The sequence below is a fragment of the Hyalella azteca genome, unplaced genomic scaffold, assembly GCF_000764305.2.
Source record: "Hyalella azteca isolate HAZT.00-mixed unplaced genomic scaffold, Hazt_2.0.2 contig1182, whole genome shotgun sequence".
Classification (NCBI taxonomy): Eukaryota; Metazoa; Arthropoda; class Malacostraca; order Amphipoda; family Hyalellidae; genus Hyalella; species Hyalella azteca.
The window spans coordinates 16193-88281 of NW_025931509.1; the positions used below are offsets into that span (position 1 = coordinate 16193).

General features: G+C 38.3%; 3 protein-coding genes across 3 annotated transcripts in view; 2 read left to right on the top strand and 1 right to left on the bottom strand.

The window, feature by feature from the left end:
• The window catches only part of LOC108665597 (protein lifeguard 4), a 4939-nt gene extending 3202 nt beyond the window's left edge, over positions 1 to 1737 (top strand). Inside the window, exon 5 of the mRNA XM_018152372.2 lies at positions 1 to 1737. This exon is cut by the window's left edge and continues 126 nt beyond it. The gene's annotated coding sequence lies outside the window, so the exon portion shown is untranslated.
• Positions 1738 to 17162: 15425 nt separating this feature from the next.
• LOC108665595 (ATP-dependent RNA helicase DDX19A-like) lies at positions 17163 to 18654 on the bottom strand. Its single transcript, XM_047881726.1, is given in 4 exon segments — positions 17163 to 17776; positions 17779 to 17937; positions 17940 to 18417; positions 18634 to 18654. Coding segments are annotated over 4 exon segments (1272 nt in total).
• Positions 18655 to 29687: 11033 nt separating this feature from the next.
• On the top strand, positions 29688 to 59642 carry LOC108665596. Its single transcript, XM_018152371.2, has 3 exons — positions 29688 to 30608; positions 55285 to 57109; positions 59107 to 59642. The coding sequence occupies exons 1-3, from the start codon at positions 29763 to 29765 to the stop codon at positions 59640 to 59642; spliced, it is 3207 nt and encodes a 1068-aa protein (XP_018007860.2). The 5' UTR covers positions 29688 to 29762.
• The last annotated feature ends 12447 nt before the right edge of the window (positions 59643 to 72089 follow it).

Genomic DNA, 72089 nt, shown 5'->3' on the forward strand with positions numbered 1-72089 from the left:
TTTTCATGAACTTGTAAAGCTGTAACCGTGGCTCCTGCTACTGTAACTGAAGCTCTGCTACAGTAACTGAGGCTCTGCTACTGTAACTGAGGCTCTGCTACTGTAACTGAAGCTCTGCTTCTGTAACTGAAGCTCTGCTACTGTAACTGAAGCTCTGCTACTGTAACTGAAGCTCCACTGCTGTAACCATAGCTCCTGCTTCTGTATCTGAAGCTCTGCTGCTGTAAATGAAGCACTGCTACTGTAACTGAAGTTCTGCTACTGTAACTGAAGCTCTGCTACTGTACTGAAGTTCTGCTACTGTAACTGAAGCTCTGCTACTGTACTGAAGCTCTGCTACTGTAACTGTCGTTTATTTACCTGTTGAATCAATTAAGTTCTACAGATATGTGACTATAAATTCTGCTACTGCGATGTGTGAGTTCTGTTATTTTGTTTAATCTTTCTAAATTATTACTGTACTCTTTCGAGGTGCTGTATTGCCATTTATTCTTCAGTGTCGTTTATTCCAAATGGTGCACTAAATCGTAACTCTCACGTGTGTTCCTCAGCGCACTGGCAGAATGTTCCATTCCTATGGTTGTAGCAACGTTTGTTTTACATTTTCACGTCCTGATGTGATTCATGTCTAGTTTATAGCGATCTTTAAGCTCGTTCTGATTACTTTGATCTAAATTTGTTTCACATTGATCGTTCGCGTGATTCTATTCCACGTTATTTGCGTGATGTGAATTTGTTTCTCTAATCATGTAATGAGCTTCAGTTTTATTATAATGTTATCGCCTTGAAATGTGAATAATCCCAGAGCTACCGGTTATCTTATGTCTGGAAGTTCACTTTGTGCGTTCTCTGCTATAATTAATTTTATCATTTCTTTGCTTACTTAAATGCGTTAGATTTACTCATAATTCTCGCACAAACCCAATTAAGTTCCACTCTTCTACTCAAAATATACTTCGTTACGTATTGTCCATTTGCAATAATTTTGTTTGTATACACGCTGGGTTGACCAACTTGTTGCATGGCTTACTTCCAGCATAAATGCTAATGTAGAACAGCTTTGAACGGTCATATCAACATTGATATTTAGTCGACATTTCTATCGCCTTGCTGCTATATTTTTTAGAATGCAATCAGTTTCTGTTTTACGTATTCCTGCCAATGATGATCTTGCAGACCTCAAAAATTTTGAAACTGATATTAGTATTTACGACAAATCTTGATTCCCTGCTCTATATATGGCTTAATAAATGAACTGATGACCATATTATCAGATTATTCTGTAGGGCCACACTAAATATTTAAAATGTTAGCTAATCGGAATATATTCTCCACTAAGTCTGTAATATAATACTAACGCCCACGTCTGTAACTTTAAAATTGGCTGATTTATTTCATGGTGGTTTAATGTTTTGATACATTTTTAAATCGTTCACGGAAAACAATCTAGTTTTCAAATATTTTTTTACAACGATTTTATTTTAAGAGTTTCAGTTTTTTTAGTACATCTTCGTTTCTTCACTACAAGTGGACTCGGTTACTCTTTATTGCTATCATTTGGTTATGTGGTTCTCTTGCTTTAGCTGTGTGAATTCTTAATTTTTTTACTCTTTTAGAGGAATTTTGGTTACGATTCGCTCGGTTGGGTCGGCACTGGAAGTAAACCATATTCTCTTATTCGAGTCTTTCGATGTACCTTTCTAATGTTGTATTTTATTCAAATATATATCTATGGAACGGGCTTATTATTACACCTCTCCTGGTAAGGCATGGAGACACAATTGTTAGGGTCTGCTTACGTATTGCATGGTGAGTGAATAATTTAGGTAAATAATCGGGTATTTGAGGTCATAAAATACGGATATAGTTCAACCAGGAAAGTTATGCCGGCACTGAAACCCTACAAATTTTTCTGCACTGGCTGGTATGTCGTTGAAGAGCGGATAATTAATGTAGTATTGTCCTCTGATTCGCAGATGAGACTGCAGTGGCTTGTAATTGAACTATTGTCTACCAGCATTTTGGCGGGGTTTGACCTGATTGGAAATTTCAAAAATTAGGTTAGAGCATTGTTTCAACCATGGTTCCAACGACCAACGATACGTCTCGGATTTTTTTTACGTTTTGTTTACATTTATAAGTTCCGTTTTCGTAAATATTGATGAAATGAATACATTTTCAATTCAATTATAATAGCCTAGACCAAATCAGTATTCGACTAAAACTTCGCTCAACCTTTCAAAGTTTCCGTATAGGCCGACCACGTTGTTTTTCCGTGGCCGTATAAAATCCGAGTCTGGCGCTGACCTGTCTAGCAGACTAGCACTCTAGCAGTACGTGCGTAGATCTGGTGCGGTGTGGTTATGACGCTCATCTATCAGCTGACACTCGCTGGTCAGACATTTGGTTCTGGATCTTTGGAGATGATGAAACAATGACTGTCATTTTTACTATAATGTTTAGGCCATATGAATTTTTTGCTAATGATGCGCAATAAATTTGATATATGTATTTATATAGGTATAAATTAAAATTTCAGCACGTAGCTTACCTACACGTTAAACTGCTAACTCCGTATTCAGTAACTGGCATTAAAACCCGAGGTAGATTTTTCATCCCCTAAAAATACAGAAAAACGTGTTTGACGTGCCCATTTATAATTAATGAATAATAAAATTGCTACTAATTCCTCCAAGTTACGTTTTACTGACGTCTGACGATTACGTTTATCGTCGCCACAGCACTTTCGTCGTCTGTCTTCAATAGACACGTTCTCCGATGTAAACAATAAGATACTGAACCGCGAGTTACTAGCGAGATCTAAGCAGATTCGTGCTTTATTGTGGTAATTCTATCCTACTAATCGGCTCCTCCCTACTTACTAGTTTTTTCTTGCGTTTTTCAGTGACGAAGAGCGAGGTAAGTGCAGTACCTGCTTCCATTCCATTCCAAATATGGAAGCAGATACTGCTAATATGGTTTTTACTTCTAAAATAATGCATTTTTCTTTCATTTTATAATCTAAATTTAAAAAGCCTTCAAATTATTACTTCGTTTTTTCTTTTATAAATGTGAAAAATTATACAAATTTGTTGATGTGGCTATAAATTTGTTGAAAGTATTCAATCGTGAGTATTATTGGAATTTCGTATATTGTACAACCGGGAACAGTCTCGAAAAAGGTTATTTTTTCAGAGAGGCTTCGCATTTTATACGAATTCAGAAATTTTGCATTCTTTTTAGTAGGGATGATTTATTTTCTCCTATTTATTCGTTCTAACTTTACAAGATCACATTTACATTTAGTAGATAGTTTGTTTTTCGTGGTTGTTGGTAAAAGTATATCGACCCCTGTGGCGACTATAGACGCTACAGAGTTCCGTGTTGAGATTCCTTGCTTAAGTAAGCAAAGCAGCATGATTTTATCTGCGTGTCTTAAAACAAGATTTTGCTGCGACTAAACTTTTGTTGAAGTTTTCTTGTCTCTACGTTGGGTGGCAACTGAAACTATTTGTATCTCGAGCTAGTTGTAGTAATAAACGTAAAATATTATTGTGCAAGTTACTGAGTTCTTTTGATTGCACTTCATTCCAAGTTCAATAGTTTTTTAAGTTTATGCAGCATGACGTATAAAAGTAAGGCGTCTAAGTAATGTGCGTGTGTATTATTCATTAAAAGTAAAGCATGACGTGAGTTTATACGTTAAAATCGGACTCTTCGTCATGAAACTTCACTTTAGTGACATGCGTGTGTTGTTGAATTATTTACAAGGTCTTTGACCGCCCTGGGTTTAAAAATCAAATTTACTCTACTGCAAGCTTGTCCAAATTTGAGCAGCTTACCCCCGCAGCACCAGGAAGCAAATTCTTAAACGAATGGGGTTATAAATAATGAATTAGTCGCGTTGAAGAAAATTCATCATTAATTTAAACCATGTATATTAAATTACTTTGTATTTCAGTACAAAGTATAACATATACTCGTCTTTCGATCGGGACTGTGATGTTGCAGAGATCTTGCGCTCGTTCTCTTGCGAGGTTCCATTTTACGAGGCCTAAAAATGAGCCTCTAGAGCGGCCACATTGGGCCGTGATCTGCGACTCTAAACTTCTCACATGGCGCGCGGCATTCGTCATCAACGTTGCTTGATGCGAGACATGGCGATCAAGCTCGGGGGTAATGTGGCAGCCGGGGCAATGTGTCCTATCTTGAACACAGGAATCTTCTTTGCTTGGTTTTGACGAACAATTGTTTCCGCTGAGCTGCTTTTATTGCGATTCTTGGAAAGTTAAATGCCGCGGAAACATTGGTTGAATTTTTCAGTTGTACAGGAGTTCGAGTGCATTCAGTTGTCTCTACGGAGCTTTTGCACGTTTTCTTCGTCACTTTATCGCTTTAAATGAAATATGTGATGCCTATTCCGCTCAGTGCTGCAATTATTGATGCATTTTTGTGATTGTGAACTTATCGAAAGGATTAATATATCCTTGATTTGTAATTCGAGACCACATTTATGCATGGATATTATTAGTCCATGCATCGGCGACCTTACGAATATTATTCGAAAGTTTCACGATATTAGTGAAAGTTTACCTTACGAATATTGCTCGTAATTCACATATTATTCGTGAAAGCTTGAAGTAATCGGAGAGGCTACACTCAGAAAAAGTGTGTTAGATTTTTGTCAACTTGCGACGCACTTTTGCCCTCATGTGCGTTATCCTAACGCAGTTGGGCCACGCATGCAGAGCATATTAATGCAAAAGGTCCGCTCTCTGCTCATGCTGTAGGCAAGAAAGTGTGTTATTTTTGACAAAATAACACACTTATTTTCCAGTTTCCCGTAGATCATCATTGCGTGTGTTGCGTGATGGCTGCTACACGCAATTGTTGCAAGTACAGTCACGACTTGCGATAAAGAAATATTATTACAGTCACGACTTGTGATAAAGAAATATTATTTCAGTCACGACTTGCCATTAAGAAATATTGTTACAGTCACGACTTGCGATAAAGAAATATTATTACAGTCACGACTTGCCATTAAGAAATATTATTACAGTCACGACTTGCGATAAAGAAATATTGTTACAGTCACGACTTGTGATAAAGAAATATTATTACAGTCACGACTTGCGATAAATAATTATTTGGTAGACTGCGAACGGACTTATTTCAACTCGTGCTAAAAGTTTCATAGTAAATTGCTCGTCTTGGCATGTGTATTCTTGATCAGGTATTTCTGTGTAAAATGTTTAATTTACACCGGAAAGTTACCTTGATGTATCTTAAAATGGCGTTTGTTCTGCGACATCAGAAGTAGCAATTGTTCATTTTTGTGTTGCTTATAGCAAGTCAAAGCTTTAAGCGACATTTACTTTACTTCATTATTTCATATACTTTTGATTTATAAACACTTGAAGACTTTATATATTGCCTATAATCGCCTGATACCTTGTAGACTATTGGACTCCCTCAAACTTCATAATATTAGCTTTGTTCTCAACTGCGAGACGTAAAAGTTTAAGTTTAAGTTTAAAAGCGCTAAGTTTAAATCACTTTCGTTTCTGAGCCGCCAACGAAAGGAACTTTAAATTGATCAGCGCTCGAGATTTGTTGATCTATATTTTTTGTGGAAATTCTCAAACACTTTTTTTTTTGCGGTGGCTAAATTAATCCAAAGACGGCGTCCATGTCATTGAGAATAACTTTATTTCCGTAAAGAGTATCCATTAATAATTGCGCTCTAGGCTTGGTAACGCAAATGAGGCAATACATTTTTATCGTGGGAGTATCTGCGGAGGATGTGAACCGAAATTAATCTGGTATAAAGAAGAAGTGAAGTCGTTTGAATATTTCTGATGCATTTTAATGACACGTATCCTGTGATACGTGGTACCTATCCTATGACTGCTGAAGGTTATAAAGTTGCTGAAGATTTACCTTATTTAATTTCAGAGGCCCGTAGGATTCAATTTCAATATCTGTTTTTACCATGAATTTTCGTACTCCATTTTTCTTCTTGAAAAATATACATCCGGCCTATGATACATCACCATGATACACATCCTGCAGTCAAGATATTCCATCTTCAAGAATTATATTCTATGAACGTGCTGATATTGTAAAAACTATTCGGCTCCTTTCAACATTGGCTTACAATGCTCTTCGATCGGCTAAAGCAAAAAAAAAGTCTAATAGAAATCCTCGAAAAATTACAGTGCGAATTCACGTTCGTTTAGTCGTTCGCGCCTCCTGGTCAGTAGGATGGTTTCGATGGTTCATCGTCGGCCGATGGTTCATCGATGGCCGATGATACATCGACGGCCGATGAAACATCGATGACCGATGATACATCGACGGCCGATGAACGATGATTCATCGACGGCCGATGATTCATCGACGGCCGATGATACATCGACGGCCGATGATACATCGACGGCCGATGATTCATCGACGGCCGATGGTCGTCCATCGAATGGCCAGTCATAAAACAGGTTTTTTATTATGATTGCGCTGGCAGGTCGCGAGTATTCGCTCTGTCTTGCCACTGCAATAAATCAATCGCAACGAGCGGGGCACGCGGAAAACAAAAAATACGAGCCCAGGCTCAAAATCCTTTATTCGTTTCAGTTCATACCGGGAAATTCAGGCTGGAAATTGAAGCAAAATTTACAGCCTGACCTTCTATTGCATCCATAACGCCGCCTGCGTTGCGTGTCTCTGGAAGCGGCGAGCCAAAAACTAAAAATTTTCGTATGTTTTTTGATAATTTTACATTTTTTACTTTCGATTGAGCAGTCTCTATGTCGGCGTTAAATTTTCGGTTCTTTTTATTAGATGTGGATTGTTTTAGGACGCGCAAATATATCACACTGGCTATTTCTTCTCATGTTGGTTCAAATAGAACGTAATGGCTAGAACCATTATATAGAATATAATGGTTCAAATATAAGTTTATTTAAATACTAAACGCTGTACAATTATATTCACTTTTCATGCCCATGGAAGACCAACCTCTGCACCAACTCTCAAAAAAATGTGTGGGTCATGTCTTTAAATAGTGTAAATTTTTACACGTACCACTGATTGTGTAGGTATTTGGAAAGCGTAGAGAAACGTTTTCCAAATAGAGGTACGTAGGTACCTCTATTTGAAAAAATTTTCAATCATTCCACTGATTGAGTGCAATTTTCGCGCTTTTATATTAAGGTAGGTCTGACTTTAGACTCATAGAATTACGTCGGTTTCGGTACTTCAAGAAGCGAATTGTTCAGTACCGGTAGTACGAAATAAAGTTAGCAACCCGCGATTAAATATCACTCAGCGGAAGCTACACACATAAAATTGAATGGTTCACATCGCCGAAATGGGCTGTCTTATTACCCACCAACTTCTTATCCACCGCAGGAACAGAGAGCGGACGCAGCAAACAACAAGGACGAAAAGAGTACCTACAGTAATGTAGACAAATTCCCTCTCATTTTTCTGATTGCAGGGTTATTAGAATTATCGTCGCGTAGTCTGCCACTCGTCGCGTAGTCTGCCACTCGTCGCGTAGTCTGCCACTCGTCGCGTAGTCTGCCACTCGTCGCGTAGTCTGTATACTATTCACTCTACCACATGGATAGAGTTTCGCATTAAGGATATAACTTGTTTCCTTATATTTTAAAATTGTCCTGTATTAAACCGGTTATTTCTGAAGAACCAACTGATTAGTAACAAAATATGGTGGTTGACTTAGTCATTGTGATTAAAGTGGCGAAGTCAACTGACTGGCCAAGTGATAAGTGGTATATCTGAAAATATTCCCTTCATTAGTCTACGGTAATTGCCTTCATTGGAATTCCCTTCATTAGTCTACGGTAATTGCACCGAATATTAAAGTTATTTTTTTCGGATTTTTCATCATACCTAATTCTTCAGCAATAACAATATAACTATTAATGCAACATTTGCCTGGGGTAATCGATGCACGGTAATATTTGGTAATATTTTGAAACAGAAAATTTGCAACGCTAACGGTGTCCAAAATTTTTTTTCTAATAGTAAATAAACATACCTATATAAAAAATTACTATCTAGGTCAGAAGACTTTTTCTAGATCAGTAAAGAAGATAATTTTATTATCCCTAACCTCGAACAATGCTTCACAATGCAATTTGACGCGAAGTTTGAACCAAATTCACAGGAGAAGCGAGACATAATTATACTAGCTTTATTACATTTTTATGGACCTGAACTCCGCATGCAAGTGTCACATTCGCTGCAATGTCCCGCGAAGTTGGCTCATTTGGAGGCAGGATGAACGGCAACCTGTCTGCCTTGAGCGCGAAACTCGAGCGAACTTTTAATGTCATCGATCTTGTGATGACCAAGTGAGGGATTGGTGAGATCTGGGGCCATACTTTCAAAACTCGTTAAGTGAACGTAAGTACTTACGCTCTATTTTCTTGTCTATGATTGGTGGATTATGCTTGAAAGGCCGTCAATGATTGGCTGATGAATATACGATCTCTTAACTTTTTAGCGCATTTTCTCAATTATGAAAAAATGCACTATTGTGCTCGCCATGTCCGTCCGTCTGTCCGTATGTCTGTCCGTCCGTCCGTCCGTCCGTGACTTCACGTTTTCGTCGACGAGAAAATGCGCTCTCTGTCACTCACTGCAGTGAGTACTGAGTTATATTTTTTTAAAGTATAGGCCCTGAGCAGCTCCACTCAGCACCACCAAATAGGGACAAGGTTGTACCTACAGCACGAAAGAGCGGACGTAGCACTGATACGTCCTTTTTTTGTCGGGCCAACTGGGCCGGGATTACTCAGTATTAAGTGAAAAATTACTCAAAGACTTGGTGAAAAGATTACCCAGTAAATAGTAAAAGGGTAATCCCAGTAATTTTGCTGGGTAAAAAGATTACCCACATAAAGGTGAAAAGTGCATCGCCATTTGAGTTGAGTGGACAAGGGCGTTTATTTTCTTGTCCAAATAGCGATAAATTTTTTGCCTTCATATGGGTCATCTGCTGACTCAGTTTGACCCGACAAAAAAGACGCATCATTGCTACGTCCGCTATTTCGTGCAGTGGGTAAGAAAGTGTCACTATTTGCACAATATGACTCATCAATTTGTCGGAGTGTGATGTGTTGTTATGCTCGGCGCTAATTCATGTAACGAACACAAAAGAAAATTAATTTAATAGGAGCAGGTGTGCGCCTACACGTAAGAATTCATTTGAAAAGAAATAATGTTAATTAGATTTGTTTATTTTTACTAATATACAGTATACTATAGGGATGATATTAGAAATAGATAAATTTCTCATTGTATTCGTCACAATTGATATTAGCATAAAGTTAATAATGAATGAGTAGCAATAAGCATTGCAAATGAGTGTCAGATTACGCAATGATTACAGTTAAATTCATTTCCCGAGTATAATTTTTAACATTTGTCTACTAAGCGCCTAAATTTTATGCACTAAAATGAGATAAACCGCGCCTTAAGTTTACAAAAAATGAAATGTAGCGCCTAAATTATATAAAAATCAGAGACGAACTTTGGATAAATAATGTTTAAAATAGTAAAAATCGATCTATGCTTTACAGTTTAAAAAATTTGATCTGTCTGTTCAACTGACGGGCGAACTAGGAGCGCTATTTTGTTTACTAATTAAAATGACATGACGGAGAACTTAGCTGCGTTACCGAGATCTGCACAACTGATTTTGTGAAGCAAAAGTACTCTGCAGTGAAGTTCTAAGTTGTGAATAATAAAGAACTAGGTTAGCTGCGTTACCGAGATCTGCATAACTGATTTAGTGAAGCAAAACTACTCTGCAGTGAAGTTCTAAGTTCGTAAATAATGAAGAACTAAGTTAGCTGCGTTACCGAGATCTGCATAACAGCTGCAGCTTGCGTCGCGTGTTCTCAAAAATGTATAGAAATTCTCCGGCGTCGTCGAGCACCGGAAATTTCTTGCCAAGTATTTCAGGAAGTTTTATGAGACACTTAACTTAACTGCGCTAGGACTCTTCCAGTCCCACTCTATCCTACTCATGGCATATTCAGCAGCGATTTACATTGTAATAGTCTTAACTTTTCTGTTTAACTTTCACTGCTGGGTCATCCTGCGTCTTCAAGAAAGTGCGGTTGACTTTATTTTCTGGATATTTCTGATATTTTAATAATGGATTTCTGTTCTTCTATATAAAATACATGCTTAACATTTTCATTTCCTAAAGTACCATGAAATTGATAGTTTGAAGCTGCAGTTCCCAAAATCGGGCTAAATGGCCCCAGTAAAGTAATGTATGAAATTTACTCTTTCATTTATAGGTAATAAAAGGAGTACAGATTTCTCCGGTGTTTTCATTTAGCAGTCTATAATAATGACAAATGTTTTTCATTTTCAATTTTGAAAATGAAAACATGCTTAATGAGGCGTGCTGAACCGGGTGACAAGAAGAAAAGTCTTCAACTGCTGAGCATGTCTGTTTTTTTTTTCTTATCATGTCTGTTATTTTACTTAGCATGTCTGTGTTCAGAGTTAGTTACTTTTACCTCGCTCAAACTACATTATTTCCGCGGGCGGTTTTCTTTGCAGCGACAAGGTCCATGCTCGTCTAGCGTGAGTGCACGGGAGAGGCAAGTTTCTGTAAGTGCTATAAAGNACACGCCTCATGAAGCACGATCATATACACGCCTCATGAAGCACGATCATATACACGCCTCATGAAGCTTATTTATAATCGCCTGCTTTATTTTAGAGCGGGAAAATCTCGTAATTATGTTCATATACACGCCTCATGAAGCTTATTTATAATCGCCTGCTTTATTTTAGAGCGGGAAAATCTCGTAATTATGTTCAGTTCATTCAATTATACCTCGATACAATCATTGCTCCTGATGAAAAATATCATAACTACGACTTTTTCTCGAATTATTTTCGTACGACGTATCTAACATTGTTCCAAAATCTGTATCGTTTTAACTTCTATACCAAAGTTCTACTCCTGCTCTACCGATACAGATAAATTTAATGCAAAATAGTGAGATTCTTACGGTGTTAATACTTATACATAATATATATTTTTACCTTTTTTATATTTTTTATTTACAAAGAGCATTATGTGGAAGATAATCATACTCCGGATAAGTGGAAATATCTATTATTATAAAATGGCAGAATTAGCTTGTTTAAACACGTGCGAATAATGACCAGAGAATTTAATGATTTAAATTTCCAGGGCTGAATAATGCTTCACATTTCGTTGGTTGATCAAAATGCAGATTTAAGGAAGCAATTTTAATTTATTTATGATGTTTTGAATGTAACAATATTTTTTTTCAAGTTATAGGACGCATTGAATACTGAAATTTTTTGGTAATCCGATAGATTTCTCCGGTATTGTCCAAAACTACAAAGAACATAACTTTTGGATTACATCTGACAAACTGAACTAACATCCCAGACACCGAGCCGCTGTCTCATTAGCTGCCTTCATACTGGAGGGCAAGTGAACCACGCGAGACATGCCGACAATCACTCGCATTGTGACCATCATCACATTGTGACCAATGTGACCAGTGATGGTCATCATTGTGACCAAAGACCATCACTCGCATTGTGACCATCACCACATTGTGACCAATGTGACCAGTGATGATTTGAGAAAGTTTTTAGTGTAATTTTTCTGGTTACAGATTTTACTGTTGTATCATATTTACGTACATATATTATGAACTCATTTCCACCAAAATTTTAATATTTCATGCTTCTTTAAACTTTAAAATGAAGTTTTGTTGCATTCAAAAGATTATTAATATACTAAAACCACTTCCTGAAATATTACTTTCGATCTACCAATATCATCTGTATAAAACACTTCTTTATGTTGCTAAATCCCTTTCTATATTGGATAAGTCCGGTCAGGTCAAGTTTTTTTTAGCTTTTTTACCATTTTACAAAGGTCATTCGGTACGAAATAATCATAGTCCAGATACGTGCATATGCATACACAAAATATATATCTATGTTTATTATATATTTGCGACGGGTGGCATGCCACGGGTATACTTATATCAATTCAATGCCAAGACAATTAGGGTGGCATGCAATTACGCTGAGCATTCCAGAGGGAGATCTCGCACTCGCCTCGTCTTATTGTATACATTATTATCTTATTATATTATTATATATATTATGTCCTAATAAAATACTCGCTTGCACATGCACCTTGTTTGAATTGCATACAACCAAAAATAATTAATGGGTCTTTATGTCCAAATAGTTTTGAAAATTGCAAATAGTTACACTTTTTTAATTAATTTTTTCAATTTGTACCCTTTTTCCCAAATAGTGACACATTTTTTGCTGGTCATTTTTCCGGGTCACGACGACACACGTAAGGGTAAAAGTGCATCGCGATTTAGACAAAGTCTCATTAATTTCTATCCCGAGTGTACCGCTGATCAATTGTAGCGCTACATGGATGGCCACATGTTCTTAATATTTAGGAACAAATCATAAATATGTTAGTGATTCGCTCACAGAGAAAGTTGTTTACATAGAGCAATATTAACAAATTTTCGAGACACGGTCTACTTTAATGATAAGAATGCTAAAAAAGTTAATTTGCTTCAAGGGTTAATATATTATAATTAATTAATGCTTATCCAGATGAGTTGCGAGGAGGCGAAACTCTTGAAAGTAAATTTCCTTCGTGATTTTCACAGGACGTTCCTCTGGGGACGATGGAGGTGAGATTGATGCACTTTACTCCTGGAGGCTGAAATAAACATCGAAGATTAAGTTTTTCTTTTACGAATTTAAAAGATGCGTTCAACCCCGCCAATAATTTCCAGGCAAATTTTTTTTAGAAAAGCTCTTCGTAATTTTCAGGAGATAAATCGCATATTCGTGACGATCCTTGGTCAGAATTTATTATGTTGAAATGAAAAATTACTGCACGCTTCAGAAGCACAACAATGAGATAGAAGTAGAAGATAGCAACGCGTAGGAATAAGACATACACTCGTAAAATGAATTGTTCATATTTTCCAATATTTTCTTAGCAAAAACGCGTGAAATTAAGGGATGTAAGACTACTATATTGCCCGTTTACTTTGCCAAACTGGGTCAGGATGACCCACACAAGCGCCAAGAGCTCATCGCTAGTTGGACAAAGTTTTACTGTTTTCAAGTAGTGTAGATTAGAATAAGGATGCAACTGTAATACCAAAATACTGAAAATTACTCTCTATAAACAACTGTATAAATATGTGGCGAATATCATTTATAATTTGAGAACTCAGCACGTAAATTTAAAGTATTATGATCGTATTAATTATAGTATTAAAATTAAAGTGTTAAGTATTATGTACAAATTATTATTAAGTACAAATTATTATGAGTATTATGACCGTATAATAATTATTTGTTTATTTGAATCCGTATTTATCTTTGTTATTCTAAAAATTTCTGAGCTCATCTTTAATTTTCTTTATTTTTCTTAACGTATTTTTCTCAATTGTTAGTCAGACTTAGGAATTGAACAAATGGTTCTTCGGAGAAGGACGCGTCAGTCGTTAGATAGAATATTTCGATAGGAGTTAGTCAATTAGTGGAAGCCGAATGTGGATGTCATACGTACACAGTGTAATTAAGTTCATGAGTTCACCGTCAGAAATTATTGTGTCTTGTTTATATCCTAACAAGGCAGAGTACTAACATAACTATACGATTACATAGGTTTTTATAAAGTGGTAGCCACGTATTAATTGCTGTAGCGTGTGCGCCGCGATATAAATTGGTGCCGTAACCATTGCCTGAAGTGAGAGTTATGTCAGTACCAGTAGACCTTTAGAAAACAGTTAAAGCCAGGTAAAATTAAAGCAGTACTATTTGGTAATTTTTTATTAGTGTTTTGCGTCTTAACACTCTGTATTGCCAGCGTATATTTTTCCATCAATTTGTGTACATTTCATCATGGCGGAGTCCCTTGACGTAGTCAGACAGCATCTGGAAAAGAAGAAGAGGATTGCATATTAGAAAACTTGAAGCATTTTGATAAATTTATGGTAGGAGTAAAAACAAAACGGGCAGTATTTCCACCAATACTAGAGACCAGCTACTCCGTATTAATGCAAACTTTGATTTAGCAGTACGGGCACTTGAAGAGCAGCAGAAGAAACTAAAGAATGAAGAGGAACGCGTAGCCAAGGAACTATCCCAAAGAAGTGGAGAATGGAGATGCAAGAAAACTTCAAAAAAATCAGGAAATTCTGACACTGACTCGACCAGCAACCCAACGGACACGCTAAGTGAAACTACGAGCAGCGAAGATGGCATACCAAGCAAGAAAACTAGCTAACCCCAACCGAAGATGAAGCAACGCAGACGAAAGGACACATTCACGCAGTTGATTGAAACAGTAAGTAAACTTGACATGAGAAAGACGCCAGCATTCTCTAACTTTGATTGATGAAGATTCAGGTACGAGTTTGAAAGAGTATCATAGAATGTTTGAAACTTATTTTCGGGAGAATTTCAAAGGAATACCGTTGTTTTGGATAGGAGTTGGAAGCCAAATTACACGGAGAGACGCTACGAGCATTCAAATCTGTAAGGTCTGTCGGCGACACCTACGACAGTCTCACCAGGAAATCGGTCAAGTGGTATGACAACGAGAAGCTGGCAAGAAGAAGCAAAACCAAAATGCAATGTACATGAGTGTACATTGCATTCACGAGTTTACCAAAGCAATGTACATGAGTGGTGAAAGTTTTTATTTACTGACAACCAGATTAGATAAGCTATTTAGCGTGGCCTTTCCTAGGAAAGACATCCAGACGAGCAATACACTTCGAGAGAAGTACATATCTTTTGTTACTCTTGAATGCTAAAGGAATAGTTTGGAACCAAGTAATGAACAGGAAAGTAGAGAATCGTAAAATGAAGTGGGACGACCTGAAAAAAATTAGCTAGTGGGTGTGATGTGGAGAGAAATGAAGTGAAAACCACCGATACGGAGAACATCCTTATAAATGTCGGACTGTCCAACAAGCTGAGTAATTCAGCGAGATGGAAAAGTGCAAAGCCCGCTAACCAGATGAGATATCGACGCAACTTTACTAAACCACCTCAGCAACTTATGGATAGGAATACAACGTGTGATTATTGTGGAAGGATTGGACATGTGGAAGCTAACTGCAGAAAAAATTGGATTTGTGTTTTTCTTGTGGATAACCCGACCATTTTCATTACAACTACTCGAGGAACTTCAGGCGTCAACCACAAAACCAGAAGTACAACTCGCAACCACGAGCATCAAACTATCACACAAGAACAGAGTTCAACAGGAATCCTCAACGATACTCCAGCCAGCAAGATCTTAGAAGGCCCCAAGTTGCAAATCATCCTCAACAGCGTAGACTGTCGGGGAAACTAGAACGCTCCGGCACAGCTGGAGGAATGTCTGGGGCAGTACGTAGAAGACCTCCAACCACTCGAGACATCATATGAACCCATGGCGTTATCGCTTTGCGGCATTGACATATGAGCTTCAAGATGTATTCCAGACGCCGTATGTTCAGCATCGACAGCAACCTGTTCAGCATCGACAGCAACCCGTTCATCCTTCGCCTCAGCAACCCGTTCATCCTTCGCCACAGCAACCCGTTCATCCTTCGCCTCAGCAACCCGTTCATCCTTCGCACCAGCAACCTGACCAACATCAACCACAGCAAGCATCTCGACAGCAATCCCTTCGATCTAAAAAGCAGCAAGACATCCTAGGTGATTTAGCAAATGCATCTGACAGGATTGAGGTGAGCACATCTCTGGTTGAACAAGTAGACAAGCATTTGATCCCAAGTGTTACAAGTGTTAATTTATTGAATTTGTTGCCGGGAAAAATCGATTAAAATCCCGTTCAGTGTTAAGGATTGGAAACTGGGTGCATTAGTTGATAGTGGAGCTAGTGTGAATATTATTAAGAAGAGCATTTGTGATGTGTGTGAAGGGGTTCTTGATGAAAGGATCAAAAATGACATCACGGGTTTAGGAAGTGCCAAGGTAAAAACAATTGGTAGGACTAATTTAGAATGTGAAGCTCCAGGATTAGGAAAATTTATTTGTGAATTTGATGTCCTTCCTGATGATGTTCTAGCATTCGATATTGTTTCAGGTTTGCAATTTCTTCAATGTAGGAACATAAGTGTCAACATGTCTAAACGCATCGTTTCTAGAGCGGATAGGAATGGAGGCAGCATTTCTTTTTATATTGATGAAGACGGAAGTAGTACGCATGTCTTGCATGAAGATGTACCAATTGTCGCTGCTAAAGACACCGAATTAAGATGCTCTAGAGTTAATTATGTGCCTGTTGCTGTCAATATTGTTTCATGTGGTAGCAAACAGGAAAATGTTGCACATTATTTATGAAAATGCTGAACACGAAAATGTTGCATATTGCGCCACAACAACATGCGATGCGAGGAGGCTGGGACAGTATGGCCTGACTATGATCAACTATCAACGGTATTCTTCGTTCTCCGACGAATATTGTACCCACAAAAATCGGGACTTTAATTTCAACATAAGAAGGCCGTCAAATAAACAAATATTCTTGATTATAATGCCTTTGTTAATCACTAACACAGCCAAAAAACACTCTTAATGACTAAAAGAATCTACGATAGTTTCATTTACTTTGCTGTACAGCGCAACAAATAGAACACGACGTTTTCCCAGGCATTAGTATAAATAAGTCAACCACATGATTTATAATGGTCATGTCAGTTAATACAATGAAGATTAAACGCAAACATTTGATCAGTGATGGTCACATCTGTGTCACCATTTTCAGACTTCTTTCCAACACAGTACTTGATTTACATGCATCTTCGAGAGATTGGGATTTAGCATGCCCGTTTATTTTGTACGGTAACTAATTAATTTGATTATTTTCAGACATGGTACGTAACAAAGTATTGAACTGGCTCAGGAATCCAGTTGTTATGATTTACGTCCATAGTAACCCAGTGAAAATGTAAAGACGCGTCATTTTCTGATTTGGATTACCAGAAGCTAGGGCGACCCTAAATTTTGTCAGGGAATTCACCCACAGCGGCAATGAACACCCGCCTTCAGGAATGACGTCAAAACCGCGGATGCTGGCTGTTGAGGACGCATAAATCTTCTGCAAGTTTGACGACTTCATCAAAGTTCTTGTAGTCCAACTTCTTTATTTCGAGATTGAAGTGTTTCTGTATCTGCTGCAGCAGCTCCATGGAGCGCAGCCCGTCGATGATGTTGATGGCGTTTCCGGTCTTGCCAAAGCGGCCCGTGCGCCCGATCCTGTGCAGGTATGTTTCGCAGTCTGCCGCCCCGTTCAGCTCAGGCAGGTCGTAGTTTACCACCAATGTTACCTGCTCGACGTCGATGCATCTGGCCAAGACGTTGGTGCTGATAAGGACTCGTTCGCCCCCCTCCCTGTAGCTCGTCAGCACTGAGAGGCGCTCCTCTGCTGACAACTCTCCAGTGAGGAGGGTGACGTGATGGCCGTCCATAACCATGGGCGCGTGCAGCCAGTTGGCGGTCTGCTTGGTGCGGCAGAAGAACATCAACTGCCCCACAGGGATGGTGTAGATGTTGCTGATAGCCGTGTACTTGTCTTCTGCTGTGGGACACTCTATGTACATCTGCCTGATGTTGGTGAGCGTCTCCTCCTCCCTGCGCAGTCTGATGATGACTTGGTTGGGGACAATGGCTTACCTAACTGCATCACCGTGCCGTCATACGTCGCACTGAACAACATCATCTGGCACGTCCTGGGCAGCTGCTTGCGGATGCGTACTGACTGGTCCTTGTGGCCCTGCGTGGCGATCGTGACTTCAACTTCATCCAAGACAAAGACGCAGCAGTCAGCCAGCAATAGCGCTCGAGCTTTATAGTGAGCCAGTCAAGCACCTTGCCGGGAGTGCCGATCACGATGTAGTCGGTGATCTTGCTGCCTCGGGTGAGAGTTTCTCCTTTGACTGCGCACTTGATGGTAACATCAGAGCAATGTTTCCCCAACGCCATGACGGTCTGTGCAGTCTGCAGGGCAAGCTCGTAAATAGGAGACAAACACAAGGCCTGTGTGCATTTCCTGCTGGGGTCTATGCGGCTCAACAGACCCAGGCTCAATGCTGCTGTCTTCCCAGTACCGGATTGAGACTGTGCAATCAAATTCTGTGGGGGATTGGGAAGGAGAGTTGGAAGTGTAGTTTCTTTTATTTTAGAGGGAAGTTTGAAGCCCATGTCATAGATCCCTTGCAGTAACTCAGGACGAAGCTGCAGTGCCTCAAAGGTTTTGACAGCATACAAAGGAGAGTTGGGATCTTTTCATAGAACCTCAACATCATTTTTACTCTACAATACCTTTGCACAGCACCTTGCGCATGAGTTACATTTCGGCTGCAGAGGGAGCAAAACCTTCCTCTGAACCTTGCAAGGTAGCTCCTGCAGGAGGCTTAGGTGGAAGATGACCTTTAGCAGATGGAAGAGCACAATTTAGTGGAAGAGGAGAACTAGACAAGAATGAAGGAGGTGCACTAGAAGGTGGTGGAACTGAAGTGAATGGCACACTTGGAAGTGGTCTAGATGCATCTTTGGGAAGGCCTAAGTTAAGCACCTTGGAAGAAAGCTCCTCAGCCTCCTGCTCCTCTGATGCTTTGGCCCAGTCGACACTCGTTGCTTATTACTAGTATCCCAATATTATTCAATATCAGTACTTCAATTCAGAATGGATTTTATTCTCGCTTCAAGGCAATTTGTGGGCTCAGTAAAACGTGGTAAAAGGAACAGTGAAAATTTAGCTAGTTTAGTTATTGGTAATTTAGTTAACCTTGTGCACGGTGTAACCCAGGAACCTACCAGACGAGAATTAGAACCTACATCGTTAATGGCGAACCAGATATGGTTGAGGAGGTTTGCTCAACAGAATGCAAGCACAATTCGTCGGTAGTTATTAGCTGCACCTGCATATTAGAAGGAGATAGCAAAATCTGTGCGTTGGTCGATACTGGCTCGCAAGTATCACTAATAGGGCAAGGTATAGTAAAGTTTTTAGCAGAAAATAATCAGGGGTTAGAGTACGACGAAGTAGATAACAACGTAGTAGTAGTAGGAGGAATAGATGGTACGAAGACTATATTAACTCTCTACCGCCTGACATGAGTAACCGGAGCAATATTATCACAGGCCTACTTCCCAAGAAGGATACGTTCTAATGAGCGCAAATGATTTGCAGCGATAGTTGCCGCCACGTAAGGCAACTTCAAAATGTTCTCTGTCGTGTACTAACGTCCGCAGGCTGCTACACTCAATAGTTCACGTAGAATTTAAGCTGAAAGTTATGTTCCCGGTTAAAGACATGCTGCGGTAGAGGGTTAAGGGGAGCAGTCAAGTTTGAGTGTAAAATAAACGGATTTGAAATGAATGAAAAGGTACCATTCGCTATTGTGAACGATGATGATATGCCATGTTTGTTAGGAGCAAAATTTTTGATTAGGAATGAAATTCACTTACATTTTAAAGATTCATTTATCAATTTTAAGCGTAGGGACCAACAATATGTGACTTGCGCCATAAGCAAATCTTGTCAGGATAAATCAAGCTTTGTCAACCGTGTAGGATTCGCTAGCTTGGCGCTTGCTGTTTTGACAGTAACCACACAATTCCAGCCCAGAACAATCTGGTGATAACGGCAACTCAGATGGCAAAGATAATATTACTGTAAATTTTGTTTTTTTTCGCATTGTAATGTTCAGTCTATTCTGAACAAAGATTTCGCCATTAGTTCCCCGAAAAAGATACTGCTATCAAAAGAGCCCGTACAGTTTTTGAAGCAAAATTGTTTAAGATTTAAGCGGTATCGCAAGAATTTGTCAGTGAGATCCGGAATTGTGGTGAGGAAGCACAACCTTTCTTATGTGCCTGTTTTGCCATTTATGTTCATGGTAGATATAGTATTCAAGCTTCATAATCAGCTAGCCCATATAGGTATTCAAAAGATTGGTAAAATAGTAGAATATTTCTGCAGCATCCGACTGTTAATTCTATTGTACGCGGTAAATATTCCATGGATTTTCAGCATATTGTATCAGCAGTAGGCCGAATTGCGCTCCCAAGCTAACATAGTAGTAATTTTTTGACTTGTCTTGAACATGTAGATTGCATATACTAAATTAGTAATTATGAAATGTAAATGATATGATGACAGCGATACACGTTAATGTACATTTTCTGGGTAACTGAACTATCACAAGTCTAGGTTGAAATTTCTTTCGTATCGCTGGATGACTTTCGGGCAAATTATTAAAAAGGGTAACTGAACTATCACAAGTCTAGGTTGAAATTTCTTTCGTATCGCTGGATGACTTTCGGGCAAATTATTCAAACTTGTTTGAATAATTTGTGAAAAAAGTGGTTTATCTGTAATCACTTTAATTAATAGGGACCGCTTGCTTGTATATATATAGCTGTTAATTGTGTTCTCAATACAGCGGTGTTAACTGTGTGTGTGTGTGTGTGTGTTAGGATGATTAGGTAATCAGAATGTGCTTAACCTTTTTGTAAATAATGTACTGAAGCTGCGAAGCGTGATAATTCGTTTTTCGCGTGGATATAAGTATCCTCTGTTGGGGGAAATGTTATGATCGGCATACCGTATAATAATTATTTGTTTGTTTGAATCCGTATTTATCCTGGTTCTGAAATTTTCTGAGCTCTTCTTTAATTTTCTTTATTTTCTTAACGTATTTTTCTAAATTGTTAGTCAGACTTAGGAACTGAACAAATGGTTCAGTTGGTTCAGTTCTTGGGAGAAGGACGCGTCAGTCGTTAGGTAGGTAGAATATTTCGAATTATCGATAGGATCATAGGAGTTAGTCAGTTAGTGGATGCCGAATTCAGGAAGTCGTAAATGCACAGTGTAATGAAGTTAATGAGTTCACCGTCAAAAATTACTGTGTCGTGTTCTTATCCTCAAAAGGCAGTGCACTACCAAAACTATACGATTACATAAGGTTTTTATGAAGTGGTAGCCACGTATTGATGACGGCAGCGTGTGCGCCACGATAAAAGGACTGAACCAGGGCTTATGTGGGCCGAACTGGGATTGGAATTATGATTGCCAAATCGTTTATTTTATCTTGACCAGAACAAATATTTTGTTGCCGGCATTCTCGTTTACATATTACCTGCTTTCGAGTGTAATTAACCTGGTATTAAATGAATGCTTGTCCCGAAAAGCTCTGAGCCTCTGCCCAGTCTCCTTATAATTAGATTATGTTTGAATTAGGTGACGGAACCAAATACATTATAGCGAGTTAGGAGAATTAAATAGATGAAGTGATCTTTGCGCTAAGCATAAAGATTTAATTTAAAATTATTTTTTATAATATGGAAAAAATAATACCTGAACGCTTGCCCAAAATTTGATTTATAAACATTTTAACCAACACGGTGCTAAAAAGTGTGAAGCATGAGACGCATTATTGCACTGCAGTATCTTTTTCTTTAACCACTATTTCTCAAGTCATCATAAAAGTATTGGTGTTCTGAGCAAATCGTGTAGGTGAAAATCCATGGAATATTTGTCGATTAATGTCAATAGTTGTAAAATAAATTGAAGATTTGTTCATAAATTCAGAGCTTCGAAGGCCTTCCTGTAACAAGGATTCTGCGATCAGCCGATTGATCCTTATAGATTTTTGATGTCGGTTAGATTCTTCCGACCACAGATTAAAACCTTCTCACTTTCCATCGTTGGAATTGATGCTTGAGTAAAATGTTTGGAAAAATGTTCGAAATGGACATTATTTTGCTACTGATGCGTTTTGCTTCAAACGTTTTATTTATTTTAGGGCCGTTTTATTTATATTTTAATCTTGGAATAATGTCCGTTGGAGTAATGATCCCTTTAATTATCTTGAACGCAACATGCACGTGAAAAAATTCTCGTACGGTTTCAAGTTTTTAATAAACGAACTAAATTTTACAATTTGTTCCCTTGTTACTCCCATGTGTAAAAAAAATTTCTTGGGCGGCATTCTTAATTATTTGTTCTTATAACCGATCTTCACATTTAATTAAACTATCTTTCCAGCGTTCATCGCAATATCAAATATCGTAACCGTGCCGTGGTCTCGTTAATATTCCTTGCTGCAGTCCCTCCCTCATTGCACTGGGGAACAGTTCACTCGTCTTTTAGTCTCGCTCTCCATTTCCTTCAATGATCATTTATAAAGTCGCCGGCAATTTAATTACCGCGAACTTTGATATAAAAGCGGTGACGTGCTTCATTAGAACGTGTTCTGCTGAGTGAAGTAATACGCAATTTTGTAATTATTAGTGCATAATAAGAGGAAGAATTCGATTTGAAAAACTCATGGCTCAATTCCGCTTAAAAACTTTTCGCTTTATTTAGCATAAGCTATTCTTGACATGAAAAAGTAGTTTACGTTAACACATTCGAAGGTAACTGGAAAATTGCTGCTGTTCAATTGGGCAATTGGACTTGATTCATACGACTAAGCATAGCTTCGTAAATACCCTAAAAGTAATGTGCAACCTATATAATGATAAATTTATATATGTTCTGCACAAATGAATTCGTGCCGCAAAGATTATTCCACCAATATCCAAATTTTAGAATTTCACGTTTTTCACAGTTTGTAATGCTATTTGCAGCGACGCTTACGAAAATATTTTATCTATCGAAAGTTTTCATTGACTCGGTCAAGGAGTTTGTGCTCAATCTGTTGAAGAAAAAGTTCCGATCGATGAATTTTTCCTAAAGAATTTGGACGAAATTTCGAAAGAGGGAGAGGGCATGTGTTCCCCCTTTGTAAAAGAAGGAAATTTTTCAATGGGATTTGTTGGGAGGCCTGGCGAGTTGTTTAAAGTTTCTGACATGGCTCAATACCGCTTAAAATCTTTCCGCGTTGTTCAGCATGAAGTTGTTATTGACCTGAAGAAGTAGTTTACGTTAGCACGTTCGAGAGCGACTAGAAAATTGCTGTTGTTTTCTTCAAAAATTGTATAGCTTTTGAATTCGATTGGACTTTATTCCTAAGACTAAGCCTAACTTCGTGAATATCCTAATAGAAATGTGCAACCTACATAATAATAAACTTTTATATGTTCTGCACAAAATGAATTCGTGCCGCGAAGATTCATCCACCAATATCCAAGTTTTAGAATTTCATGTTTATCACAAGCTATTATGATATTTGCAGCGACGCTTGCGAGTATATTTTAAATATCGAAAGCTTTCAATAACTCGGTCAGGAGTTTGCCCTGAGTCTCTCGAAGAAAAAGTTTTGATTGACGAATTTTTCCCAAAGATTTAGGAGAGAATTCGAGAGAGGTAGAAAGCATGTGTGCCCCCTTTGTAAAAGAAGGAAATTTTTCAATGGGATTTGTTGGGAGGCCTGGCGAGTTGTTTAAAGTTTCTGACCTTTATGTTGTGCAACTTAAGCGAAGCTGATCGTGAAGGTTTGCTGGAACCACATCGCCCCCAAGCCTGGCATTTTTGGCTCCGTTTTGCCGAAACGTGCGTTATGGGCTCAACTGCATTGTGCCCAAAACAACGGTTTTTTGTTCCGTTTTGTCGTTTCGTACGTTGTTGGTTTAAATATATCGCGCAAATCTTGCATTTTTGGCTTCGTTCTGTTGAGGCGTTCATTTTAAGTTCAACAACATTTGCCCAAAACAACGGTTTTTGGTTCCGTTTGTCGTTTCGTACGTTGTTGGTTTAATTATATCGCTCAAATCTGTCATTTTTGGCTACGTTTTGTTGAGGCGTTCATTTTAGTCTCGACTACAAAGTGTCCAAAATAACAGGTTTTGCGGCTTCGTTTTGTCTAGGCTTGCTTTTATAGGCGCAGCCTTGACGGCTTCAGTTAGGTGCTCTTCACGGAACGCAGAGTTCGGCAGCAGCACTTTAAAGTGTCCTGTGATGTTTACTCGTCGAGTTTAGGGATGAGAATCCAAACGAAATGCACAGTCCTTACTTAAAGTGTTCCAAAGTTCATTTTGCCACGAAAAATATGCACACATTCATGATGTTTTAGACTTTTAAACCGGTTACGAGTCAAATATAAGAAACTTTATAAAAAAATAATATGCAATTTGTCTATGTGGTTAAACTGAATCATGAAAGTGTCCTTCGAAAACATTCTGAATGTATCCTTTTATATAACATTTTATGAATATTTAATGCCACTGTTTTATTTCTGGCAACCGTCGTTTGCGATTCGTAACGAAGATATACTTAATAGTACATATATATACATAAAGAAAGATCAGAGAGTATTTCTTATTGACATTTTTCTGGTAAAAAAACAACAAACCTGATGATCGGCGCCCAATTGGTATGCGAGAGCGCATTACCAACTATATGCTACAGAAGAAACGTTGGAAATAATGGCCAACCACGTTTATTGCAATATAGTTTACCGGCTTCATCAATCTCTAAAAAGGGCATCTTTGACCTCAACCGCATCTGTACTTCAGAATCGCCTTTGACAACAAAATTTATCATCAAATCAACGGTGTAGCCTTAGGCAGAATACGGGGTCCAACTTTAGCTGAATTCTACATATGCGAATCAAGCCAGAGCTTTACTGTAGTTACGTCGACGACATTTTTGTCGTTGTTCGGGAGCTACGCGTGGCCTTAGAACTCAATTCAGTCTTGAAATTCACCTGCGAATTTTGACTAAATCGGTTTTTGCTCTTCCTCGATGTACTCGTGCGAGTAGAGGATAATTTGTTCGTCACTAAAGTTTAGCAAAAACATACAGACACTGAAAAAATACTGAACAAAGTAAACGAATAACAAACGTAACGGTATATCTACGTAAAATTGCGGTGATTTTCATGTTCACGATTAATAGTTAGATTGTTTTCAATAGCAAAATGAAAATGTTCAATTGAAATGATCATTGAAAACGTCCTAGATGTTCAATTGAAAACGTCCAACTCGTGTGTTAAGACATCACTAGACATCAACGTTAGGTCCAAAGGCCTGAGCTCGGGTTTTATCCGTTAATTGCGATGCTAAGCCTGCCTAAATTGAACCCATTCGGGCTGTAACGAATTGCGGTTACCGCCACTTAGTGGCTACTAATAAGCCTCTTGCGAATTTTCTGCCAATTTATTTTTCTTTCAAATTTCTTTCTCTTATTCTTTTTTTGCCAAATATTGATGACGCACATAGTCATGAGTGCATTATACTTGATGTTCTCACACCGTGTGAGAAAAAATAATTCAGAAACACATTGTTTTCTCATTCGTGTCCGCCAATGAATTATACAAGATAGTTTTTGACTATCTAGTACATTCGGGGAGAGGTCGTTGAGAGTTTATACAATTTAGTTTTAATTTTGTCTCTAACAATACAAACTAACATTTTTTCTAGTACGAAAGCCAACACAGGACATGTGTTCGAAATTCTACGTTCCTCAGGATACTCGAGATACTAATTATTTCATGTGACTCGGTGGCTTTCATTGGCTCGCATTCCGAGTTTCACGCCCCTATGGGCTACGGGAGTTCTAAGCCGATTTGGGAATTGATCGGAAACCCTAATAATTTCTTTCTTCACGTTAAAAAGAAGTAATTTTGCAACCGATAGAGCACCTCATGGAAATAAGAATGTATCTTGAGTGAACAATGCCACTAGAAGGAAGTTATTTAGTGACCGCAGTAAATTCAATAATAGAATTGAAAAATTTATATGGATTACATCTACCAAAGCAGTCTATAGAAACTTTAAAATATTGCCTCAAATTTTTTTCTGTATCCATTAGCAGGCATAAGATTTTTGACTTCTCCGTTCTCTTTTGTATAATCGTTTTATAATCGTTTAAATCGTTTCTAAAATGACATCATCAAAATCATGTGTTATTCACGACGTTTGACTTAAACGGTATTTAAGATTTTGCACACGTCATTTATTTCCTGTCAGTTGAATCTACTTACGTATTTTGTCTTAGAATTTTAGCAACTTGGATAGCTGTTCAATTGTTATAAAGTTTATAGATTATATTTGTTTTATGTGTAAATTACAGTGGTGTTGTCTTCTGTTCAGCATAGAAATGGACTAGAATTTTTCATGTTGAATCAAGAGATCAGAATGCATTTCATGGTATTTTTTCATATTAAATTTATTTGGAGACTCACGGTTCCTAGGGAATACGTGCCAAAGAAACATTGATTCGTAGATCCTCAAAATGTATTCTAGAAAACAAATATATCATTGGAAATGAATATTAGAAAGTTTCTGATTCGTACATATGTGAAAATAAATGCTTGAATAGCGTGCATTTACAGAACATCGAGTTTTTTCGCTTTGCACGTCAGTTTCTTCGCTTTGCACTTTGCTAGAGCGAGCATAGAAAAAACGCAAGTGTTTTAACGCATGAATTTTTTTACCAAGAAGACGTATGAAACGGGCATGTTGCCTGCATGCGTTTTGAGCAAATCTGAAATATCCTTTCACACTGAAATTCTTTCCATGCAAGCCGCATTTCTTGAAAATTTTTTAAACATACATATGATCAATCATAATCTTTATAGCTGAAAGCTTTTGCTATCTCCTTCGCTTCAAAGAATCTAAATTAAATCTGGATGTTTATAATTGTATAAAAACTCACACAATTGTATCTAGTTTGTATAATTATATAATTTACTTAGATTCTATCCTTATATCTCATCGACGCTGTTTATTATTTATTATGTACCATATCTCTCGTTACCATGCAGTTCAGGAGACACGTATACATGTATAGCATTGATGACGTTAATATATCGTTGAAAAAATGTTCAAGCATACCTGCAAGTGTGTCTTGGTATCAGTGCAAAAAAATGCCTCGTTATTTAGACAAAGTCTCACTCATTTCTCTGAGTGTGTCGTGCAAGAGGCAAGCATGTCAGACTGTAGCGTGCGCCGAGTCACGCTAGGCGCTCATACGCCTGGTCTGTGATGACGCGCGCCGAGTCACGCTAGGCGCTCATACGCCTGGTTTTTGTAGCGGTAGCGTGCTCAATCCTACTCGGTAGCGTGCGCGGAGTCACGCTAGGCGCTCATACGCCTAGTCTATGGTAGCGTGCGCGGAGNTGCTGACTAGCTGACTCGCGCTGTCTGCTGACTAGCTGACTCGCGCTGTCTGCTGACTAGCTGACTCGCGCTGTCTGCTGACTAGCTGACTCGCGCTGTCTGCTGACTAGCTGACTCGCGCTGTCTGCTGACTAGCTGACTCGCGCTGTCTGCTGACTAGCTGACTCGCGCTGTCTGCTGACTAGCTGACTCGTGCTGTCTGCTGACTAGCTGACTCGCGCTGTCTGCTGAATATCTGACTCGCGCTGTCTGCTGACTAGCTGAACATAATTCAGCGAGAAATGAAATACAAAATTTCTACGATATCAGATGTTAAGTCCGAACAAATGACTCGGACGATATGTTATTTCCGTGAACTCATCCATGATTTAAAAAATAATTATTTTTTAATCGAATGAGAAAGGAATAATTGAATGATTCAGAAACGTAAAGGATGTATGAGTAAATTTCAGATCAAATGCAATGAAATTTTAACTACCGGTAATGGCTTCTAAGTCGCCAGACAGCAGCCACTGCACTTAACTTCCCGCTCGCCAACAAAATGGAGTAATATTGGCCGAAAATGCAAATTTTTCGTTTATTCGTTTATAAATACATAGAAATGGCTTAGATTTCAAGATATTAATGACAACATCTTATTGAATTCTATTTGCTAAATAGAACATTTCTTTTGGATGTCAACGTTATTAGCAATGTGGCAACTCGTGTGCCACTGGCAGTGTAACTCCTTTGAGGTCTCGAAACGCGCCGGAGGCACTTGATCTGTCTTTGTCTTGATTACCTGTAATAGATATTAGTGACGACAGCGGTCAATTAGCTAATGAAGGATGGAAACGTAAAGCTTCAATTATGACGGCAGTTCAATTAGCTACTAAAGGATGTAAATATGAAACCGCAATAATCAACTTCATCTCTCTTCAAAAGGTCGCTAGAAATGATGTAGCAGCCTCGTCTTATCTCCAAACTTGCAGAAATAACGTAGTAAATTGAGTTAACGTCATTTACAAAATATTGACTGAACCCCATAAATTAAATGTTATATTATCACATCGGAATGGTTTCCCGAGGTTTTCAATCGGATAAATCGAGTCCCTACAAGCATTAAATGGTCATGGATAAGGTACAAAAATTTAATTGGAAAATTTTTATGAAAATTCTCCCATGCACATCGAGTCAAAAACGATGGCAACGCAACGCATCTATTGTTCTGATGTTGACAACGCAGGCTGGAGTAGAATTTTATCTGAATGAGTGTTCATAAATCATTAATTGTAGTAGGCAATCATTTTATCACTTATCACTGTATTAACTGTCGATAAATGCAGATGCTTTCTTTTAAAACATTATTACTCTTTCTTCCTACGCTGACATGCTTGTTAATCCTCTTTAATTGAGTATAAAATTTTGTCAATTGCAAAGAATTACGCAACTGTCACATTGCTAAAATGTTCATGTAATATTATTCTTAACTTCTTGAAAGATCTCAGAGTTCCATCACATAAACGCATCTGAAAGATGTGATACAATATTATGTGGCCGGGAATCATTCGCCAAATTTGTATTAATGTCTGATGTGTCGAAGTGGACTTTTTAGGCCCTAAGCTTGCATGTCGTTCTGAATATCAACGGTATAAATTCTGGAACTATAAAATATTCATATAAAATTCATCTCCTGCATTGATCATAAAATGATAGCAAAATTTTATAAAATTTCTTGAGACATTTGTCTGCTGCACTGTGATTATACCATGGGAAAGCATCAAGTTTTTTAATGAGGAAATTTCCCTTTTTTGGTTTACAGCAACAATTTATTTCCACACTGTTCAAATTCATGTAACTTGCACATATTGTTCTTCTCATTTCGCAATTTTTATTTCAAAAATTTTTCATTTCCTGTGATATTCTAACCTTCGAAGCTCAAAACACCTCGTGAAGTAAATAAAGTTCAACACTCATATCAGATCATGCTGGTAAAATCCAGTCTGTTTACTACATTTTTTATGATAATACAGAATTTTATAGCACTAAAAGCTGCTGCAGTGAAGGTAGAGGAAGTCTGGACACGTTGTTCGTGCCAAAACTTTGACCATTACGCCACCATTTTTGCAGATTGTCTCGAGCGGCCGCAGTTCCCGAGGTGTTGCAGATCCTTTAAATTGACTTACCTCAAACTAATTGCTACGTTAAAGCCAATTATCAACTTCTCGGCAAGATTTTGGAATTTGTAATTGCATTGAAGTCGGTCAAATTATGCTTCTGTTGTTAACAAGGTAGTGTTGCTTGTAAAGGACCGTAGGCGACATACCTGTAATTGTACGGGTATTTCTATTATGTCATCCATGGGAACCTAATGAGTTTTTGGTGTTAAAAATATTCTCCAGTTCTGCTGTAGGATGAATGTATGAATTAACTTTTTCCTCTAATGACATTTCACAATTTTAGAAATAATCTAGATTTTTTTACAGATTGTTCGGAAAAAATTACTTTCAATGCTTTAAATTGATCATCAGATTTAAAATCGAGCAAGTTATGATCAATCTCGCCTAATTTTTGTGCATATAATAAAGCATCAAAGAACTTTGATCAATATGAATATCTTCTGTTTTCTGTGTATGTGGAATTTCGTAATAGCATGGCATTTCAGTTCAGCACAAATCCCATTAACAAAAAAAACGAACGTTGAACTAAACCATAAACGTGAAAAATTCGATCACGAAAACCAAGCAGCTGCAACTGATTCCGATGAAATAATAAATATTTATTCATTCGTGGTCTTGAAAAATCTAAGCCGGAAAATCAATTTGAGCAAAAAAGACGATATTTCTGGTGATGATTACAAGCGGAAAAATTTTACCGTCCAGACGACTAAATCTGTTAACTTGCCTCCGATTCTTCATCGTTTCCACGAAGATAATTCGTATCTCGCACGGCTGGATACGTCGGGATCCTTTCTTTCGACTGATGTTGACTTAACGTCTCCTCGACTCGTGCAAACCAAAGAAAGTCGAATAAACCTGCAATTAAAAACCGTGGATCTCAGAAGAAGTTTTCATGAGGGCAAGGCCAGTCACCTGCGAAATGCCAACTCAACCTTCAAAGACTCCAACCAACTTTTTCTTTCGGTCAAAAACAGTCTTGATTCTGAGAGTTGGAATTTCCCTGTAAGAGACGATGTGCTGAAAATTTATTCACGAGCTGAGCTTCGAAGCTCAGATGTTGGGCTGGACTCGAGTTCAATGCGTACCTTGAATCGCACTGATACCATCAACAATTTAAAAGGCATATTATTAACAAGCTCGAATGGGATCAAAGATGACCTAAACATTGGATATTCCCCGGCAAAGGCAACGGGACAAATAAAATATCTGATCACACGGAGCCACAAGGAGCCTACTTCTGACACGGCGCTGAGCTACGAGGGCATCGCTACTACGGTAAGTATTAGTGGGTTGCATGGAAACTAAGTTAACAAGTAGCATGCACTTAGAGAAATGAGTGGGGTATAATACCACACTTGGCTGAGTCAACGGTTAGTACAGGAAATGAGCCCACTTTTTGAGTGAATTGCCTGATCTCCCGTCTGGGCGAGTTTCGCTTGTCACGGCTGAGGTTGCCTGACGTCGGTCACAAAGTCTGAAGAAAGGTAAAACGGTTCAATAAATTGGGACCATTTTTAGGTAAGCCCTGGATTCAGCCAAATGGGTTATTCTGACCGGCTTTTTTCTCTAAGTGTAGGGTACCTGCTTTATAGAATAGACCTTGGCTAAATGTTTTTTTTAAATCACTTTTCCGGTCCTCGGCGTCCATGTTACTATTTCCTTAAATTTTATTATTTCCATTTTTCCCAACCCATCATTAATTATTATATTATCTTGTCTTCGTCCATCACTGTTCTGTTGGACGTGCAATGAAATAAATTTAAAAAATTCTTATATATCCTCTCACGTGTGGAGCTATTTTCAGCTTATTCTATCACTCACATAATGAATAAATGAATTAAATTATCTCTTATTACATGTTATAATAAATGTCTGTCCAACGTACGCTGTATGGTTCTTGTGCATCAAATTAATTCTTCTCGTCGCAGAACTGATTTTAATTTCAGCGCTCGTGACTGATTATGATCATTAATACCTGACTGCAGGGCGGGCGTGGATAATACTTCGCTAAGTACATTACCATGTTATTAATATCACCTGAATTAATTTAGTAAATGAAAAGCTTAAAACTTCACAATTGCGGATTCATAATCTCGAGCCACAGATTGATGAAAAAGTATCTTTAATAGTTGAAGTTGATTAGAAATTAAAATGTTTAGAGTCAAACTTAGCTTCAATTAATGATGGGAAATTTAAAAGCATAACAGATCGAGCAAATCATGGAGTTACCAGCTGGGTCAGCTTCGATGACAAAAATTGATGATATTGTTAATGAGGTGAACGATACCATGAGTTTTCTCGAGATATTATTTCTAATAAGAATTAAATTAATCAACTTAAATTGATGCTTCAAAATGAAACGGATAAAAATATAGAACTGAATAAAATATTAACAGACCGTATTAATAATCTGTAGCTTCTCGAGTACGGGTGAGTTTGGCTCTTGCATAAATTGAATCGGAGTGTTTTAAGCTAGTAGGAGGATTTAAACAGGTTTCATAATTTGCTTACAATGTAAATTAAACACGGTATTGAAACAGTGAGTTTTCAGGATAATTTTCTCCACAATCAATGTTAGTGATGCAGGTGAATGGTGCGTACGTAGCGGTGAGTGCAGCAGCAAGTGTAGTGCAGCAGAAGGCGTGGTGCATCAGTTGTTCTATAGCCGACTTTTTTTTTGCACCTGCTATACCAGTCTATGGTCGGATCTGGAGGGTTTTATGAGTTCTATTTTTGAGCGTGCGATAGAAGAAAGCGTCGTTATGAAAATGAAAAATCCTTTTGAGCGTCGTTAGAAAAACTGATTCACGGACGGCCCGGCTATCTGGGGTAAATTTGAATTGGATAAATGGGTAAATTGAAGTAAATGGGTAAGCGATGGCTAAATTTAAATAGGATATCGTTTAAATGGACATTGAATACGTATAGTATGCTGAGCAAGGAAGCGATGATTCTTGTAGATAGATCGGGCTCAAGTTCCAATTTCCATAACGGTTGTGCTCGCTCTGATTAAGTCCCAGGTTTTTAGTAACGAATAATTTCCAACCTTTACTAACGACAGTGGTAAAAAATTGGGAATGCTTGGTCAATCGGGGTAGATGGTCACGATTTTGATCGGGGGTAAATAATAATAATAATAATAATAGCGGCTTCAGCGTTTATTAGGCCATAGGCCTGTCACCGATTCTTAACGTCGCAGAACATTCACAGCATTTTGCGGTATCGAACTCGCAACTCACTGCTACAATTCTGCTGTGCTTAACCGCCCGGCCTCCTTGCCGATTCTGACCAGAAACTGACGCACAGAGCTGGGATCGAACCCGCGCCTCTCTGCGCCAATCTTGGTACTCTGAACTTTAACCACTGGGCCTCCCTGCCCAAAATGATCAGGTTTTTGATCGGGGGTAAATTATGTCTAACATATTAAGTCGTTTATGCAAACTGTGCCCATATAGACCCTCTTTCCATACCACTGATGTTCTGTTTATTTCCACGTGAGTGAAGTTGTGTCTTTGTCGTGAAATGAAATCTTGGAAACTTTTTTCGTCCTCTAATTTTTTACTTGGAAATGAGCGTCAAAAAATATCTTGCCGTTTCTCACATGTCCACTTTATTCATGTTCTTCAGACTATGAGATCGTTGTATCAGAAAGTGAGAAGATGTAGCAAGAAAACTTTATAGATTCTCAGTAATTTTCCCTGCAGCTTGTGTACTTGAAAAAATTTGAAGAAAATGAAAGGTTTAGACATTTTTGTCCGTAGAGGTTTTATCTTAACGTCGCTTACACATTCTGATGAAAGTGTTAGTCTCATCCTGACTCAAAATTCCCACTATATTATTTGTGAACCTTTATTCAATACTATACTGAATTACCGCTGTGCATCATATTTATATATATGAGGAATAAATCAATACTAGATTTAATCATCCTCGGGCCTCGCTGTTCTTCCACTCCCGCTGTTTTTTTTCATCTTAATCTAATGGGCTGGCGCCACCTGCTGCTCAGAGTCGTGCTCAGCTCTACTTAGCTGCCTTCTCATTTGTAGCAACTGCTTAATTTCGCAATTAAGCAATTACGTTTCATGCTATTTGATTTTACCACCAGACAAATTAACTATTCCTGGCCACCAAGTTTTCCTTGTCTATAAGCATTATCTATTTTTATATTTTTTAGCTGTTTTTTCATTCACTTTTTTCCTAAATAATTTAATTTTGCTTTCTTTCTTTCCTCCTAAAGATTTTTAATCATTCATCTCAATGTTTTCTTTGGTAATATTTTATTCCAAGATTCCTAAAATCTCTATTACAATCATAATAAATTAATTCCTCCTTTCGTGAATTTTATTAAATAAAAAGTTATTGAGCAAACATTTACCGCGGCCAAACATCCAATTCATAAAACATAGCGCATTTGTATAACAGAATAAGAGGCAAACTATAGGTTTCAACTGATGGCCGACACAGCTAGGAAGCTTCGCTCTATTGCTCACGTGGTAATAAAATGTAATTGTTTTCACATACGAACAAAGCCCTTAGCCCTATACTTTTCAAGTGTTATTCGAGTGGCCTTATAACACAGGCATTCCGGCCTGAAAAATTGTGGCATTTTGTGCGTCGCAATGCCTGAATAATGAGAGCCAGATTTGCATGTTATTTGACTGGCTTCTTTTGTGCCATTCTTGACCGGCACTTTCGGAATCTTTATTTTTAACGGCCCACGCCTCCAGAGTCTAAAGTATTTATGGAGACCTTTAATCCAAATGTGTTTCGTTTATTGCAAGAGCTGAATATTATTTATATTTTCCGGTCATCGTAGCCACGAAAAAACTCTCTCCCAAATCCATCAACATAATTTTCCTGTGATTCTCGCTGTCAGTTTTGACGCTCAGATTGGTATAAAAAATAATGCATTTTTCGTAGCGTGCTTACTCATGTCTATTATTTTTTTATTCACTTCCCAGGAGCTTTCTCTTGTTATTTTTGAAATGCTTTAAATGCTCATAATACCTGAGCTTGCTTAATGAGCGCTTGATTGGTTTGAACAATGATCATTATAGAATTAATTATAAAGCTTGATCGTTTGTTTTCACAGTCGCGTAAAGTCACTTAGTTTGTGACGTCAAATGAATTTTCTAAGTCTGAAACTAACTTGTTTCAGAAACAAAAATAAAATAACAAAAACAGAATCAAAGAGTCGAACGTTTTTGCGGAATGAGCCCTGAGGTTGCCCTGGCAACTCTAGATTATCGTGTTTCTTGATGCTCTTTTTTCTGACATCATCAAGACTGCCGGATTGCATATAAATTGTTTTGATAAAAACAATTAATTAATAATTAATTATAATTGCAGATAAAATGATAATTTTCGCCTTTGTGTTATATACTTGATACAGTTTTCTTATCGATATACGCCACGTCTGCTTTGAAGGCTGAAACTTACCACTTTTTTTGTACTTCCTTTCTTTGACTCTTAAGATCTACGAGCTTTTTATTTGCTGCAAGAAAATTTTCTAGTAGAAAATTTCAAGTCGATTCAATTGAATCTATCAATTGAATCGAAATTGATTGATTCAATCAAATTCCTGATTGTTTAATTGCAGTTATTTGCATGCCATCCAAAGCTTTATCACAATCAAAAGGACGACTAGACACCCACTGAAAAAAAAATTTTTATCTTAATCGAACGTCAATCTTTTCGGAACGCTTCCTGTCCGGAATTCTCGTATTCAATTCTATTCTCGGGATGAAGTTATTTTCAATGCATAAGATTTCAGGCAGTTTTGAATTTTCATGGCTCACCGTCAGTCAACATATGCGCTCTGACTGATCACCAGTGGAAATAAAATAATGCTAGTATATGAGTATGGAAAGTATATTTTATTGAATATATTATATATGACTCACCGGGCCCAGAAATGATTATGCTCAACCCAAATGAACTTGGTAAATGATCTTTAAATAATTTGTTAGCCAGTTACTTATTCTCAAACACTCAATTAAATAGCTTTAATGAAAAGAATGAATTCTAACTTTAGGGAAAATGAGTATAATGAGGACTGTGCTTTAATTGTAAACTAAACAAAAACGAACATTGTCATAAAATATTAAAGATACATAAAATTAAACATAATTGCCGTCCGATTTTTTTTAATTACGATGCAAACAATTCATTGCGAAAGGGTTAAACGTAATCTAACTAACTTTGCCAAAACAAGATTCTCATTAACTTTTCATTAAATTTTGTTTACTGAGGAATCAAATTACCTTTTGTTACTACTTATGCAGAAATAAATACCTACGTTTGCTATATGAATAACATATATACTCTTTGGGAAACCGGATATTTTCAATAATATTAATGTGTTGCCATATGGTTACCAAACTTTGCACGAAATTGTCATGTCATTTATGTCAACCAAAGTTATGGAGGTTTCTAAGTTTGAATGGTGGAGTGGTTGGAGTTCATGAATATATTTAAGCCCACGAGACTCCAACCAATTCACGACTGCTCAGAATCAATATTTTATACGTATCCAAAGATTCTTTACGGAGGTAATCTACGGTTCTCATGTTTTTCCTCTTTTTACATAATCCAACATTTCATAATAACCATGTTTCCCCTTTCAACGCTGTTCTGCCTGAATAAAAACCATAATTATCCAGAAAATTTATGAATTACCCTAGGACGCAATTGACTTCACCCTAGGAGTTAATTCACTCCTCTTTCTGTTTGCGGACTTGAAGTTTTCCTCGAGATTTATATAAATTTTGAGGTGACGAGACAAGCTTAATTAAGAAGCTTGCGCTAATCGTTTGCCTTCAATACCACAATTTTGATTTTTACAGAATTAAATAAAAATTGAAAGGATTAACCAAGTAAATTTAGAAACAATAATTACAATAACACAACAACAATAATAATGTTACTTATTGGAAAATAATACCCGTGTCGTGAGTAAGTCAACAAATTTCTCTCCCTCGTCTCATAATTTCTACATATGATGACGTAGAATACAAGTCGATCTGCACATAGCATGTCATTAGGCCCATGTCATTCAAAGATTCATTTAAAATTTCAAAGTCCGAATTTCAAATGAGGTGCCTTTGAACGAATTCAACAGATCAAAAAGTCGTGTAAAAATTGTCTTTTTGACTTGGAAACTAACAAAAGTCAACTGGAAAGAGACTTTTTTGATCCTTGTCATGATACACCATTTGCAGAGCTATAATATAAACATGTTTTGAACGTGTTTGCTCGTTTCGAGTTTGCATTCTTCCGAAACGAACTTTGTGTAACTACAACGCGTCGAGCAAAGCATGACTTGTTTCAACAATAACTTTGAAATTTACTTCTGTACGTTTCCTTTGTAAACTTACGCTGCCAAACCTTGTGCATAAGTTAAGCGAGCCGCTGAATAACTTAAGTTTAGTTAGGCGTTCTTTATCTTCCATGCTCGAGTGTTCCTTTAGTAATTGAAATGATACAATCATTCTCTTAGTTATCAAGTTTGAATGTAAGATGGTTGCTTTCCATCCATAATTTAATTTGAGTTTTATTTACTGTAAAAGTTTGTTCCATATACGTCTGGAAAATTGTGATTGTACCGCAAACTTTTCCTTTCAAGATCTTGTTAGTTAGTCTTACTCTTGCCTGCAGGTAAAACATATTGTTAAGAATAAAATGCTGCAGTGTCGATTGCGTGAATGAATGCAGTCAAATTTCTCTCAAATCGTCAGATATATTCTTGCTAAATACTACACATTTTTTAATTGCGCCTGAAAAATACTTTTTTTTTAATTTCTTTAAACTAGTCACGGGAATATTCACAAGCATGCGCAGCAGTTTAGACTTACCTATGTTTGCTTTGCCCTGGGGCTGCAGAATATTAGCATTAACCATGAGTCCGGGCTCATTGTAAACACATCAGCGATGGAGAGGGTCGTGTTTTTGTTGCCATCATCTCGAGATTAGCAGCTGTTGGGCTAACTTTTTCGGTAGTCCGGCAGCTGTGAAGCTAATGCCCTGGCGGAATAGCTGCCTGTCCATTATGCCACTATACACTATTTATACTACTGATATTGTTAATTCCTCTACTCTGCTGCTTCTTTTATTGCTACTTCTACACTCCTACTTCTCTTTTCACTAATACTTCTACTAATAATAAATTAATTTATCCGTTTTAGTTCTTACGGAGAAATAAAAATATTTTGAATCTTTGATAATCCCAGCAAGACTTTTTTTGTAACGCATGCATGCTCATAGGTTAGCAAAACGATGTTGATGTTTGCTTCTGCAATTAATGATAATTATCCAAATTTTAGCATTTATTTGCAAATTTTAAGATCATTCACTGAAAAAAATTATTTCACATCTACACTAGTGTCAAAGTTTATTAATTACAATTAATTGAAATGTTTCTAAACGTGTGACTGTTAACTCTTTTATCATCATCAGCCATCAAAAACAACGAACCCTAAAAATAATAATAGAAATCTTTAGAAAAGTTCACTGTACCGAGTAGATAACTCGTTCTTTATAAATTAATTTTATTACACGTTGACACTGAGGCCCAAAAACACAACGAAAGCCTGCCGTGCCAACTGCCCTGGCTATGCCGATAGTTCTGCCTTTGACAAAGCCTGTTATCTTCAGCTGAAAAACAACGAATAGTAACAGAGTCCCGAAGGTTAGATTAATTGTGACAGTTTCATGATCCTCGATTATTAGCCTCCAAATCCTGGAGGCTGGCCAAATCCTGGATCATTATAATAGTTTTTATTATAATAATTATTATTACAATAATTATTATTATAATAATTATTATTATAATTATAATTATTATAATTATTAGCCTCCTATCCTGGATTATCAGCCTCAAAAAAAATTGTTGACTCTGAACTCACTGCATCATTTGGTCGACGCAGCGCCTGCATGGTGCGGTACTCTCATCACCTCCGTTGCCGATGTGTATGAGATAAGATAAACGAGGATGGCGATCATAAACTTCAGTGATTACTATATTGTCAAGACAGTGATTTTCATATTGTCGTGATCGACACTTACAAATTTCTGATGTCAAGTAAAAGTGCCTTCGGTTTTCAACATTTAACATTGGCTTATCATAAATTACTTCATTGCTCGTGGAATGCACATATTTTTTTCACGATTTGAATAGTTTTTGAGAGAATAATATTGACGTTTGTGATTCAATTAATCTTCAATTATGTGTAGGAATGTTGTTGGATATTTGCATATGCATTGTGCATGTCTAGAAGCTTGATCTTGAATACGACTGAAGTCTGTTCCTCTTGTATATATGTTCAATATTTACCATCAACTTCAATTAGCGGCATTGAAACCTCTCACTTATCCATTCATAGTGTGTATGGTGATATTTTGCATCAATATTCGTTATGAAAACAAGCCACCATGCATGACACAGAACTCAAAATATTTTTCACATCCCATAGTTACTTTTTCGCAAATAAACGCCGGGTATAACAAAAGCCATGAATAATTCAACGAAACCTGTCACGCTCGATGGATCTACAGAGTGAGAGTGAGCGCAGGCTCACAGAAATGGGTTAGACTTTGGCCAAATAGCGATGCACTTTTTGCCTTTGTGAGAGTCAACCTGACCCTATATTGCTCAGCAAAAACGCGTGTCAGCGATACGTGCAGTGAGTATGTCTCTATTTGTACAGTATATGACCCAATGATTTTTCAAAGTAGCACTGTTAGAAAAAACGGTCCCAATGTCATTCTAGTGGCCGGTCGCCCAATGTAAATAAACTGTTTCACCGTTTTTATCAGATGTTTTCAAGTTTTTATCAGATGTTTTCACGTGCCGACTGGCCACTGAAACGCCGGAAATACCGTTAACGGTATTTTTTCTAACAGTGCAGGCACCCTGCCACTGGCCCTCTTTCCATGCGATGCCGATGGACGGAATAAGCTGGAGGTTCCATGCATGAATCTGCTGGAATTTGACACAAGCCCAATATTGAGTCGGATTTTGGACGTTTTTCCCCCGTTTTCAAGATTAGAATTGCACGGCGTTGCCCTGCAGCTCAGGCCTCTGCCGGGGGGTGTCAGAACGACGTAGAAATGTGCTCTTTATTTCGTCCTGCACTGTAGCTGCCGGTCAGCTCGCCAGACTCCATAAAAATTCTGACAGTATTTTCTAATAAAAAGTTTAATTCGCTGAGCATAAGCTCATTTTCAGTAATGATGTATTTATAATTTTCAATGAAAATTGCGCAGGTTAATGTTAATATCTTCGTAATTACAACATATTACTTAAAAGTCCAGTAACAGGTATATATAGGTACGTAATTACAAGATATTACCTAAAATCTCCAATACCTGTTACTGGACGAAAATTTAGAGGTGGAGCGCCGACCTCCAGATACTTATCCATTAATTCATTTAGTTGTAAAATAATATCTTTGAAAAATGAAGTTTTATTTTTCATTTTATCGCTCTTTCTGATTTGTCAAGGTAATTCTGCTGCTATATTTTTTATCTGATGCAACTTATTAAAGTTAATTGGATTAATTTGATTCATTTCGTAATTATAAACCGTTATTATGGAGCCTAGGCATCCGTTTCTGAGCAGTGGGATGGGAGGGGTAGAGCGTACAGATTCTTCCTGTTGTTTCCCTGCCAACCTTGCTACCAGAGCGATTAAGGTAAAATTACCATTATTATCCACTTGACAAATCAGACAAGACTGTCAGACTGTTTATTTCAAACATTCCGGCATCACAGGACTGTGAATTTCATGAGTTATACCTCAGCATAAGCGTACGAATAGCGTTATGAAGCGTACGAATAGCGTTATAAAGCGTAAGAATAGGGTTATGAAGCGTAAGAATAGCGTTATGAAACGTACGAATAGCGTTATGAAGCGTACGAATAGCGTTATGAAACGTACGAATAGCGTTATTAAGCGTGCGAATAGCGTTATTAAGCGTACGAATAGCGTTATTAAGCGTACGAATAGCGTTATGAAGCGTACGAATAGCGTTATTAAGCGTAGGAATAGCGTTATTAAGCGTACGAATAGCGTTATGAAACGTATGAATAGCGTTATGAAGCGTAAGCAAAGCTTTATGAAGCGAACGAATAGCGGTAAGAAGCGTAAGAATAGCGTTATGAAGGGGAGGAATAGCGTTATGAAGCGTACGAATAGCGTTATGAAGCGTACGAATAGCGTTATGAAGCGAACGAATAGCGTTATGAAGCGTACGAATAGCGTTAAGCGTTATTAAGCGTACGAATAGCGTTATTAAGCGCTCTCACACGCACGGTATGAGGGATGATACTTCCCTCACACGCACGGTATGAGGGATGATACATACCAGAAATTCCTCCAATCAAATACCGAAGCCATTTAGTTTAGCGCCGCCTAACATAGAGATTATTAATTGACTTCTGCAGCGCCGGACGCAGGCTTTAAATTTTAGTGAAGCGGACGAGAGTTGATGGCCAATTTGACGGCAAATAAAATGAAAAATAAATGTTTTCTTCAGTTAATATTCACGAATATAAGTTTTATGTATGTAAAATTTATTAGTAAATATTATAAGAATAATAAGTTACCGAGACTATAACTTAAGTTATAAAGTAATGACAATATAAAGAGAACTTATTTAAAAATTGTTTTTAATGACAAGCACTGAAAACAAACCTAGAATTTAAAATACACCCTGACACTGTGGGTTCACTAACGGATTTAAATTATAAAACACATATTCCTTACTTAAAGTTCCAAATCTTCCTCAAAAAATACCAAATGAAAATTCAAAAACAATTGCAAAGCTATACAAATACCGACTCACACATTTCCCTAACACTCGTCTCATTTTATTGTTAAATTAGTAACTATTGACTGGTATTGCACGTTGCGATTCTCACTCGTATATTCACTACACCTAGCAACCTAATTAGTGTAGAATCTTAACGAGGCGGCGAGCTGATTAATTAATTAGTGCCCTAATTAGAGCATATTCAGTGCTATTTCGTGATCTATAACTGTATATAGACATTTATGAACAAAAATGCATAAAGAACATGAGCAAAACTTTAATTCACCTTTATTATTGCCTTAAAATTATATTCATATCAATATCCTAATTATATATAGAGATCTTTATGCGATCAAACTAAAAGTCTAATTTGCAACATAAGAAAAACTCTCAGTTCTTCAATCAAATATAATTGTTAATTAAGCGCATATATAACAAATATTAAATCCATGTGCAAAACATTTATTGTTAATATACAATCAATATATTATATTAAAATTCCAAACATTATACATTCTAAACATATAATAATGTTTTATTAACTTAGTGCCCTAATTATTGTTTGTTTTATAAGGAGGCCGCGGCGCTGCAGCGATGCAATAACAGCGCTGGTATGCCGCGCGCTTTGTTCTTTGCCGTCCTTTTGCCTACAGTCGAGAGCTGCAGGCGAAGAAACCTAGTCGACTGTGCTGCAGACGAAGAAACCTAGTCGACTGTCTGCAGGCGAAGAAACCTAGTCGACTGTGCTGCAGGCGAAGAAACCTAGTCGACTGTCTGCAGGCGAAGAAACCTAGTCGACTGTGCTGCAGGCGAAGAAACCTAGTCGACTGTGCAGCAGGCGAAGAAACCTAGTCGACTGTGCAGCAGGCGAAGAAACCTAGTCGACTGTCTGCAGGCGAAGAAAACTAGTCGACTGTGCTGCAGGCGAAGAAACCTTTTCGCCGCCTGTGCTGCGATAACAAATAATTCTATACACAAATTAAGTTGTCTTCAAGCCGCGTTCGTCGCCGCTGGTGACGGAAGCCAATAGCTATCAGAGCTGCTCAATTAGACGTACCGACGCCAACCACTCACTTAGTATCACATGATAATAAATATACTTAATAATCTTTGATTATAGTAAGGATTGTCAATTAAGCTGATAAAACTTATGTTGAAATTCTTCGCTTTCAGCGTCACAAGGGTATTCCGAACTTCCTTTCATATAATAATCCTTTATGCCGCCGTGCAACAAAATAAAACAATGCTAAGCCTGGTTTAATATTCACTGGTACATCATTACTTATTTCTCCTGAATTAAAGATAATTTTTTACTTAATCTTGCATTCTTTACTCATGAACTGCCAGCTCCCAACCCGGTTCTGTGGGCCTGAGATAAGCGACAGGATTATAAAAATAACAAAGCCACGAATATCAACAGTGTCAATTTACCATATAATTTAATATCTATCAAATGAACCCGTCGTTGTTCTGCATTGATTACCGCTGAATCGCCCCAAGATTCGATTAAATTTTATTTTTAAGCCAATTGAAGAGTATAGCAATTTGAATTCTAAAAAATGGCTTACCATTTTTGCTCCCTACGTAACGTATATATTCCGTGTACACGTTTCCATGAAAAGTTCAAATTCGTGTTAATAAATTACACGACATATTGCGCTCTCGTCACTGTTGCGTACGTGTTCTGAATATATTAAATTGGTCTACGGATAACTCACTCAGCCGCGAATCCTTTGATAATAAAAAACACGCTATATTGTAAACATTCAACATAAGTCGATGTAATTTATAACAAGAGTGGCCCAGTGGTTAATGTTCAGAGTAACAGGATTGGAGCAGAGAGGCGCGGGTTCGATCCCAGCTCTGTGCGCCAGTTTCTGGTCAGAATCGGCGAGGAGGCCGGGCGGTTAACACGGCAAAACTGTAGCAAAACTGTAGCAGTGAGTTGCGAGTTCGAGATCGCAACAAGCTGTGTACGTTCTGCGATGTTAAGATCGGCGACAGGCGATATTGTGAATGCTGAAACCGCTATAATTCATTATTTATATTAAAACTGCTATATTTAATTATTTTTATTAAAAAATATTAAAATTTTCTTTCTCTCATCGTGAGTATTTTTCATTACGACATTAATTACTCATTACGTATCTCATTCCTCGTTACGAATCTCATTACTTAATGGGCCTCTCATTACTCAATACGCATCTCATTACTCAATACGCATCTCATTACTCATTACGCATCTCATTACTCAATACGCATCTCATTACTCAGTACGCATCTCATTACTCATTACGCATCTCATTACTCAATACGCATCTCATTACTCAAACCCAGCTCTGTGCGCCAGTTTCTGGTCAGAATCGGCGAGGAGGCCGGGCGGTTATGCACTGCAGAATTGCAGCAGTGAGTTGCGAGTTCGAGACCGCAACAAGCTGTGAATGTTCTGCTATGTTAAGAATCTGCGACAGGCGATATTATGAACGCTGGAACCGCTATATTATATCATTATTATTAAAACAAATTAAAATTTCCATTCTCTCATCGTGAGAATTTTTCATTACGCCTTTAATTACTCATTACGTATCTCATTCCTCGTTACGAATCTCATTACTTAATGGGCCTCTCATTACTCAATACGCATCTCATTCATCATTACGCATCTCATTACTCATTACTGGAATTAGTTTTCACTTTACCCAGCATCGCAGTATCATTAATGGTCTAAACTAGCGGTAGATCAGGCGCTCAGATCTCAACATTACAAGTCGCCAGAGCAGCAACTGTATGGAGCAGATGATTCATGATTTACTCGAATATTTTTCAATAGTTCCTCGGAAAAACTCTGATTTACTGGGCTTTTTTATAAGGTATTATCTTGATAAAAGTAATAAAATGTTGAACCGTCGCTGTCGAGGCTTCTGCTCCCACAAATCTGTCAAATTAACCGTCGTCAGAGACTCTACACTGAGAGAAATTAGATGATCATTTTCCAAATAACGATGCACTTTTTGCCATTGAGTAGATCATATTGACCTAGTTTGGAACAGCAACAGGGAGTATTAGTGCTATGTCCTATCCCTGCTAGTGTTGTGTGTAAGAAAGTGTGTCACTATTGGGCCACCGTGATTCATTCGTTTTTCTAAGTGTATAGGAGCTGTCACGTACAGGGCCCATACTTTCAAAAAAGTTGAGAGATCGTAAGTTCATCCGCCAATCATTGACAACCTTTCAAGCAAAATCCACCAATCATAGACAAGAAAATAGAACGTAAGTACTTACGTTCACTTAGCGAATTTTGTAAGTATAGGCCCACTGATGTTCAATTCGTTTCGTCCGTGCCTGGTAATGCCACGCCGTTAAGCTCTACAGTGCTATCCCTGCAACGGTTATGACGGCTGCAAAAATGATGCGAGGCAGGAAATTGAGTGCATTTAGGAAATAAGGGAATTGAGTGACGCTGCATTTAGGCACTTGAATCGAGAGCTGCATTCGCTATTTGCCGGTGTTACAGCGGAGGTTTTCGAAGAGATTTTCGATTGCAGTGAGAAGTAGAGCGGCTAATGCTTGCCATGATCTGAATTTGTGTCACGTCCAAAATTTGAACGACTAATGAAGTACGGACTTCAGGCTTCTGTGGTGATGTGCCACGATCGTTAGTTTTTGAGCTCTCAATTTAAAGCGTTTTTTGTTGATTTTGTTTTTTGTCTGGTCTTTGGGGAAGAGTTTTCTATGTAATATAAAAAGCTCAACTGTCATTCCCCATGTCATACGCCGCCATCTAATTTGCTTGCTAACACAGCAACAGGGCAGCTTTCCGATGATCCCTCGGCAGGGATCCCTCGGACTCGATGTTCCCTCGGCAGGGATCCCTCGGACTCGATGTTCCCTCGGCAGGGATCCCTCGGACTCGATGTTCCCTCGGCAGGGATCCCTCGGACTCGATGTTCCCTTGGCAGGGATCCCTCGGACTCAATGATCCCTCGGCAGGGATCCCGCGGACTCGATGTTCCCTTGGCAGGGATCCCTCGGACTCGATGTTCCCTCGGCAGGGATCCCTCGGACTCGATGATCCCTCGGCAGGAGTTATACTATGATGACTTTTCAATATCTCATGCATGTCTAGTCTCTAGCAGTCGCGCTTGACATCAGCCTTATGGTTTAAAATTTAAATGCACGCGCAGATCGAGCGTCCGAAGCTTCTGAAATGATGGACTGTGGTAATGTTCGAAGGTATCCAAGTTTGAGGACTCAATCTCCTGTTAAGTGTTTCTGCCAATTTAGCTATTCTGTTGAAACGTCTTTGTATAAGCCTAAGATATCATTAATATTTATATTTTTATATTAGATATTATTCAAGTGATAATAGTCTAATCACTTTGCGACGAATTATGCTTTCGGTTTCACGAAAAAGAATTGCGCGGAAGGGCAAATCTCGGATGCATGGTAGTTAAATATTCTTATTAATTGTGCATGGAAAAATATTACATTGATGGATGAATGATTCTCTTTAAGGCTTTGATGTATTCTTCTCTACCTCCTCGGTGAGTACTGAAGTTCTTACCGTATCCTTCGACAATATATCTCTACGTGAAGGTGGTCCCGGTGATGGTAGAATATAAAAGTAGGTGATAACGCATTCATGAGTTTTGTCGTTCCCTGCGGCCCCTTAGAACACTTCCTGATATTTCTAACATGTCCGGGCGTCGAATGCTACATTAATAATAAAAGGACTGCCAATCAAGTAGATATGTCAGGCCTGCAATCGGATCCCGCTACGGCTTATAATCAAATGAAGCTTTTAAATGACATAATACGTGAAATAGAGGATGAATGCAGCTTTGAGAGGATCATAATATATTGTTGCTGTCGTAATAGCATTATAAATGCACAGCTTTGGGATCATAGGAATCCAGACTATAATATCATTTGACCGGGAATTCCTATTAACTGTTAAAATAAAGTTCGACTGCTGCAAGAATTAGTTGAATGAAGGTTAGCATTATTATGACCTTTTAATGAATTGCATGAACTAACTTGACATTTAGTAGGAGTATGTCAGAGAAATCATATTTCTGAACAAACGTAAGCATGATTTGGACTTGAAATGGCATTTTTAATGATCAAGTCTGTTTATTACAGATAAACAAACTTGATCATTAATCTTTTGCATTTGGAATACTCTTTTCAGCGCATTTTCTCATTTATGGAAAAAAAAATTCTCATTTCTCATTGTCCGTCTGTCTGTCCGTCCGTCTGTCCGTCCGTCTGTCTGTCCGTGACTTCACGTTTTCGTCAACGAGAAAATGCGCGCTCTGTCACTCACTGCAGTGAGTCCTGAGTTATATTTCAATAGTTCAATAAGGTCGGTATTGCGACCAGAGATTTCACTACAGCCGTGCTGCTCTTGCGTTGTATCGCATGCGTAGCAATTTCAGCCAAACTCTTTACTGAATTATAATTTTGCAATGGATTTAGCTATTGAAAAATTGGTGCCTTAATTTTTGTATCTGGCTTGTTTATTATGTGTTCTTTTTTTCTTTATTTCGATTAATAATTCAAAAATAATTCTTTGAACAATCTGCATTTACGTGCAATATATTTCTGTCCATGAATATTATTAAACTTTTTCCTGAACTAATTTCTTACTATAATAGCCATTGTTATGAATGTGCGGATCATAGTATAAGTGTAATAATACTATAATATTATGACGATCTCTTAGTCAAAGGTTACATGTGATGTTAGTAGTCAAGACCGTCTTAGATGACCGTGAATGCACCTAACATTGCTGCACCAAAAAGAGCACTTTTTGCTTTGGATGAGAATCAGAAGCATAACTTCATTTTCTATTCAATCTAATCCCGTAACGAAATTGGATGAACAAAAATCAGCATTCTGCTTCCAGTTATCAAAAGATAAAATATTCAAATGCTCGATCTCACGCGTTAAAAAAATTCGAATTTCATCCACTACGTACATCTTCCCAATTCGAACACAAGTCTCTGCTTTGATAGGCAAAAATACCAGTTTTATTCCAAACTATCGGCAGATAGAATATTCAAATTCTCAAAACTCGCGACCGAAGAGACCTTTCCTTTTAAGTCGCGGTTTAAAAAACACTTTCTTCGGTCCATCGAAAGTCTTTTGCTGGGGCGCGTCCATCATCAGGAGTAGTTTGCCAGCAGCAGCCAAGTTTCTCCTGCAAAATGAAAGGGTATCTTCACAGGAGGGCTCGAGAAACTTCGCTTCTTGAGTTCCTCGAGTTCGTGGTTTTTTGTCCATCGTCATGGTTCGTTCGACCGTCCATGAGATACACAGCCGAGTGGAGGAGGTGTATTGAATATTTACGGCAGGTATTCAGTTATGTACCTACCCAGCATACATCTGACGTTGAAACAACGTTGATTCCTGATTGATTTTAAGTTAAAATGTTGATGAAACAAAATGTGTTAAATCAAGGTCGAAATGTAACCAGCATTCGAAGAGACGTAAAACAACCTTATTTCAACATTGAGGCAACGGTGATCTTGGTACATTGAATTTTCTATCTATTGTCCAAAGTTGAATTAACTTTACACTGTTAGAAAAATTACCGTTAACGGTATTACCGGCGTTTCAGTGGCCGGTCGGCACGTGAAAAGAAACACCGTGTCGCCGTTTTGATTCAAATTTTACACTAGAAATCCGTAAAACATCTGATAAAAACGGCGAAACAGTTTATTTTCACGGGACGACTGGCCACTAGAACGCCAGTGGGACCGTTTTTTCACAGTTTTTTCTAACAGCACACCAACATTGAATTTTATTGTAAGTCTCTATTCCTCTACTCATATCTTCTGGAATACTCAATACGTTAAGCCTAACTCATAAGAATCTGTTGTTATAATATCTATAATTAATTATATTACAGCGCGCCTTATCGCTTGATCTTATCCTTCATTTTTTACGTAATTCAAACCTATCATTTCACCCGAAAATCCTCGTATTGTTGTTGGGGAAACGCCATATTACATGCCCCTAAAATGATGATTTAATGATTGTCTTGTCTGCAAAATGTTTTTTTCCAATGCGTACGTATCCTTTCAGTGAATTGTTGTTTCGAACCAGATAAAAATTGGTTTTATTATAAGAGTTATTCAAAAGATATAACACATGAGTAAAAATTATTCCCTTGCCGTTTGAAATGTGGAAGAGGCAGCAGCATCTCTATCTAAGTTAATCTCCTAAAGATGTAATCATCCCGGCAGTTCATCAAGTCAATTTTCATCGCATTGGCGGCATGATATCCAATATGGCGAGCTCTGTCACAATAAATTGGTGTGCAGTTAGTGTATGGAAACATTCTTGTTCAATTTTAAACTAAACATAGAATTATTTTTGGATAATGCCTTCGTCTTTAAGGATTGTGTTTGTGGTTTCTATCAGTGTGCAATATTATATAAATAGCGCTATGTCGCCACCAATTAAATCTTACTATGCATATTTCACTACTAAAATTATTTCCTGAAGGTGCAAGAAGTTCAAATCATTCTAGTTACCTAAATTTTAAACCATGTCATGTATTGAAATCAAACTCTGCCCTGGTTAAAATGTTGTTCGGTTCATGTGGTGAAAAAATTTCATTTCAATGAGCTCGGGCTGCACGCATTCAAGTAAAAGAAACTCCATTCAAAATCATAAGGGATGTCGATCTACAAAAGCCCCCCTTAAGAATGTTCCCGAATAGGCAGCAGCGCCTCTATAGTCTTCAGTATTACAGGAATAATTTATCCAACGATGATATTGGATGCAAGTCTCAAAATGCAACTTTTCTTTAACCCCGTTGAAGCTTTTCCAAGGTCGCTATTGAGGAAATAACTTGCATTTGAATGGAGAAATGGCTTGCATTTGAATGACTTGCATTTTTAACCATGCATGCGTCAATTATTACGCGCTACACATTCAAGAAATTGAATGGATTATATTGTGCAAATAGTGACCCACTTTCTTACGGACATGATGAGCTTTAAGAGAGGACGTAGCACTGATACGTTCTTCTATCGGCCCAAACTGAATCAGGATGACCCACACACAAGGGTAAAATGTGCATCGGAATTCGGACAAAGTCTCCTTCACTTCTCTGAGTGCCGGCAGCGGCTTGGAGCATATAACAAAAAACATCCTGGAGGCGCGACTGCATCCTGGACGGTGGGCGAAATCCTGAAAAAATTGTTTCACTTGTCCCAGGCACCGAAAAAGGTCTTTAAAAATAGCTATGCCGTTATAAGTAGCTATACCGTTATACATAGCTATACCGTTATGAACTATACCGTTAAAAATAGCTATACCGTTTCCATTTTCCGTATGGAAATGGATTGAATGGAGAATTCTATGATTTATTTGATCTTGACGACGTGTGTCTATTGATTTGAACTTGAAAAATTCGAAATACAAATTTTTTCCATTCCGGCTAACATCGTAATTGCAAAATTTTCTCAATTCTTCTAATCTTCCTTAGGACTGGATGAGCTCTGGAACTTTAACCTCCAAAATTGGCAACAGGATTTTTTTTAATTTATTACAATTCTGTTCAATGATTTTATCATTAAACTGAAAGTTATATAGGAGAGAATTAAGCAAAACTTTTACGACAACCATTTATGGTTTTAAAGAAAAATATTTAACTTGTCCATTTATAACTCAGTTTTTCTTCAAAGCTCGCACTTTTCTTACCAATTACCGGGTGTTCCACATCATTATGTTGTGCTGTATACCCTCAAAAAATTTAGTGAAACTTTGTCAAAATATCAATATAATATTTGCCATCGTGTGGGTCATCCTAACCCACTTTGACTCGGTAAAAAGGCATATCAGTGCTACGTCAGCGATCTATTCGTGCTGTGGGTAAGAAAGTATGTCAATATTTGGACAAAATTACCCATTTATTTTCAACCACATGAACCATTAATTTTTGGAGGCATTGACCCAATCATTCGTGGACACTATGAACCATTTATTTCTTTGCGTATACGACAGATTGCGTTAGGTCCTGTCTCGCGAAAGTTTATGCATTTACTGCACGCAAATGAGTCTAAAACAACACAGATTCCAAAAAAAAAAAACGTTCATAGCGGGTTAATTTCGTTAAAAAAGTTGATGTTTGTTGATTTCATAAAAAACGTTGATAGCGTTCCGAAAAAACGTTAGTAGCGTGTTGATTTCGTTGAAAAAAGGTTGATGGCCAGTTGATTTTGTTTAAAAAAGGTTTATTATATATTAGTTTATATTATATATTAGCTTTTATTATATATAAAAGGTTTATTATATAAAAGTGTTGATTAATAATTGATTTCGTTGAAATAATGTTGATAGCAAAATGACTGTGTGTAGAAACGACATTTAAGCAACGTTATCGAAGCGTCAGATGCCCAGCAGGTTGGTGATGACAGCGCTGGAAAAGCGCGCAGTAATCCGCGATATGAGACGCTGAGCTGGGACTCAGGATTTGCCTTGAGCTGCCAGATGAGGTCGGCGGTTGTTCGCTTATGTAGTATTTCGGGAACGCATATAAAATAATTTAGCGTTGCTTGACCGAACAACATATATGAAGATGAAAGTGCCTTAATTTGTTGGGTAAGGTGTGTGTGTATACATTTATTTGAAATTTAATGAAAAGTTTAGTGTTTGTGGCACAAAACTATCTATACATAGGTGGCAGCCGTTCTGCAAAAAGCTGGTCTACTCATAAAGTATAGAGGTTCAGTAATCCGGGACCCAGGGTTCGGACACTATGGCTTACATCATATATTCTTGCGTAAATTATCAAAGATCCGTGCTATATGTAGATCCTAGCTTCATCACATTTCTGAGAGAATTTCTCAGACGAAAATCAGTGCTGCCATGAATTTCTGACACAAACTTGTGCATCGTACAAATTATCCATATTACCACGCAAAATTTTGTTTATTATAACTGAATATTAAAGACTAATGACTCAATATATTTAGGTACAGTAAGAATAATACTTACTATCCTCAAAATATAAAGTAAGATGTGTGCCGGATGCCTTCTGGTCACTAAAACATGATAAGCTCGTCAATCTTGTCCATTGCGTGAAGGCAAAGTAATGTATAGTGCTTTATTCAATTGATAATTAAAATACTTTCTTGGTGCGGATCGGCATACAGTTCATAGTTGGCAGTTTAGTGATATAATTTATAGCTCTTCTCTCCTTTGATTTATTTAGTTGATTATCATATTATTATAAAACTTATTAGACTGTGGATATATTAGTGGTCTTCCCGATTAGCTCGAGGTAATTTTGCATCCCCGGCATGTCGTTCTGGTACGCTATACTCTCGAATTAATGGTTGACACGTTGAAGTGTTGACCTGTGAATCAAGTCTGCGTATTTAAGGGATATTTCAACGCTGATTGTGTTTCAATTATCATATTAAAGTATCACCGTATTATAGAGTATGACCGTATTATAAAAGAATATGACGGTGACATACCAGGCTATGACCATATATACCAGATTATAAGTTTATTTTCTTATAGTATGACCATTTTATGCATGTATATGAATGGATTATACCTGAGTTTAGCTCTACTATACCACGAATGTAGCAAAATGAATGACTTGTTATAATATGCGGTAACAACTTTCTCGGTCCCTGAATATCTTCCATGAACATAGTCGTTATACGTGTGCGATTGCCAGTCGTCACGAGTGATATATGTTACATGGTTTTAATCCGTAAGACTAAAAGCATATTATAAAAATTAGTGAAAACGCACATATCGTGCGTTTAACTATCTTTACTTTTACAGAATATTTATTCCTAAATCACAAGTCCGTCAAACAGCCACTAATTTTCTAGATTTTTTACCTTAAGATTACAGAATTTAAAGAAAATTCCCGATCATCGCTGAATTTGTAGTCATGGTGAATATATAATTGGCATATACCCCTGTTCGGGCTTCTCTCTTCTTCCTCCAACCTTAAGTGTTCCTCAAGACCGACCTCTAGCGTGCCTTGAGGTATTCTCTTCTCAAATGACGCTAAACTATCGAGCAAGGATTTCTTACCTTCAGAACTACTGTGGATAAAATGAATCAGTTATCCCTCAAGTGCCTTTTGTATGACGGCTACACAGGAGCGCTTTGTGCTGGAACCTGTAAATTCTAGAGAATTCGACATTATACTACATTACTAAACTGCTAGAATTCTAGAGAATTCGACATTATTCTACATTACTAAACTGCGAGAATTCTAAAGAATTCTACATTATTTTACACTACCAAACTGCGAGGATTCTAGAGAATTCTACATCTAGAGAATTCAACATTACCAAACTGCCGTGAAGTTAAAAATGTTCATATTTCGTTTTCTTATAAGAACGGTTATTATTTTTTCTAGAGAACGTTTTTTTCCTGTAACTATTCTATCAAAGCATTCGCAAAATAAAGTTATCAATAAATAATAAAAAGTTATTAATAAATAATAACGAAGCACCCAGAAGGTAATGTGAATTATCCAACAAAGAAATTTTTCTTGTGTAAATATTTGAGCGCTGAAAACATAGTATTAAAAATTTCCCGTGCATTTCCTACCAGAATTCTAAGTAGGAACGCTTGACGAGAGAGTATCGCCTGGCATAAATTTGCGCGCTCAGTTGGAAGCAAGTGATTTCCATCTTAGGACAAAACGGATAACAGCCTTTGTGTGCTTGGCGAGCATTCATATTATTTGTATTATTATTCATCATCATCGGCATATTATCCGTTTCGTGTCAAACCTTCATTCCATAGTCAGAACCAAATTCATTGTAATAATAATTGAATAAATAAAAATATATATACATATATACGTTTTAGCAATGAAAGCTAGAACGCGGTACTTAGTTGGGCTTTTATGATGTTCGACACAAGCCTGCTTAATAAATATTGGTGAATGAATATTTCTCATGTACTACAATTATTATCAATTGTTTCTCTAAGCACGAGGATACCCAAACGGCTAAACCCTCCACATCTCACTCATAAAAATAGATACGTAGGTAAAATTATCCAAATAGTGACACACTTTCTCCACGTAGCACTGATGCGCCCTTATGCCAAAGACAAACTTGGTCACAGTGACCCACGCCCCACACGCGGCAAAAGGTACATCGCTATTAGGACCGAGTCTCGCTTATTTCTCTGAGTGTAGATGACCGTCCGCAAAAACGCGGCGACCTCGCGTGCAGACGACGCCGTCCGGTCCGCCTGACCCTTGCCTGAAGTGGTGATCATCCGCCTCGTCCATCAGGCCGCCCTGCCGTCCATGACGTGCTGGTGGACGAACACCAAGGGCCTGTCCTCGTCCATCACGCTCACCCTGACTTGCTGGTGGCCAAACACCAGCACGTCATAGGTCTTGTCATCCTCCATCATAAAGGAGTTTAGTTCTAATGTTGTATCTGAGTGAGCGCCAGTCCATACGCATAGCAGAAGCACACCCAAGTAAAACATGGCGCTTACAGCAAGATAATAATGTAACGATTCTTTCATCAGTCCATTATTTACATTGATCACTATTTCCATTAGCAGATATTTACGTGTAGAAAAATCTATTTGTACGCATTGTGCGCAGATGATGGTCAAATTCGAGCTCGAATAAGCGAATACGTGTCAACAATCGGTCTGTATGCAATATCAAAAAGCATCTCGCATATAAAAATATATACTGCCGGAACCCTTTTCCACGCAAATGTACGCATTAACAGAAATTGTTTGCAAATGAAATTTATACCGTATTCCGATCTTGCAGGAGATGTAACGCATGCAAGTTATTTTATAGGATATCCCTCCTTATGCTGGTCAACTATGAAAAACCGTAATATTATGGTTTTAAAACCATGAAAAACCGTTAAAAAACGGTTCACCTGTAATGATGTATAAAAGTTATTTAATATTTTGCTGCCTATGTATGCCTGAGTGCTGTGGTGGCCTATACTGAGTGGTGTGTAAGCCTACGTCTATAATTATCCCTCGTAAGGGCGCAATCGCCGACAGCCCTCAACTCGTGCCGATCTTCATACAAGTGCTGCTAATTAGAGGGCAGCGGCCGTTGCCCGGCAACATTTTCTTGTGTCGGAAACTTGATCATTTTCTGACGTAATTATGCTGCCTGCTAAGCCCACGTGTGTTGGCTAGATTTCATTTCGTTTCTGACTGGCAAAAAAGTTATCTTGATTTTAACTTGATAGTTGCAATTTTGTTAGTATAAAAGTTTAATGTTAGCTCCCATGAAATCTATTTCTTTGAATGTTTGCATGAAAAAATTATATCAAAGTACAACTTTCTGCGTGACGATTAAATTATAATTTTAAAATCTTTATATTACAACGAGATAAAAGTAGAGTGTTATAATTTTAAGATTTTTTAGAAATTTTAAATACATTCAAACGGTCATAGGTATCTACTGATACCCGAAAATGACATCTCTATGGGATTACACCGACGACTAGAGGCAGTCCACCTCAAATTCCAGTTTTAAATTATCAAAATCAATTGTCGCTATTGTCGTTAACATTTTGAAATTCAGAATACGTATATAAGGAGGAATGTATAGTTGGCTTATCATAGCAAAAAAATATCATCTGAAGCTTTTCAACCTACTCCATACATGTGGCACACAAGGCGTGAGCGCCTCAACAGTCAGTGAATGTTAACAACTTCTAATCATATTTTAGATAATAAACTTGCTGATTTCTAATGCAAATAATAGAGTCAGATTGACTCTGGTATGATGTACAAAGTACTGAAAATGTGTTTAAAGTTCTGACGACAATTTTACCGAGATTATTTTTTGGTATTTTAATACGGTGAAGGTCAGAATTTTTCCATTTAAGTTTTCAGCTCCCAAAATAAATATGGTCTCTATGAAGTAGAATGATATAATTTTCCTATACTTTCTATTGCAAGTGTATGACGTTTGCAATTTGCGGTATAACTACGAATATTTCACACGTGGCTTTAAGTTTATGTTATTCTCAAAAATCTTCTCTGCATAATTCCGCTTTTTTCAGTTTTTCCCCGATAATATGAACTTATTTTTCAAGTCAGATGTTGACCCTCGCAAATATTTAATTCGATTATTACATTCACTTCAGGTTGGAGGTCTCGAATCGGTACCAGACGTCCGCCCAATGCAGCCCTGTCCTAAAAGATGGCCGTCAAAAAGCGCGCAACATGAAACTGCTCTTCGTCGAACATCGACAGAACGCATGAAAAATGTCCGTAACAACACCCAGCAGACCCCAGGAAGCAACCCTTCGTTCGTTTGGGCTTTAGTATCCCCTCAGATGTTGACAAAGTATTTTTCTTCTGCTCCGGGCATAAGTAGAGACAAGAGATACGCAGGGGCGATGACAAGGCGAAACGCTGACCCGAGGCCTTCTAAGACACACCGAACACTAGAATTTCTGCGACGGAAAACCAGGAAAGAACGAAGCCATGGCAAGCGAAGGAAAAGAAAACCCAGTAGACGAAGGAAACGCAGGAAGAAAGAAAGACCGGACAAAATAATTGATAGGAGAAATAAGAAAATGAATCGCCGAATGCGGGAGCATGAGAGCGCTACAGAGCGCTTGCAGTCAGCGTGGAACAAACAGCGGGTAAATAAATCTCACAAAAAGCACAAAACGCGCAAAAAGAAGAAGAAAATCGTCCGGAACGAGCATAGGCGACCACCGTGGATGCGATTGAGATCTTCACTTATGCAGGATATGGGTGAGAGAGATCCAACCTCCTTTGCTCTGTCGAAGAATCCTCTGAGCGGCATCCGGAAGCTCAACGAAGATTTCAGTCACTTAATGCTGTATTCAAATTCCGCGGACAACGTTCGTCCGACTCACAGCACGGCAAATGAGCCACTACAACTGAACATGCACACTAAGATTCACATCAAAGAACAAGTACAACAGGCGAAGAAAGAACTAGACGAGCTAAGCGCATCGGAACACGCGAGCAAGGAACCGTATGCCGAGCGTCACTATACGGATCAGTCGCAACTTGTAGGCCATACACCGTCGCTCGTGTTACAAAGAGACTCTTCTGAGATGTCTGGTGGTCACACAGTTGTAAACCTTCCAGCAGGACTAAAAAATTTACCTGTACAGTCACGTTCGTCAATATTTGACCGTTTCTTGCCCCGAGTAGTTCTTAACAAGCACCTGGTAACGAAGAACCCTCACTCTCCCCCTCTCTTGACCCCGCCTGGCAACGGGACAATCCAAGTTGCCATCCATGTCCTCCCTCTCGGCGATGATCCTGCTGCTGTAAATATTCCTGAGGACGACCAAGGTTCCCGTGAAAGAATTCCCTTGCTCAATCACTGGAAGCGACGCAACGAGAAAACAACTACAAAACAACAAGAAAAATATAGATGGGACCTGATGTCAGGAATCGACTCAGCCTCATCTTCCAGGTCTACCGATCATAATTCTGGACTTGAATATAGTTTTTCTGTTGACATGACGCACCACGGGCGAAAGTCGGTCATTCAGAGGGCGCATAAGCAACTGAGTGTCGATGAAGATAATCATGTTCTGAAAACCGTTAAAAGTGTAAATGAAGTTAATGATAATACTGATAATACTGGTACGAGTGAAGATGTTGCAAATCGTGTTAACATTACCGTTGAGAGTGTGGACGGAGTTAACGACACTACTAATAAGAATGTAAATTACATTAATTTCGTTTACAATACCGATAACAGTTTGGATAAAGTAAATAGTGTTAGCTATAACGGTCAGAGCGTAGCTGAAGTAAATAGTGTTAGCAATAATGATAAGAGTGTAGCTGAAGTAAATAGTGTTAGCAATAACGATAAGAGTGTAGATGAAATTAACACGCTCGTTAACGTAACAAGTGAGCATGAAAAGCCCGGGAAGTCACCAGGTGGAGACAACGTACGCCACTCTAGCAACACTAAAGGTGAGTGGCATTCACTCTAATCTCTACTGTTTATTCGGTTTGACATGTGCCATGTTTAATAGGGAATATTTGGCCCATTTCATGCTCGTAAATAGTGGCGAAGAGCGTGGATGCTCCGACCTCATCCAACACTGAAAACTTTCCGTCCGTGCAATTTGAAGGTTAATCGCTCTGGTAACTTAAAGATTAATTGGAGATCAATCGCATGGGTAACTTGGAGATTACTGATATGAGAATCTTGGAGATTACTCACTCGGGTAACGCGAAGCATCAATGTAGTTATTACTGTGAATTGATGACGCTATTGTAACTTGAACCGTTTATGAACTCCTACAAATATTTTATCATAGTGATTGACCTTTGGCCGGGGGCGATTATTTTAATAATCTTAAATAGTTGTTTGATAGCCGAGTAAAAATATTCAACTAAATACTTCACTAAGATCGGTATGATAAATAACCTCTACTAGGGGAACTGACAGAACTAGGAAATTAACTAGGCGATAGGCAAGCAATTATAGACCTAATATTCGGTGAAAGCCGACTTCCGAGCAACGTACTATCAGCGTTTCTAATACTTTAAAAAAAAGTTTCCATTATAAGTATTTAACAAACCGCCATTGGAGGAAGTTTCAATAAATGTTTCATCCACTCTCATGAGACCCCAAAAAAGTAACTCGTTTAGTCGGTGTTATTTCAGGCCGAATTGTGTCTCCTCGTCCTCGGTAGCACAATGATTGGGTTTCTGCTATAAAAATAGTGTAGGAAATGAGACAATTTTATCGCTGCTAAAATTTTTTTGTCTCACTCACAAATATCTGCTCTAACAACACCGGGAACGCGTGCGCCACGCCTCTGCTTTGAACCACATTTGTGATTGTGATTCACATTTGTGACCCACAAATGTGAAGGCACGGCAAAAATACTGTGGTAAAAATGTGCTAGCGATACAGTACACTCAGAGAAACAAGTGAGATTTTTTCTAGTAGCGATGCACTTTTTGCTAAGATGCCGCTTCTTGTTAAGATAATTATTTTTATTTGCAGAAGCATCTTTCTTCACTACTTCGAACAACAGATTCAGTACATGCCATTCGCTGAGTTAATTTTTTTTCTTCTTGCATCTATATTTACTCTGCCTCATCAGTATCCACCAGCGCCTTCATTACCAATAAAGAATACGTTATCAATAAATGTCAAGAATACCAATACTAAATACTTCGTTACCAATAAATGTCAAGAAGTTCACTTCCCTGCGCGGTTAAAGTTCAGTGGTCTGGCTGGCGCTGAAGTAAGAGCGTTCGAACATCACCGTCGCTCTAACAGTGTGCTTTTATTTACATACATTACAACCATAATTAAAGAGCATTTTAATTCCCCTTGTCGCTATATGCTTTTTTTGCGGTCCTTATTGTCTCGCTTTATTTAAATATTCAAAAATGAACTGTTGATATTCAATAATATTCAAAAATTCAAAAATGTAAATTGAACTGCACGACTCTATTGTGTAAAACTTCTGCAGCTGCGTGTGAAGATCATGTGTGAATATCATGGAAAATTTCGTTGATGTAAACATTTTACATCTGTTTAGGTATCAGGGGTTTGAGGGAATTAAAATCATTTTATTAAAACGGAAATTTGAAATCGCAGTGACTGTTGTAAACCTTCGTGTAGAACAGTTTTACCATGAGCTATGAAATTAATTCCGAAGAAATATCACGATCTGCATATTCTTTCAAGCAACAGTTGAGTTTTTGTTTGAAATTTATTTATATTTAGATCATGCTTGGTGTAAAAATAATATAAGCGCAACATATATTTCTGTATATTTGGAACGGCCGGTGCTTAGTGCGTTCAAATATCCGTGAGGCGTTTGTGTGGCTCTCCAAAATTTTCCTTTTCCTTTGGAGATTAAACTTATTACATTCAATTTGTGAAGTTCGTTTTAATATTAATTATTAAGATTCCTAAAATAATCTATATGTTTGCAATTTTTCAGGAATTTCCGTAGACATGACACGTGCACCTCCCACCGCCTCCCTGACGTCACTGAGCCCACCAGCTCACGACGCTCGACATGTTTTGCGTCACCAGAAGCACGCACTTCATTCCGGACACAAGAAAAAATCTCTAAAAGTTACCCCAACTTTTCCTACTAGCGAAGAAATAATTGTACAAAGAAACTCTTTGTCAACATCAATAAAAAACATGGGAACTTTGACGTCTTCTTCAGCGGCAACAAAACCGTACATGTTTTCTCACTCCATTGAAAGCCAGAAGTTACTTTCTCCTCTTAAGGGTGATGAAAAAATGCATGTTTTTCACGCTGAAATATGGCAAAACAAACATGTTGCTCTAACTGGGACGGTGGATGCAGGTAAGTTTTCTTTAATTCGTGCAAAATTGCGGAAAGAAAACAGGCTTAATGTTTCTCCAATTACTTTATTAGAAAAACCATCTTTTTCCAATATGAAAACAAAAATTAAAATCCCGTTTGTATCATCAAACGCAACGTTTATTTACAAACATCGATAAAAAAAACATCGATAAAGTTTCTACAAGTCCAATTGAAAAAAATTACATTTTCCACGAATGCTGACAATTTTTATCCAACTTTACAAACTTACTTTCTTGCTACTTTCCCTTCCAAAAAATTCATTTCAGAGACTGCGCTGGTGTCAGAGATAACAAACAACAGGACGTACGTGGTGCAGAGTGTCAAGCAGCTCGTGCAGAGACTAGTGCAGAGCCTGGAGCAAGTGCAGCAGCAGTCTTCTGCATCTGCTCTACCTTCTGGTACCATGATTATTCAACGAAAAACTTCATAGTATATTATATAATCATTATTCTTTATAGTAATAAGAATGATATCACTTTAAAACGATATGATGTAAGTATAATACATAATAATATGGTGATATGATAATATAATAATAAAAATATGAAGCAAATGTAATATAGGTATTAAATATCAAAATTTATTAATTATATGATTATAATATTAGCAGTGGTGGGCACAGCTAACCTAAAAGTTAGCTTCGATAACCGCTAATCCGCTAACTAAAAAGTTAGCTTCGATAACGCTAAACCGATAAATCACNGTGCCTGGCTACTTGGACAAAAGCTCATTAGATTCTCTGAGTGTATATTTGTGGGAAGCTGATGATCAATGATTAATAACCGTCATGTGACCATTGTGAGTAATGTGACCACTAATGGTCATTATTTATCAGCTGATTAATGGTCATTTATGGTCAAATGATTAATGGTCATTAATGGTCAGATGACTAATGGTTGTTAATGGTCAGATGAGTAATGGTTATTAATTGTCAGTTGATTAATGGTCAGTAATGATCAGATGATTAATGGTCATTAATGGTCAGATGATTAATGGTCGTTAATGGTCAGGGGATTAATGGTCATTAATTAATGCCTGATGATTAATGGTCATTAATGGTCAGATTATTAATAGTCATTAATGGTCGGATGATTACTGGTCATCAATGGTCAATTGATTAATGGTCAGATGATTAATGGTCGAATGATTAATGATGACTATTGATCAGATGGGGACGAGTGCGACGAGTGGCAGAGGTCGCCAGCAGAGCGCGTGCTGCAGCAGCTCTCAGGAGTGCAGGAGCTGCCGTCCTGCCCCTGCCTCCTGCCGCCGCTGCCACCTGCTGCCACCGTCGACATCCTTGACACCAACACTGGCAACACATTTAGGTGCCTTATATAATATTTATAGTTAGGTGCCTTTTATATATATTAAAGATGTAAAAGTTGTATAACTCTTATGAGACAGAGAGTTGTAAGTCTCTGGACATAGCAGAGAGAGGGGTAAGTTTCTGGCCATAGCAGAGAGGGTCTCTGGTTTTGTGCAAAACTTTCATTTACGAACAACTTCTGCTGAAATAAATTAATTATTTATTTGTTATTTAATTATTAAAATAAATAATATAATGATTAATAATAAATAACTAAATTTATTTATATATATTTAGTAAGTGCATGCGCTCAGAGAAATTAATAATCGATGTCCAAATATCGATGCAGTTTATGCCCGTGTGTGGTTACCTTGACTCAGTTAGATCAAACAAAATTGGGTATCGGTTCTAAGTGTAGAAAGTGTCACTATTTGAACAGTATGAGCCATCCATTTTTCTGAGAGTGCCATGCCAATTAGCCGATAATTATTGCAGTTAAATTAACATGAATATAAATTCGTGCTTCAACAAATCACGAAGAATATTATTTTGCAAATTAAGTAAGTAAAGTGTAAATTTCTAGTAGTTTTCTATTTTCAATTAAGTTTTCTTAATTAAGTGAAGTGTAACTTTTTTAACAAGTATTTTTAAAAAATGAAATGTGTCGCTAAATTTTTGATCATTCTAATATTTGTAGAACGTACAATTCATGAGCGTTGAATCTTTTTAAATTATTCATTGACCTATTTCATGTGCCTACTAAATAGTTTTATATAGTGTATCGGATAATGATGCACTTAAATAAAAGCTATTTTACTTGGAACTTTTTGAATCGTGATTAAGAAAAAAACAAACCAAGATTTTATGCTTGGGAATTTAAAAAATCTCCATTTTATAGACTGAATTGTACTTTTAAATTAGTTTTTTAAAGTTTGGCTTATATAAAAATAAAACGTTTTGGTTACCAAAAATACTCATCATTGAAGATATCGAACATTGCTTCTATGGCCTTTTGGCCAATGCGTATTAGCCTTGCAATACCGACTTTATACGAACTTAAGCGACTCTAATTAGATTATTATAATAAAATATCGTATACTATGTATAAACATTTACCCCTATATTTATTGTAAAATATCCATGAGAAACATGTTTTGAAACTTGGCTGTAAGGCTAGCATTTTTCACGGCTACCCTGCCGTCCATGACGTGCTGGTGGACGAACACCAGGGGCTTGTCCTCGTCCATCAGGCTAGCCCTGACATGCTGGTGGTCAACACCAGCATGTCATAGGTCTTGTCATCCTCCATCATAAAGGAGTTCAGTTCTAATGTTGTATCTGGGTGAGCGCCAGTTCATACGCATAGGAAAAACAGAATATAACTCAGTACTCACTGCAGCGAGTGACAGAGAGCGCAATTTCTCGTCGATGAAAACGTGTCACGGACAGACGGACGGACGGACATGACGAGCACAATGGCGCCTTTTTTCCATAAATGAGAAAATGCGCTAACAACCCTAAGTAAAACTTAGCGCTTACAGCAAGATAATAATATGCCACTTCTTTCATCAGTCCATTATTTACATTGATCACTATTTCCGTTAGCAGGTATATACGTGTAGAAAAATCTATTTGTAAGCAAATGAAGGTCAAATTCGGGCTCGAATACGCGAATACGTCTGTCAAAAATCGGTCTGTATGCAATATCAAAAAGCGTCTCGCGTACAAAAATATATACTGCCGGATCCCTTTTTCACGCAAATATACCTACGCATTAACAGAAGTTGCTTTCAAATAAAATGTTTATGCCGTATTCCGATCTTGCAGGAGATTTAACGCACACAAGTTATTATATGGGATATCCCTCCTTATGCTGGTCAACCATGAAAAACCGTAATATTATGGTTTTAAAACCATGAAAAACCGTTAAAAACAGTTCACCTGTAATGATATATAAAAGTTATTTAATATTAATTCTCTGAGTGTATATTTGTGGGAAGCTGATGATCAATGATTAATAACCGTCATGTGACCATTACGGGTGATGTGACCATTGTTGGTCAATATTTGTCAGCTGATTACTGGTCGTTAATAGTCAGATGATCATTGGTCATTGTTGGTCAGATGGTTATTGTCATTGATGGTCAGATGGTTATTGGTCATTACTGGTCAGATGATTAATGGTCATTAATGGTCAGTTGGTTATTAGTTATTAATGTCAGATGACCAATGGTCATTGTCAGGGCGGGCCTCCAAGACTGTTGCAGGAAGGAAGGACAAAAGCTTACAAGTTTCAAAACTTTACTAAGTAAAGGTATAATCTCCTAAAAGAACTTAAAGTTGATGGCACAAAGAATAGGCACAGTACGTGCCTACCTACTACGTCACGTTAAACTATATTCAAACTATAAACAAGTACGAGATAAACTGAACTAAGTTTAGGCTGCTTGAAGTCGGCTCCTCCTTAGGTCATTCACGGACTGAAAACACAAGCAGCGCCCAACTCAACTTGAGATTTGCCAGCTCAATAGAGTTGCCACGAACGCTGTCGCGACGAAGCCGGCCCGTGTAGACCAGACAGTTCCAGCAGACTCGGAGAAAAATACAACAAGGGCTCCGGAGGTAACGTGGTCAGTGCTACCAAGCAGGCACACCGGCGTACCTTAAACAAAAGGGACATGGTCAATGTCAGGCTGTAGGTGCTGCAGCGCCAGGGCGTTTAAGCGAGCAGACCGTTGGGGCACGGACACCATCAACAAATAGAAACCTAAAACATGGCAACTAGCAATCAACATATTGCTAGCGCAAATACATTTAAGAAGCCTATAAAGGCCAGACCTAACCGCAAGTAGGAACAGGCTAGGCAATTAAAGTCACATCCTTCCTAAACATTTACCTTAACAAATAGCAAAATTTAGGCAAATGACTGAATGCGATAGATGGACATTACAACACATCATAACACCAGAGCTAACAAGCTTTAGTCCTACGCAACTCACCGGCTAAACAGCAAAACGAGGAGCGGCAAGTGCGCGTTCCTCCACGACTGAGATAGCAGTGCGGCAAGTTTGCCGGCACGCATGACGTGACGTGTAAGTTTAGCGGAAAGTAAATTTATAGCGAGCTTTCCCTCAGTCATTAGTGGTCAGATGATCAATGGTCATTGATGCATGGTCAGATGGTTATTGTCATTGATGGTCAGTTGGTTATTGGTCAATACGGGTCAGATGACCAATGGTCATTAAATTAATGGTCATAAATATTCACATGATCAATGGTCATTAATGGTTAGATGATTAATGGTCATAAATATTCACATGATCAATGGTCATTACTGGTCATCAATGATCAATTGATTAATGGTCAGATGATTAATGGTCGAATGATTAATGATGATTACTGGTCAGATGGGGACGAGTGTGACGAGTGGCAGAGGTCGCCAGCAGAGCGCGTGCTGCAGCAGCTCTCAGGAGTGCAGGAGCTGCCGTCCTGTCCCTGCCTCCTGCCGCCGCTGCCATCTGCTGCCACCACCGACATCCTCGACACCAACACTGGCAACATATTTAGGTTGGCTTCTATAGTATTTATATTTACGTTGCCTTATATAATATTTATATTTAGGTGCCTTTTATAATATTTATATANGGTGGCGTGTAGGGGGAACTTCGTCAGGTGACTGGGTGGCGTGTAGGGGGAACTTCGTCAGGTGACTGGGTGGCGTGTAGGGGGAACTTCGTCAGGTGACTGGGTGGCGTGTAGGGGGAACTTCGTCAGGTGACTGGGTGGCGTGTAGGGGGAACTTCGTCAGGTGACTGGGTGGCGTGTAGGGGGAACTTCGTCAGGTGACTGGGTGGCGTGTAGGGGGAACTTCGTCAGGTGACTGGGTGGCGTGTAGGGGGAACTTCGTCAGGTGACTGGGTGGCGTGTAGGGGGAACTTCGTCAGGTGACTGGGTGGCGTGTAGGGGGAACTTCGTCAGGTGACTGGGTGGCGTGTAGGGGGAACTTCGTCAGGTGACTGGGTGGCGTGTAGGGGGAACTTCGTCAGGTGACTGGGTGGCGTGTAGGGGGAACTTCGTCAGGTGACTGGGTGGCGTGTAGGGGGAACTTCGTCAGGTGACTGGGTGGCGTGTAGGGGGAACTTCGTCAGGTGACTGGGTGGCGTGTAGGGGGAACTTCGTCAGGTGACTGGGTGGCGTGTAGGGGGAACTTCGTCAGGTGACTGGGTGGCGTGTAGGGGGAACTTCGTCAGGTGACTGGGTGGCGTGTAGGGGGAACTTCGTCAGGTGACTGGGTGGCGTGTAGGGGGAACTTCGTCAGGTGACTGGGTGGCGTGTAGGGGGAACTTCGTCAAGTGCTGTGCTATGGAATTTGTGACACTCTACGTATAGTGAGGGAGGCGAGTGGTAATCACGCTACGTCTAATGCAAAGGGAATTTAAATTAAATGAGAGTGGGAAATAAAATTTACCGCACATACATCATTGAACATGTAAACTCTAGACTCACACCATCGGTCGCCTCACAAAATTTCCGCGCCACTCCCCACCAACAGCCCTATTCCCCAGACGGCCCAGAGGGATAGTGAACTCTCCTCCAACACTTCCCTCCTCCTCCGCCAGGTTCCACGCCCTGCGGCCTCCCAACAACGGACGCGCGTGTGCTGATCATCCACCGGACGCCGCGTTCGCCGCAGCCCTGGCGGATGCCACGGACTACTGACGCGTGCGCAGATGGGGGCTAAAGTAAAGGCGTTTGTGTGCCAGATGAAGGAAATGCCTAGCAAATTACGGACCAGGCAATAAGTCCAGCAGCTATCTCAATCAATCATCAGTTATGGAAAGATCGGGTTCCAAAGGCCAGATCCCTTGTGAATCAAGTCACGAAAAATTCAAGAATCGGCAACAGGCAATGGGCCTATTTCTTCAGTGCCCACACTTCTGTTCTTTTCTAATACAAGCGCCTCAGTGTTCAGTAAACCTCGCTACTTAAGATAGGAGAATAAAATAGAAGTCATTGGGAAGATGCTAGGCGAGAGACGGCTGGAGAACATTGAGTTTTGACCAGAAGATATGGATAAAAGTATAAAATAACTGGTGACTTTTTAGCATCAGGACAAGATGGAGTTCCGGCAGTATTGCTTTAGAAGTTTGTCTTCTGAAGAAGTGTGTCGTCTGACGAAGTAGAAGTGTGTCTTCTAAGGAAGTGTGTCGGACGGCATAGAAATTGAAGAGAAGCGATTTCTTCGAGATCTCGCAGTTTTGATGGGTACCGAAACCACGTACGATGCCCACACCGAAGAAAAATTTGCGAGAGAAAGTCAGTAGATGTGGTGAATCATTCCGTTCATAAGAAGCGGAGCCAATGATTCCCCTTTCACACCCCTCATGCTCCCCATTCTCGAATTCTGCTGCCAGCTTTGGGCGCCTCTCAAAGTGGGCGCGGTGCGGTAAAAGGAGACCGTTCACTGAATCTTCACGGCTAGGGCTAGCGGAATGAGGGACTGGGATGGTTGTAGTATTTGAGACTGCACCCACTAGAGAGATGAGAAATGTATGTCATACTGTACACTAGCATGATAACCGAACTGGCGCCTAACTGTAAAAGTGAGACTTTCAAAATATTGACATATCATAACGAAAGGAGGGGAGATTTTGCCGGATACCCTCATTTAACAACCAAGCTGCGGCCAGAGTTTAGACTCTTCAGGACAGATCTCTATCCGTAGCGGGACCGAGGCTGTTCAACGCCTTGCCGAAGTGACTGAGAGGGGAGGCAGGAGTTCTCCCTTGAGACATGCAAGAAAAGACTGGATGCGTTCGTGAGCACGATTCCGGAACATCTTGTTATGCCCAACTACCTTCGGCTATTGGAAAGAAACATTATTTTGTATCAGCTGGCTCAAATTAAATGAAGGCAGATGCACGGTGGTCTCGTTCAAAGCTTCGTCCAGGACCCGGTTGAGGGCGACCTGTTCATCGACGGCTTGAGGACTGGGGGCGACGAAGGTGGCGCGCCAACGTAGCCGTGGACTAGGAAGTCCTAAACTCGATCCAAGGGCATAAAGGCGCTGACGGGGATGTTGACGAGGGCGCTGACCGGGATGTTGATAAGGGCACTGACGAAGGCGCTTACGGGAGCGCTAACGGGGCTTCGTAAAGCCAGTAGTCCTACATCAGCGTCTTCCACGCTTCCTTAACATCCTTCTTCGGCTCTTCCTGACACCCTTTTTTTAACTTCTTCTCCAGCTCATCCTCTTCATTTCTTCTCTTAGATGTTTTGTCAGTTATACCTTAATAGCTGAAGTGCTCGCAAACCATCTTACTTCTACTACATCTACTGTTTTGGGTATGTGATCAAAAGGCCAGTACTCGGATCTTCTTGAGACAAGCCAAGAGCATTATAAGGGTAGCCAAGAGGCCATAGTCTGCCTATTCTTCAGCACCAATATTGCAATGTTATGATGCTATGTTACATCTTCTGCCAGCTTTTCCTGCAACTCGTATTTCAAATCTTTCTCTCAGGAGGTTTCCGTTATAACTTAGAATATGAGTGCCACAAGGTTGTTAGATTTTATTAAGATTCTCAGCACTACAGAGCACATCGCGTTAGAATTACGGAGCAATTATTCCAATGCAATACAAAAATTCTCTTTAGTTTACGGGTAACGGTACGTTTTTTAAACACCTCAACGCTGAATTTGACCAATTGGTCCACGTTTATAATGCTATTATTCCCAGATTAGGGGATCTGCGTGGCTGGGGAGGCTGAGCCATACCGATGACTTTTCTACACTGTAAAAACTTGACTTTTCTACTCTGTAGAATAGTCGCATAGCAAATATACAGAGAACTGTAGTCCCTAGTGCAACGGTAGGAACAGCTTAGACCTAGACCAAATATCATGTATGCGTACAAATCTAGGCAAGTATTTCATAATTATTAGCGATATCGTTTTATTTCATTGTACATATGTTTTCATAGCCATCTGTTGACAGCATTCTAGTCGTGTTACTAGTTATCAACTAAACTAATTTTAAAATATTCCGTATTTTTCGCTTTTTGTAGACAAATTTTAACTTAAGTGTATAGTTCCGATCATTCATTTTCCCCTCAATCAGCTAACCTATCACTGAAAAGAAATTAAAATCAATTTATATCACAGGAAATACACATGCATTTATTGCCCCTAAGCATCTTCCATTGACTACTCCTCTTAATATGCCTCAATATGCTCGTTAACCAGTCCTGTAATGTTTTTAACTTAGCTATAGGTACATAGTTCATTGAAACCGTCACCCATTCCGAATTACTCTCGAAAAATGTGTACCTTCACCAAGGCTTTCAAAAAAATTTGTGTGTTCCACGAAATATTAACAAAGTCGTAATATATAGTAATGATTTCATTACTATTTTAGTCCTACTATCTCTGTCAGAAGTGGTCAGTTCACTTTTTATTATATTAAACTTAGATACTAATTAAATGAAGTATTCAAATTATAGTTTTATTTACTCCTATTGCGATCGACAAGTTTGAGTTTTTAAATTCGCAGTTTTTAACTTTGAACAAGTTTGAATTAGCGGGCATGCAACCGGTTATTATATAATGCAAGAAAATTTGATCGATTTTAGTCGCTTGATTATTAATTGGTATCGATATTAATCTTTGCAGGTACTTCGGTCGGAATATACTTGTCGACTGAGGCAAAAAGCATGTTCGCTACACTAGCCGTTGCATTGAAATGTTGCGTAATAAATGCTTGATGAAGGGAATATATTTTTTTTTGCTTTTATATATGTTAACTGGCAAGACTTAAAGTCAAGAAATGACGTGGGGTACGACTAATGCGGTAGTGTCGCCGATCGATGTTAATCATATGTTTGGTATTTAAAAAATTCAGCAGGCTACACAGAATTCTAGGTACCAAATAGACTTTGATGTGAGGGACCGGAGACTGTTTGCCATTGAAGATCAAGTAGTACATTAGTCACAAAGAAATAACGGCATTTATCTCGGGCTCTTAGGAAATTTTTAAATTGATTGAGCATGTTAAACAACGCTATACAATGCTTCTTGATGGTTTTAGTATGGCAAGGAATTATCTGAAAACGTTAGTCACGAAACCAATCAATAGCAATATGTAAAATTCGTCGAACTCATAATTATTCATTTTTACTCCATTCATTTTAATGCATTATGTACTACCACATTACAGTATAGTCAGATCGTATGATAATTAATATGATGGTACGATCTGACTCAGATAATGAGTTTGTAGGTTTAGCTAGGTATGCAGTTAGCCTACCGGTAAGCGGTAGGTAGGCTACCTATGTCATATGTGTACAAAAAAAAATTTTCCTTTGATCGTAATGAAAATTATAGCACTGAAAAGAGAAAAAAAATTAGAAAAATATCATATAAGTATGAGTGGAGTAGGTCGAAAAATGAAAAAGATATGAATTTTTTCCTTTTTTTCAATTTCACCCCAAAAATAAAAATGGACCAACTTCTGTCACTTTTTTTGGAAAAACTAGGTATCATTTGTAGGTTTCCTATGAGCCAATTTCAAAGTTTTTAGTATGTACCATTAGAAAGCTCTTGTTGTAGGGCCTGTAGGCCATGGTGGCAGGGAATTATTGTGAGTACTTATCGGTCCACCGCCGTGCGTCAGTCTTAACCCTTCGCAAGGCCCCATGCCCTTGGCCCTTGGGCCCCTCTTGCAAGTTGTAATGGTCTAAACTCAACAGTTCGACCCCNACAACATTACACCACACATATCACACAACATTACACCACACATATCACACAACATTACACCACACATATCACACAACATTACACCACACATATCACACAACATTACACCACACATATCACACAACATTACACCACACATATCACACAACATTACACCACACATATCACACAACATTACACCACACATATCACACAACATTACACCACACATATCACACAACATTACACCACACATATCACACAACATTACACCACACATATCACACAACATTACACCACACATATCACACAACATTACACCACACATATCACACAACATTACACCACACATATCACACAACATTACACCACACATATCACACAACATTACACCACACATATCACACAACATTACACCACACATATCACACAACATTACACCACACATATCACACAACATTACACCACACATATCACACAACATTACACCACACATATCACACAACATTACACCACACATATCACACAACATTACACCACACATATCACACAACATTACACCACACATATCACACAACATTACACCACACATATCACACAACATTACACCACACATATCACACAACATTACACCACACATATCACACAACATTACACCACACATATCACACAACATTACACCACACATATCACACAACATTACACCACACATATCACACAACATTACACCACACATATCACACAACATTACACCACACATATCACACAACATTACACCACACATATCACACAACATTACACCACACATATCACACAACATTACACCACACATATCATACAACATTACACCACACATATCACACAACATTACACCTGTCTCTTATACACATCTAGATGTGTATAAGAGACAGAACCGGAAGAGTCAGAAGTAACCCGGACATGTCTTACATTTTATTATTGTCAGTTCGACTCACGAAGTCAATATACTCGCGTATATTGCCAACTAAAATACTAGAACTATTTTAGCTTTCTAAAGTACGGCGCACGGTGCATTTTTTTACCATTGTAGTACGGACTACGGCGCACCGCGCAGGTCGTTAAAATGACAAAATAAATTCCCGCGCACCTGGCACATCTTCCTGACCATGGTTGGCACCATAATTGAGCTTAATATGAAATTAAATAGAATATGCAAATAAAATGTACCAGTAATAATAATATTATTAATTTTTAATAATATTAATTCTTAACTAATTATAATGAATAGGGTAAACGCGGTATATTCCGACACATTAAGGACGCATCGAGAAATGAAAAACTATAAAAAAATGTATGCATTACGTAAGTTCTGTTGGCTTCACGTGACTCTCAAAACACCGCACTACGCATCAGCAACGATGAAACGTCACAAAATGTTGCCATATTTATTAAAAAGACTTTAGAATGGAAACCTACCAAATCCCTATATTCCGTCACTACAAAGCTTGGAACGATCTGTGTGTGTCCAATTCAAGTTGTGTCGGAATTAGTTTTCATGTGTCTAAATCCATTTCTCAACTTAATCATCTATTAATTTATTTACGACTTGAAATCAGCGAATACAAGTATACTTAATGGATTCTCACGTCTCGTCTCATGCTTGTCTCAAGGCTTGTCTCAAGTCTCAAGGCTTGTCTCGTGTCTCGTCTCCTCATCTCATGTCCAATCTCATGTCTCGTCTTATGTCTCGTCCTATACCTCCTATATGTCTCATCTTTTGTCTCGTTCGTGATGCGGTACTTTAGTACCGCATCACGAACGCCATTTCGGATGTCATTCACAGGTCAGATCTCAAACCAAAAATCGTGTTTTTATCAGACCTCACCATCACTATTTGACAGTAGGCAGAGCTTCTGACATGTTACAAGCATGTTCAAAGAACTCTTAGCTTGCTCTGACAACATTTTGGTAAATTTTGTAATACAATATCACATTTTATTTTCAGCTTGAAATGGCACCCTTTGTGAATGCCCGCTAATTAAGTAAACTACGCTGATTTCTCGAAAAATGAGATGGCGTCGTCATAATTAAAGTTTTTTTTGTTCGTTTCCAAGCACGAGCCGCTCGAATAATGGTTTTGGTCGGACGGGACTTGCAGAACTAAATGTCTCCCGCACGCACTAATGAAAACTGCTGGTCCACCATTTTGCTTGGTTTGTTGTGATTTGTATGTCGTTTGTGCACATACCTACTACCGGTACATACTTCAGTTGCTGTTAGTGTTAACATGACGAGTTTGCTCCTGTTGACTGTTGTGTTGTGTTGGTAGATTTGTTTTTAATTGATTTCTTTGAAGTTTGGAGTGCAATCACGAATGAGGTTATGAGCCTATAGGGCTAATGTGTATGTGTGTATCATAATATTATAACATGTCAAAAAATCCTGTTTGTACCTGGCGCTGGCCTATTATTAAGTTGGTTACCTATGAAATCTGTACCTTTTCATGATCATGAGGTAATACCCATAGGCTACCCAATTTTCCCAATCATTATCCATCATGATC

Excerpts from the sequence above, each read along its gene's own strand:
- LOC108665596 (XM_018152371.2), top strand. The coding sequence starts at position 29,763 with ATGAATATCTTCTGTTTTCTGTGTATGTGGAATTTCGTAATAGCATGG. Across the intron at positions 30,609-55,284 it reads ACGAGGGCATCGCTACTACG|GTTGGAGGTCTCGAATCGGT; the intron begins GTAAGTATTAGT and ends CATTCACTTCAG. Across the intron at positions 57,110-59,106 it reads CCACTCTAGCAACACTAAAG|GAATTTCCGTAGACATGACA; the intron begins GTGAGTGGCATT and ends GCAATTTTTCAG.